Source organism: Cydia fagiglandana, chromosome 3, assembly GCF_963556715.1.
Source record: "Cydia fagiglandana chromosome 3, ilCydFagi1.1, whole genome shotgun sequence".
Taxonomy (NCBI): Eukaryota; Metazoa; Arthropoda; class Insecta; order Lepidoptera; family Tortricidae; genus Cydia; species Cydia fagiglandana.
Window position 1 is genome coordinate 15,425,867 of NC_085934.1, and position 64,810 is coordinate 15,490,676.

The following is a 64,810-nucleotide window of genomic DNA, read 5'->3' on the forward strand; positions in this document are numbered from 1 at the left end:
TTTGGATTCCAAGATGACGGTCATGCACTATGTCATAAAAGTCGTCATGGATGTCGTTTTATAGGTTTTGGGGGGCGCAGATTTCGATAATGATGACCATTTTGGATTCCAAGATGACGGTCATGCACTATGTCATAAAAGTCGTCATGGATGTTGTTTTATAGGTTTTGGGGGGCGCAGATTTCGATAATGATGACCATTTTAGATTCCAAAATGGTGGTCATGCACTATGTCATAAAAGTCGTCATGGGTGTCGTTTTATAGGTTTTAGGGGGCACAGATTTCGAAAATGATGACCATTTTGGATTCCAAAATGGCGGCCATGCACTATGTCATAAAAGTCGTCATGGATGTCGTTTTATAGGTTTTGGGGGGCGCAGATTTTGAAAATGATGACCATTTTGGATTGCAAAATGGCGGCCATGCACTATGTCATAAAAGTCCTCATGGGTGTCGTTTTATAGGTTTTAGGGGGCACAGATTTCGAAAATGATAACTATTTTGGAATCCAAAATGGCCGCCATGCAGTATGTCATAAAAGTCGTCATGGATATCGTTTTATAGGTTTTAGGAGGCGCAGATTTCGAAAATGATGACTATTTTGGAATCCTAGATGGCGGCCATGCAGTATGTCATAAAAGTCGTCATGGATGTCGTTTTATTGGTCATGATCATCATTTTCGAAATCTACACACCTGTTTCAAATAAGGTATAGGTAGATGCATCCTAGTAAGTCAACAACATCTATATCTACTATCGAATTGTATTTTTGATAGTAGTACGAAATGTAATCTGAAAGGAGTCAAGTAATATATTCCCGTAATGAGGAATCTACAATGATTCCAATTACTAGTCATTGTAGTATTCGAAAATTGATTCCTGATTCCTCAAATGGAATTGTACTTAGTAATTCGGTATTGTTAGATTACAAAGTAATCTGGAAATCGGTAATCAGATTACCGATTAGAATAAGTAATTTCAAGTAATCGTGGAATTAGGAATCAATTACGAAATGCCCATCTCGGACTAAGTAGCACTGCATTCAATTGATCTTTTTGGCGAACCGCGAGTTCACAGTTCGGGGCGAACTACTAGTATAATTATCTAAAACAGGCTTATATTTAAATAGTTGGTAGATTTCGGTATTGTGTTGGCAAGGAACTCTTCATACTCGTACGGAAGCCGATGAAAATGTGAAATACTGGCCACTCGTTGGCGTGTCCGCCGCACGCTACCGGCGGAAACGCGCCGTGCGGCTTTATGCACGTTGGAACAACTTTTGAAACGATCCTTCCAAAACATGGAATCGAAAATATATTGCTGGCAATTCTAAAATGACAACATATTTTTCACAGAGATCCCAACTTAATATTTCTTCCAATCACTTTGGTATTTCTCACAATTATAATACAGGGTTACTTTTTTACCGGTACAATAAATTTTACCACATCGATAATATCGATAATAGATCACATTGCACAAATAAAATTTCGCATCAATTAATTTATCCTTCACCAATTTAGTAACTTCTGGTTGCACTAATTACAAGGTGTCAACGGTATGAAATCGCGCGCGATGACGTAAACAAATAGTTGCCAGTTCGTGCGTTTGCTAATTGATGCGTAAGGCATCCACATTTTCTAGTACTTTAGCGGATAAGTTCGGGCATTGGTATTTTTGTTTTTTTGTTCCCAAATAGTAGTAACAAGGAATGCTGGTATTTTTTATTTTTGGCAACAATTACGTATGTTGATTTATTGTACTGGTAAAAAAGTAACTCTGTATTACTTACATAGTAATTTCAAATAGAAGCAATAAAAAAGAAAAACAAATTAATTGTAAAACATGCGGTGATTATAAATAAAATAAATAAATGTTAAAGGACAATTTTACACAGATCGAGCTAGTCCCTAGTTATTATATCAGTTTATCAAACGTTTGAAACTAGTGTTAACTACTTACTGCCAAACCAATTCCATACCCCGGCCGGCGAGAGCAAAAATGCGTCTGCTCCTAGTGCTTAATTAAATATCGACTATTCTATCGACATATGGATGTCGATAGAATAGTCGACTTTTAATTAAGCACAATTTTTTTTTAAACTGAGCCATTAGTATTTGTTATTTATTTCAACTTGATACCTCCACGCGTTTCTAAGAATAACCCTAAAACAATTTTCTATCAACATAAAATTATTATTATTATAAAGTTATTCACAATAAGTATCAGAATGTGTTGAAGAAGAACGTTGGCATTTTAACTTTAAATAATTTAAATAAATTGATATCTGGCAGAGAAGTGGAACTACCTAATACAGAACAAATTCATAATCACTATGAATTATTTCGTTTTGGTCCGATTACTACAGTAGATTTAGAACGGTCCTTTAGTTGGATGAAATGGATTTTATCGGCAAGGCGAAGGAGTTTAAAATCAGAAAATTTAGAAAAAATGCTAATTGTATATTACGAAAATTACATAAAATACTGAATAAATACAAACACTTGGTTTTAATTTTGTTTACAACAACAATTAATACTTCTGCATATCATAACGGTGGTCCAGTACATCGTGTTGTTTTTATCGACATCGACCAAAGTGTGTGTCCTCGCACTATTAAGCTGTCAACGCATTTTTGCTCTCGCCGGCCGGGGTATGCCAATTACTTATATGAGTCCGTATAGTTAAAGTAGGTACTTACCACAGTCAGTCACCTTCACTCCGTTTCTATCATCAATAACTCTTATAAAAAAAAAAACAGAAAAAAGTATTGCGAATGCGAAGTAATATTTTGTACATTTACCAGTAGTTAGGTAAATCAAAACAAAATTTTAAACGTCACTAAAATATCAGGGCACAGCATTGTAAACATTAAAATAAAAACTTATCTAATAAATCAATCAGCAAAATTATTTCATTTGCTCGATGATAGCATCAACAATTCATGACATGGACTTTGGATGACCCACGTGCTGGCCTGTTCTAGAAACAGACATAGTGATGCGCAAGCGTTATCAATTATCATATTACATAAATATGTGTATCGTTAGGCCACATGCACCGTACAGATGAATGTGACTGACTATCAAGTAGGTATCCACAGTAGAAAGAATGAGCGCGCCGCGCTCTCAAGTATGTGTGGTTATTTCTTCGGAAGATAATTATAAATATTTTTGATTTGAAGAAGAAACATATATCAAACAAGCCAATCCCATGCCCCTCGTTCCTCGTACATGAAAATGGAAAATCATATAATTTACAGGAAAAGGTTTGAGACCGTTCAAAGAACGAATTTTCTTTATACGCTTCCACCAATTTCCACAACATTGCCTACCATATCTTATATTAGATAAGTACCTACATGGTTTGAAAACATATTTTCTCTACCAAACACCTTATTCTTAAAATAAGTAATAATGGAAGATTTATTTTTTAAACGGACTTACGTTTTAAGTTAAAGAAGTAAATAGGTATTAGTCAAATCAGACACGTAAATTTTGACATATATTTTTATTATACTAAAAAAACTACTTACATTTTTTATGAATTAATAGTTTATAAGTAAATATTTAATTAAGAGCTTTTACCCCTCGAGATCCTGTGTCATTAGCGTTGAAACATAATATGCACCTATAAAATATATAAATGGACCTAAGGTTAAAAAAATCGTCACTCGGTCGCTGGAAGTAAAACATTCAAAAGTAAAACTTAGTGTTTTGTGTTAGGGTCGGTCGAAGATTAAGCACTAAAACCGTCAAAGCACCGCCTTCTTACAAATTGTAACTAAGCTTTGAGGCCCTGGGCTTTAAACTTGACCGAGCCCTAATGCAGCGAAATTTTCTCTGGTGTAAGTAAGGGCTCTAAAATATACTACTACTTACTGCTGGTCTATGTACTCTCTCTGCTGTAACCGGCGGTGGCGAGAAAGACAATGAGATCGACTGTTTTCTTGCCCTGGAAAAGTGCGAATAAAAGCGATGCATGGACAATGTTTCTCTTACTGGCTATTCACAATAGGAACCTACTTTTCATCGCCGACACTTTTGCACTTACATACTTGTTAGAACGTGACAGGCATGGTGACAAGCGATAAAAATACGCCGCCACAGGTGACTACTATTAGGTACTATGTAAAACAAAATATGCTAGCAAAAACAAAGCTGCTCATCGTTACTCACTTCTCACCACCGGTCGGACATCAGCCATAAGCGAGAATCAAAATGTAAGTACCATTCAAACTTCTGGAATACGCTCTGGATAACGGCCAGGAATGTAGTCCGGATTGTTGGGATTGTACTCCCAGATGAGGTACTCTGGCTCGCCGAGGTACAATGGCGGGATTTCCTCGCTGGGTTCTCTTTCTTCGCCCAACATCATTTTGTTGCGGTGGAGTAGCTCGTTCACCCGTGCCTGAGTCGCATCAGATATATCTGTAAATTACAATTTAGTAACGAAACTTAGTATAAAAATCACTGAACACGAAGTTACAAATAGATGTAAACAACAGGCGGCCTTATCACTAAAAAGCAACAAGGACAAAGTTTTTACAGCCAATTCATCAGAAATGAGATGTTGGTTAAAAATACATGATAAGTATCACAAAAACTTAATCTCGCCGTACAGGCTTTGATTCATAGTAATTTTGTCTTTTCATTTTAAGGTCACATGCAATTTCTCAACTTCCGCATTTATGAATCATAGCCAAAAATGTATTAGGTACACCACAGCTTAATTTTTTGCCCTCGTACCTACCTATCTAGTTACATTTATCTATCTAAGCATGTGGCATTTAAAAGTATAACCATTAGGTAGATATATTTTCATTACACATGTCGAAGTACTTACCTATGCATAACTTTCTCATTTTATAGGTGCATAAGTTAGAGGAATAAAAATAGAAATACATACCTCAAATTAATAATCGTAGATAGCTGATGTGACAAAGTATTGATAATGTTTATCTACTGATATTGTGCCACTTTATTTAGGAACATTACCAATATTATCAAATAACGATGAGTAACGTAAAATAATTCAGCATGGGTCTAGCAAAACACAATATGACAATATCAATATCACCTTTAACATCCTAATAATTAATAATCATGTTGCATTTTTTTAAAGTCATTTTATAGAAATTTACAGACTACCTATTGTAGGGATAGGTACCCAGGTAAATGTGCCTAGCACGCTGCCGGCGTTGCCTCTTTGAACAAACAGCGAAATATGCTGGACTAAATATGCGCTGCACCTGGGGTCACCACTTTTTTCTCGGAGACGCTGACCTAACTTTCTTATATATATTTTTTAGCGTCAGCGCAACAAGGGCCGCTGGTCTCTGTGGCACGCGTGGCTCACTACGCGATTTCGTCGCTTTGCTTCAGGTAGCTACAACTACATCCGTTCCACACCAATTTTGGTGGCTAGCCATAAGCCTCGCGTGGTGCTGTCGCCACCTAGCGGCCATATCTATCCTGATTATAACAGACGCGTTTTGTTAGAGTGAGTTGTCTGTACCTGTACTATTATTTAAACTGTGTCTATGCCTACTGGTACATACTTGTTCTACGCAAATCCAACCAGAGTATGACTCTGTTTTTCTCCAAGGCACGAATAAGTGTCGCTTCCGCTTCCCCAGACAAATCGTTGGCAGCCATGTCTAACCTTGTTAATCCGCGATTGAGTCTAAGGAGACCCGCCATCTAAAAAGGTTTTATGTTTCAAAGGACTAGTTTTATCTCTTTGTCAAAAATTTATAACTATGGAACTTTCAGAGGTAAACTAGTACGATATTTGTGGTGCTGATAAATGTGGTGCTGGCGAAGAATGCTTGGAGTATCGTGGACCGAACACCGCACCAACGTCTCCATACTCCAAGAGCTCGGCATCAAGCAGCGTCTATCCTCCATCGTTCAAGCTCGCATCCTCACTTTCTTTGGACACGTTTCTCGACGTGGAGATGTGTCCATAGAGCGACTGGTAGTGCAGGGCAGAGTAGAAGGTACCCGAGCGCGAGGAAGGTCGCCCATGAGGTGGACGGACCAAATAAAGGCAGCAATGGACGGCCCCTTGCACGAATGCGCTAAACGCGCAGCCGTCAGGGAGGAGTGGAGGCGAGCCGTCAAACGTGTCACAAAGGGAGACTTCCAATGATGACCACGACCGCTCTGTCAAGAGTGTCCCGATCAAGAAGAGATACTTGTCCGTAAAGTAGATATATTTAGGTAATACTTATTTTATAACAACAAATATAACCTTACCTTTTCAGCAGATACTCCGTAAAAACCGCAAGAATTTATTATTAGTGTTTGAGGTTTTACTTTGCACCGCACAAATGCTGCCGCAAACATTGTTGCGCACTCAATAGACATAGGGTTCAAACTGAAATCTAAAAAAACGGACATTATTACGTTAATAATGCGTAGTGAGGAATAATTCAATGAATACTAATAATACTATTAATAAGTTACCCAGCAGTTCGATAGGCGCAGCAGGATTCATCTGCAGAGCATAAGCTATGCCTTGCACTGATTTGAATCGATTATTGGCGACTCGCACTCGCTTCACATTAGTGTGAATAGAAATGAAACCCCCCAATGCATTCATCCCGTAATCGCCAATCTTGCAATGATTAAAATCTAATTCTTCTATAGTCTCCATTTCAACGAGATATTGCAAGATTATCTTAACTTTCAAGCAATCTAAGTTGCTACGATTAATACGAAAAATTTTCAAGTGTCGCAAGTCTTTCAGCCCTCTACATAGGGATTCACAATCAGCTTGGCTGAATTCAAAATATCTCGTCAAATATCCATCTTGGAGATTATTTTTACCAAAAACAAGAGATATTTCTTCTAGATTGTAGAGCCTGGCCAACACTGGTTCGAGTGGAATGTGGTCATATACCTTTTCTACGCTAAAAGGACACGTATCTTGAATTACAAATTCATTTGGAATCGCAGGTGTCGGCTGATGCACTATTTGAAGTTGGTTTAAACCCAAAAAGTATATGTAAGGGCTTACCTGTGAAATAAAAATTACAGTGGACAAATAAATAATTCTGTCAGTAACTTAGTAGTACGCATATAAAAGCATAATAATAATTTGAAATAACTTTACTAGAATTGCAAGTTCCGTGGCTTCATCCTCTAAAAATACATCCGGGTTTGCTGTTTCAAGGTAATCCTGGAGGCAGGCAGATAAAAATTTTCCTTTCCAAAACGTCACTCCTAATTCCACTCGCGATGGAAATTTATAATAAAAAGACCTTTTCCAGTATTGTTCGTCCTGAAAACATCAAAGTAAATTACATATATGTTATAGTTTCCTTGAACAAAACATTATGTACCTATGTTACAAATCGCACCCTAATAAGAGGTACACTGCATCGGAGAGGAATATTTGCGGGATACAAATCCATGAGCATGTCGACATCTTTCTGGAGAATACTGTGCAGCGGGTTTATTCTGTGAAATATCCTGGAAAGTGCAAGTGCAGCAAAATACGTCAAAGGAGGAGGAGTAAAGCCGTCATCCCATTCAAAATCTTCGGCAATTACTTTTCGGGCGGCCTCGCCTGGGGAATTCTTCATGATTTTGGACGTCCTATAGGCCTCGCGGGTGTTCGTCGATATTACGTAAGGTATTTTCATGATAACAAGTTTAATATTTCACCTAAGGTGTTAAGTGTGCGGTTATTGTATGTAAATCGTGATAAAAATATTTAATTTTCACATTTATAATATGTAATATGACATTTATGTGTTGACGTTGACAGAAAAATTTGTTTTACTTATTATACCTTAGGTCAATACCAGAGCACTGTCAATCAACTGTCAATACATTACTATTATATTTAGAGGTTGTAACTTGAAAGACGGCCCCTTAGCCTCTTTAAAAGTGGCTAAAGGGCCTAATTTTACACATTGGACTAGGATGATCACGCGCCAAGTTACAGAATTTCACTGGACCAATTTTATTTTTTTCCATACTATCCTGCACTGTCACCCCATACAATGAGAATGATAGCGCCCTCTTAGCAATGATATTAACTGGTCAGGCTTTAACACTAATCAATGTAAAAAGCGGCCAAGTGCGAGTCGGTTCCCATGAAGGGTTCCGTAGCAGCAATTAACATAATAAAATTGCGGTTTACGATTTATGCCGTAATTAAAAAAAAAACTACTTACTAGATCTCGTTCAAACCAATTTTCCATGGAATTTTGTATGGTAATGTATACCATATATATTTTTAATTTTATCATTCTCTTAGTTTACAAGTTACAGGGGGGGGGGGACACATTTTACCACTTTGGAAGTGTCTCCCGCGCAAACTATTTATTCAGTTAAGAAAAAAATGATATTAGAAACCTCAGTAAGGGTTCCGTTTTTTGCGATTTGGCTACGGAACTCTAAAAACGGGCCATAAATCAGGCCTAGATCAAGGACCTTAGGCACCATCAACGTCAAATTCTCCCCCCCTCTCGCTAAGAGAGGGATAAGGAGCGGCGAGTCCCACACACTGTGCGTAAATGCATTCCCACTCCGTCAAAAAAAAAAAGGTACCATCAACGTGGACATTCCATCTAGGTCACTACGTTAACCCTTATCTTGGCATCGTAACACCCGTGATACATGGAACTTAAAAAAATCTAGCAAGTTCACTTTATTACCTAACAAAATAATTCTACCATCAATATGTCGAGCTACCCTCCTTACTTATAGAAACAAATAATGGGCACGAGTGTCATTGTAAATTAATTAGTAATAATCAACATGGCGCCGCGGAAACAATAGATTTCGGTTCGTACAGGAAGTTTTGCATTTATTTCTTATGTTAGTATATATTTTTCCATAATCTACATTTTGATGTCTTTACTGGCTCTTAATGCATACATATTTACAATGCCTTTGAATTTAAAAACATTTAATACATAGAACCTTACATGAAACTGTTATGTATTATATTTGATACAGTGCCAAGAACTCAGAAATGTACATATCGAAAGGATTGTATTACATTTAATACATTGCCAAGTTATCGTCAAAATAGATTTACATGATTTTTTAATTTTTTTATTTTTGTGGGGTTACAAAACATGCTTCAATTATAGAATATTAGTTGTCGTATTATTTAGTTATTTAACTTTGATTTTTTTAAGAACTAGATGTTATTTAACTATATATTCGTACGCTGTAGCACTATTGCTACGCCGTAGCCCGTAGCACGGAAAAATATGTGTATGGCAAAAAATGGCCCCAAAGTAAAAAACAAAATATTTTTTTTTACTTTTAATTATTTGTTTACTTTTCATATTTTACTCAACTTTTTGCTGACGACTTTTTTGAAACTTTACGGGATCAAATTTTCCGCCCATGTGATCAGGTATTCGTAGATATATTTTATATTTACAGGTTTAATAGTCATCTGATGCTTTAGATTGCGTTTAATTAGCAGTAAATGCTAATTTCTGTTGCATTACATGTTTTATTTTTATTATAATCTACATTTTTCTTTTAAAAAGTAGGTAACTATTTTGTCGAGTTATTGGCACTGTATCAAATATGATACATATGATTTTCCGAAACTGGAAAATCCTGGATTTTTTTTCTTATTTTTTAATAGTCTAGTATGCTCAATAGGTGACAAAAAACTAAAAAAAAAATTATATTTAAGATATTTTGAGCCTTGCCAAGATAAGGGTTAAAGCGCCTTTAGAGCTTCAATCTTTGAAAGTGTAAGTAACACGATACGAATGTAAACACAACCATTAACCGGCTGTTTCCGGCCATGGTTAATTTCCTTGTACGTCTTTCTTGATAGGTATATTATTCAGCCCAACCTAAGGTCCATGTTAATCTATCGCATCCATCGAGTCGTATATTCATCAAATACTTAGTCTGCATTATCTGCTACGAGTAATTTGTGGTTGGGGTTTCTCTAGATCATATTTAAGTAGAAAGACGATGTTCAGAGCCACATCCTAATTTAAGTTAATCATGCAGTGCATGAAATACTTATTTATGTTTTGAGTATATTGGAGTTTACTTCTCAAGTACCGATTTTCATGTACATATGTGACGTCCCACGGGTAAAGGTACCTTATGGTGGTTGGCGCTTACTATTATTAACGTCGCTCCAATATTATTGCGGCGCTATGTGACGTAAGTGCCAGCCGCCATAAGGTACCTTTTACCGTGGAACGTCACATATAAGTCCGGGGCGTGAAAATTTATGGGGAGTAAACTCAAAAGTTGCGATACGTCATGTTTTATGCGCAACTTATTATGTCTTGCGCATATAATTTATTACAAAACAAAAGAGGCAGATATCAGAAAGTGAGACTACCTGACGGCAGTCTATCGTTTGTCTGCCTCTTATCTTTATCTATGAGATAAATATGTTTTGCAATTACGTTAATGTAAATCTACCTGGTTTATATACCTATATAAATAGACAGAGACTACACTAACAATTTCATTACATTACAGTTAGTCAGGTATATGCGACGTCTAATGCACGGTGTTTTTTTAACTCCGTTACCTTCGGGGTATGGTTATGTACATTTAAGGAAACTGAATGGCATAAGTAGGTAATTTTTAATTTATAATATATATTTTTTTTTTTTCGAAATAAGTTATTATTGGTAGCGTTGTTATACTACGGACTATCTACAGACAAACAGACATTCATTTCATTATATTTAAATCCACTAAACAGTTGAAAACTATGACATATCAATAACTTGATATAGTACTTGCGTTTAGTGGCAGATGTATAAACTCATCCTAAACACAAATCAATATTTAAACAGGCCTTAAGGCTAGTGTACATGCTCGTACGGACCTCATCGTTTAAAAACAAATCGTTGATTATCTATTACCGGTTGAAAAAGTTACTTCATTTAAGCTCAGGAATGCACCTTTAAAATTAACGGACTTAAAAAAAACAAGGTGTATATGTTTACCTGTTCATTTTGTTAGTTACCGTGACATACTGTTGTTCACTATTGGATATCGTTACAGTATAGGTACAATTTTTTAGCAATAAAAGTAGATAGGTATCTATATCTAATCATTATAAAAAAGGAAGTGATACCATTAGTCGACCTCAATATGTTTACATTTTTCTTTAGAAATGAGTAAGGTGTAGATACCTATCTACTTATATTGCTAAAAAATTGTATCTATACTGTTACGAAAACCAATAGTAAACAACAGTATGTCACGGTAACTAACAAAATGAACAGTAAGTAGACATATTATGCAGTGTAAACTTAAATGCCTAGTGTTTTAATTACCGAAATGTCACGCCACGCTAAAGAAGAAGTGGATCACGTGAAAAAGGCGTTCATGCAAGCTTTAAAAATACCCAAAGGGTTGTCTTCGTCTTTCATGTATTAAGCGAGTTTTTGCTTATATTATATGCTCTTAATTATGTAGGTAATCTAAATTTTACGTCATTTATGTCTATTATTAAGGTGTATTTAATTCTGGTGATTCCTGAAGATCCCGAAATTCATTTAAAAATTCACTCATATTCCGTTGTTAAAGAGTCCCTTTTAGACATTGGAATTATCCGCCTTTTTTTTCGTTTTTTTTCGTTTTGTATTAAATACCTGAACTGAATATACCCAACCAATATAAAGTTAAAGGGAACACCTGCAAAGCTGCATTTGGGTAGATTTTTTCATTCGATATATATTGTAGCTCTAATTAATGTGTATAAATGAAAATATTGTACTTGTAGGTATTTACCGTTGTAATTTATGTGTCACTTCATACTTTGTTTTTATATCAATTATATCATTAATGTAATTTACTTAAACATGCCGATGACGTTATCTTTTCTTTGTGATGGTCGAGCAAAGGCGCAAAGTCCATCATTATTCCAGAAGTAACAAACTTATCTTTACTGTTCGGAAAACGCTTGACGTACACTGTTTGCCCATGCTCCTGCGTTCGATACGAGATTTCTACACATTATTGAACCTCGTGAAGATACTAGTGCCGTCTTAAACGGTAATTTTAAATTGTTATAAAGTGTATGGCTTCGGTCGTTTCCGCGCCCGCTCGGGTATGTTCGGATCAAAACAACGCTATCAAGATTGTTTGGGCCAGTGCCGGTGGTGGTTTGCTGGAGTGACTTAGTTACTATAGTGGAAATGGTACACTACAAAAAAACGAAGAATACGGCTTTTGCTGAACCAAAGATTTCCTTTGGCAGGATTGATCTTTGGATCCCTAAGATAGGTTTACGAAGTGGATCCACCTGAATTTTTCATGCAGGTGGGGGGAGGGGGGGTTTTAGCCTTAACAAAGTCTGAGGTTAATAACTGCGTAGGGTTTAGGTATACAAGTCAAGTTTGGTATCATTTTCGATTAAATCGAATGTCTAAATGTCAGTTCTGAAATAATATTTAGGTCAATAGATAGTAAAAATAAAAAATAAAAATAAATCTATATATATAAATGCAAGTGTCCTGACTGACTGACTGACTGATTCATCAACGCAGAGCCGAAACTACAAAAGCCAGAAAGTTGAAATTTGCACACCAGATTACATTTATAAAGTGTACAAGAGATAAGAAGCGATTTTGAGAAATTCAACCCCTAAGGGGGTTAAAAAGGGGATGAAAGTTTGTATGGGGTTAAAGTTTTCTTTTAAGCTAGGAATTTGAAACTTCGTAAAAAGATATATTATTAAAATACAAGAAAACTAATTTCAGCGTTTTTGAAAATTCATCCCTTAAAGTGGTGAAAAAGGGGTTGAAAGTTTGTATGGATATCAAAATTTTTTTCGAGCTCGGGACTTTTAGGGCTATTATTAGAAGACAGGAAAAGTAATTTCAGCGTTTTATAAAATTCATTCCTTAACAGGGTTTAAAAGGGGTTGAATGTTTGAATCCATTACAAATGCTTTGAAACTTCTTAAAAAGGCATAATAGCCGATTACAAAAAAAGTAATTGCAACGTTTTTGGAATTTTAACCCCTAAGGGGGTTAAAAAGGAAATGAAAGTTCGTCTTCGGGTGCAAATTTAATTTTAAGCTTGGAACTTGAAACTTTGTGAAAAGGTATTAAATTAAAATACAAGAAAACTAATTTCAGCGTTTTAGAAAATTCATCCCTTAAGGTGGTGAGAAAGGCGTTGAAAGTTTGTATGAAGATCAGATATTTTGTGAGTGTGGAACTTGAATCTTTGTATAAGGGCATACCTATTATTAGAATATAAGAAAAGTAATTTCAGCAACCAACATCAAAATTCACTTGACTTAAAACTTCATACAACTTGCTAAAAAAGAAAAGTAATTTCAACATTGCTTGGATATGAAAATTATAGGTACTAAAGATGTAAAATGTTGAAGATAACATTCCACGCGGACGAAGTCGCGGGCAACAGCTAGTTTTAATATGAATTTTAAATAATACGCAATTCTATTTAGGTATGTAGTTATATACCACATTGCCTCGCACTCGCACTGATTGGGCTTTGCAGTGCCGCAAAGAATAAGGCTTTACAGAATAAGTATATCCCCCCTACAAGAGATGCTCTTAAAATGCATACACTTAGGGCAGCCTACCAAGCAGGTTATATATGGGGACAAGCTTTTGACTCCTCACCCATTCCCTCCCCATCAAACTGGGGATGGACTGAAAAGGAAGCACAATGGCAGCCAATATGGACAACTCAGCACAGTAACTGGAATGCGGCGCGAGAGTTGGTAAAATGTGGATGTAAGAACAGCTGTAGAGGCCGTTGTTCTTGTAGGCGAGAAGGAATGCCATGCACACTCCTATGCAAGACCTGTAATGGCAACTGCGATAATTCCAGGTATATTTATGTTCGAATAACTTTCGCTTTTAGTTCGCTTGCTTGTTTGTTTCAACTTTTTTGGGTAATCATTGTTTTATATTTTTTACAGTGTAATGGACCGCGAAGCACTCATCGAAGATGATTAGAATTGGATCCAGAGGTATTGGAGGACGAGGGCTAGGAATCATTGTGCCATTTTTATTTTTATTTTTTGTGTTAGATTTTTTTTAAATAAATACTCTAATGTTTACTTTTTTATTTTATTTTACGTAGTTTAACATCTTTATCGTGCAAATATGAGTCCTAAAATGAATTTGGCATCCTTAAGTCATACGAATATGGTACCAAACTTGGAATAGTAGCATAATTAATGCCTCTATAAAGATTGAGACCCTATTTTCCTCCAGAGCAGAAGCTGCCAAAACCTCAAAAAACTAACATCAAAAATCGCGGTGGCTCCACTTCTTAAATCCATCCTTAGGCCTTAAGGACCAATCCTACCAAAGGAAATCTTTGGTTCAGTAATAGCCGTATAATTTACCGTACAGATGCAACTACTACTTTATTGTCATTACTACAAGTTGTATAATAACCGGCGCTTGCGCAAGAGAGTTAACTTGTTTTACTTCATTTTATTTAAATAGAAAAATATTGTTTACAAGACTCGGGATATAATGGATTCTACAAATGATAAAAACAAACCTAAGATTGGTAACGAACAGGCGCCAGCTGCGAGCTACAATCCTTGGAATTTACTTTTTAGGCCAAGGAATCGTACAGAAAGTGAGACAAGTACCACTAGCAACCCGCAGAATTACCAACCAGGTTAGTAAATTAGTATTTATATTATTGAATATTCATTGCTGCAAAATTATGTTCCAAATTTACAAATCTAGATTTTTTATTCAAGGTTCTACTTGTGGATTAATAGTTGTGCAGCAACTGTCTATTTCACAGTGAAATAGTCTGTTATTCAAGTCAATAGGTTGCCTAGTATCTAGCACCAATTACGTTATTGGTCCTCATAAATATTCGTTAGGAAATATTGATTATTAGATTATTACGTTTCGTATTTCGCAGTTATAAACCTCATAACATAACAATAACAGGTCTCATCAGATGTAAAATATAAACAAAACATGTCAATTTAGGCGGCAAGGTTTTTAAATGTTGTTCGCCTTGAGGTTAACCAGCCGGTTAAGGTATGACGAGCAGTTAAAAGAGAATGTAAAGTTGTAAACCAGTTCGTCATCCAGCCCAGGCGTTTCCGAAAAAACACAAAGACCATACATGACTGGTTCAAGTGCCTTATGAGTCCCAGACCCAGTTATCTCGAAGAACCTTGGATTAACATTGAACTTAATTAAGTTGTACCGACTGTATTCAATATTTTTTTTTATAAAACTGATCACTGTGTCCAAGATGGCTCGAAATATTAAATGTGTTGTGCTATGTTGTTTCTAAAATTGTACTAATAACAATTTTGATTTATATTCGTTGGCTTTAGTTACTCGATATGATACTTAAGGTGGTTCGCTTTTCATACAAAATTCAATCAAAGCTCGTTAAGTAACTACACACTATTAGTACATAAATATTTCCGCATTTATCTTCTTTCGAATATTCGTTTGCGCGAAATTAACAGGAAAACAATGTTTCATACAGAAATCATGCAAAAATCATAGTTAAATTTTCATCAATTTTACGTATGTGTGTGTCACAAATGTCGTGTACAGATACATTTGCGACGTTGCCATACCATTTCCGACGTTGCCGGGCTGACCACGGCTCGAATTTGGAGTGCCGTCATGTTTAGTGCAATTTTGTTGACACTGATATTTGACAGGTAGTTAATTGACCTAAGCGAGAAGTTCGTCAGCTTAGCTAAGAACTATCATGGCGTGTTATGCAAACAGTCGCTTTTTTGCTTGCAAACGGAAGATTCCCGGTTCGATCCCCAGTCATTGTATGCTGGAACATAACTTTTTGTATTTTTGTTACACCTAAATTTCGTATTGATTTTTTATTTTTATTTAATTTTTCTTATTATCATAAATCGATTATTAAGTATGGGCTACACGTATTCTTTTATTTTTACAAAGATAATTAGAAATTATACTCTTCCTAATCTCTCTGATTTTTACAATCAGGACATCCTCACTGCAATAAAAACCGGGCAAGTGCGAGTCGGACTCGCGCACGAAGGGTTCCGTGCCATAATGCAAAAAAAAACCAAAAAAAGCAAAAAAAAAACGGTCACCCATCCAAGTACTGACCACTCCCGACGTTGCTTAACTTTGGTCAAAAATCACGTTTGTTGTATGGGAGCCCCATTCAAATCTTTATTTTATTCTGTTTTTAGTTTTTGTTGTTATAGCGGCAACAGAAATACATCATCTGTGAAAATTTCAACTGTCTAGCTATTACGGTTCGTGAGATACAGCCTGGTGACAGACGGACGGACGGACGGACGGACGGACGGACGGACGGACAGCGAAGTCTTAGTAATAGGGTCCCGTTTTACCCTTTGGGTACGGAACCCTAAAAAGAAGTGTATAAAATTTCCTGTGGTTAAAAATAATGGATTTTGTCTATGAATGAAAAACACAATTATTACTATAGTTTGTTTTTTTTAGCATTAGAAATAAGGTAAACAATCTTGACGTGTCTTTTAATTGAAAAACACATTTTAAAAATAAGTTACGGCAAATATGTAACAATTATAAATTTAATACGATCATTTATATTCTTCTGCTTTCATAAGTAATCGTTTTTGATTTTTAAAAAACCTGATAACACTGAGTATGTGGGGGAAGCGCTGCTGGCCTAGCGGAAAGCAATTCGGAGGTCGCGGGTTCTAACCCCGGCTCGTACCAATGATTTTTCGAACTTTTGTACGAAATAGCATTTGATACCTACCTATTTATTCACCGATACCTATTTTTCGGTGAAAGAAAACAATGTGAGGAAACCGGACTAATCCAAATAAGTTTACTCTCTGGGTTGGAAGGTCAGGGCAGTCGCTTTCGTAAAAACTAGTGCGCATGCCAATTCTGGGATTAGTTGCCAAGCGGAGATTGAATATCTGGGAGACCGACCAAAGCTTACAAATCATAAAAACTCAAAAATGCGCGTTTTCTCATAGACCTAGCTAAGAGATCAAACCCCTTATAGCAAATTTCATCGAAATCGTTAGAGCCGTTTCTGATACCATCCAAATATATAAATAAATAATTATATATCTAATAATTGCTCGTTTAAAGGTAAGATAACACAAAGGAGAAACAAAAAGAAATTACCTACTCGCACCAGTCTTGAACCCCAATCCTCTTGCACGTATTTCCACGAACATACCGTTACGCTATTGCAACATACTTACGTTGTGTGAAATTGTCTACTACAAGGATCACGGAAACACTGTTTGCATGTGTGAGTAATAGTAGGAAAAAGCGTGACAGCAACACTCCGTCGAATTAAAAAGGTGGTTTTTGCACAATGAAGTATTCAATGTTTATTTTAATAGTTCAATATTTACTTAAAGAGTGCGCGAAACATACTTTTAAGTATACAAATACCAAGACCATTTCACAAAAAAATAAAATCTGAAATTTTGCAAAAGTGGTGCCATCTAGCGAGAGTTAAGTTTTGAGTAACCTAGGCGAACCACCTTAAAGGAAAAATCATACTTGCCTAAAGGCGTCTACTGTCAAAGAAAAGCTATCTTTACTTTTGTTTAGTTATTATCAACACAAGATTTTTTTATTTATTATGAATGGGCTTACTCATGTCCACAGACTAGCCAAATGCGTATAATTCATCCAAAAAAAGGCATAGCATCTAAGAGGGGGCATAACAGCAATTAGAATCTTACTAGGTACGTTGCTACATTTGGATATTTTGGACATGAGAGAGCTTCTGCTTCCACCTACTAAAACGTTGAATGAAACATTATTTTAAAAGCCTAAACATGTTTATTAACTCTGTTTTCGCCAAATCCCAGCTTTTCCCAATTTTGTACGTCTAACCGTAATATTAACAACATTAAGAAAACGCGCAGTTGTTAATTACCTATGATATCAGAATCTGTTAATGTAAATACTGATACGCTCAAGGCAAGAGGCCAACAAGTTTTTGGGTCTCTTCGTGATTACCGGGGGGCAAGACTTATCTATAATTACTTGGAGCCTAAGATAAATGTATACGTATTGTACATAAAATCGTGACAGATAGACATAATAACTTAATATTTATTTATGGAGTGTTATTTTTATATTTACTGCATTTTTATAGAATTTTAATGAAAAAGAAAAGTGAAGTGATTATTTGATTTGTTGTTTCTCTGGAATGGTAAATTATCAAACATGCTATCTTTATATATAAGCAAAGCCCCCAATTAAGTATATTGTACTGCTTAGCAACAAATAATAAAAATATAATTAATAATGAAAAAATAAAACGATGGGTACTTATTTATTTATTTAAACTTATTGCAAACAAAAACGTAATCTACATTGAATCATTTTACGGTTTAGACTCACTTGTTTTTAGTCACTCGCGCGACATGTTTCGGAGAGCCTAGGTCTCCTTTCTCAAGCACTAACAGTACCTAAGTAATTGTGTGACTGTACGGATGTCTAGTTGTCATATGTCGTTTAATTTCATGGTTGTATTAATTGACTGTTCCCAGGTACCCAATTTGGTGGGTTGCAGAGGCAGACTAGCAAGTCAAACGAGGAATACTTGTGGATGATGTAAGTATAAGTTTTATAATATTTTAAACTTTCGCGTTTTGAGCACATATTAACTCACATTTATAGACGGGTCTAACTCGAATTTTATTCAATTACCTTGATTTACCGACGTTTCGACACAGGTTTCACTACACAGTGGTTTCAGTATAAGTTTTATCCTATTGCTCAAGATACCTAAGAAAATATGAAAAAATAAAACACTTATTATCGTATAAATCTAGGCAAAGACATTTTTAATAGTTCGGCAACCATATACTTACAATGGTAGCTGGACACTCAGTGCTCACTTGTCAGACAACTATAAGAAATCACCAAAATAGATAGAAACAATTGTAGGTAGTATTTTTACACTTAGGTTAATTTGAATTATTTATTGAGAATTGTTCATACGACAACGGTTTCCCTCACTTGAATTTTTAGCCCTCGAACCTGAGGAAGGACCCCCGACGGGCCCGAAACATGTCGCCAATAGCGAGTAAAAATTCAAGTGAGCGAAACCATTGTCGTATATATGAACAATTTAAAATATGTCTCACGAAAGTTTAATATCGATTATTTATTGAGATGAGATATTTTGATGATTTTAAGCATAGGTATAAAAAATGTGACAGATGTTATTCACTGTGAAATTATTAAAATTCAAGAGAAATTAAATTATATAAGTAATCAATGTTTCTTAAGTAATCATAGTGAATTATCATTAGCAAAAATAATGTCATGCCTAATTCTAAAATTATGTTCCTAATTAATTAAAGAATTCGTGTTAGTTTAGTAAATTAATTAAATTATAAAAATATTTTATCCTCTAGCGGCCCACCATACAAGGAAAATTGGCAGTCAAATTTGAATCAATGGTAGTAAGAAATATAGTTGAATTTGCTTTGTCTTAAAATCGAACGAAAGTAAACAAAAGCAACTCTGTTCCATTTCATTGTGATTCAAAATTCATTTGAGGTAATTTGTACTAGAATTAGGACATTGAACCCAAAGAGTACCAAAAAACAACTCTGTAAATAAATAAAAAATATTGTTGATATTTTGCACTTTACACATTACTTGTTACCAAAATTGTGTAAGGTGTAAGTTAAATGTTTTAAATACTGTGCATGATAAGAATAAACAATTTCTACATACAAATAAAGAAATACAAATACATAGAGCACCCAACAGTTACAAAAGAATTACAGCAGTATGTAAAAATCCAATGATTCCTTTCTGATGAACCTAAGAATGCTGTCCTAAAAATTAGTGTTTTATACGATGACGCGATTATAATATAAATATTTTTTTAAATCGGTTAGATCATAACAAGTTGCCGACCAAATCTGCAATACTACATATATGCACTGCATACGCTTGCAAAGTTGCAGAAATTTAGCAAATCTTTGCAACAGCGTCGTTAATTACAGATCGCCTAAAATACGACTATCAAACCCCATAAGTGGCACAAGGAGTGAAGTTAAAGCGGGCGATTGAGCAACTTGGCTATATTAGCAATAATGGTACCTAGATCAGAAGGTCGACCAGTCGCCACGCTGTTGCAGTAGTTGCTATTATTGTCATCTCCATTGCATGCGAGCTTAGATGGATGAGTGAGAGGGACGGTTGCGAGCAGTTGGTTAAGGTGTTGAAACCTTGGTTGCACCGCGACGCCGGCGCCGGTGCGCGAGCGCACAGTATGTTTGAGCCACACCGCGATAAACAACAGCGCGTACAACTGAAAGTGACAGTGAAAATACACGTGACGTTATGTAGACATTAAATCCTGATTTCCTGAAGGAAAACAAGGAGCAGTGAATGGCTGCGGTCAGTAGTTCAGTGTTTAAAGTGTTCCTAAATTGTCTCCATTTAAATATGTGCATAAATGTAAACGCCACAACTTCGAATTTATAAAATTGTGTAAAAACTTCGCAATGACACGATTAAATGTCCATTATGAATAAGTGAGGCTATTTACAAGCCTGTGATACTACATCTAGTATATGTAGGTAAAAAGACTAATAGGTAACACAATATGAAGTAATTAGTTAATTAATTAACATATGCCATTGGTTTATAAAAGTAGGCACTCATTAGGCACATTTTTGTAGCTAAGTTTAAAGTGCGTACCTAAACAATGTTTTGATGTAGGTAATATAAGGTCGATGAACGTGTTTATTCTCTTTGTCCCCGCCGGGTACAGGTCAGAATAGGTGTTTACACATAAATCATTCCCATTTGTCCCTGCCTCATGTATAGTGGCGGCCATGTGCGCCGGGGACAAATGGGAATACAGATACACCGATACACGCATTGACACGCCCCAAGTTAGTTGAACCTCTAAAATACCTGTTTGTGCATTTTATGTTAACATTGTTAACACAAGAACTTTTTGTTTACTTATTTCTGGACAAATATATGCAAACAAAAGTCTCAAAGGTCACTGCACGTCACATTCAATGCCATGAAAACCAGTTCATAAGTTATGGATCCTTCGTTGTTTCATAATAATCGGCATTCTGTGTGGAAGTTTCGAAATGAAAAGACGTTAAATCCTTAACATGTTAATCCGTTATGATTCATATACCTATAGTGTGTTTCTTTCTATAAAACTAAACCAATGCAATCTAAAAGAAAAACCAAATAAACGTGTTCTCTGTAATAATAGGTAAGTTTACCTATAGAAGGTTACTTGTGACGTTGCAATTTAAGTATTTCCATAAATAAATACCAGCTGTGAATAATATAATGTACTCGAAATGGCTGTGAATATACAGGATGGTTCAAACCTACACGTCCAAAAATTTCTTAACAAAAGTTAAAGTAAAAAAAATCATGTATCGAAAATCGATCCTATCTCGTCGCATAATAATTGATTGTCATAATGTAATGTTACGCAAAAAACTCTTTTCGCATATTTTTTCTCTAGCTGAAACAGAAAGTATTTACTAAAATATTTTGCATAGGTTGTATTTGTATAGTAGAATAGGGCAGGTTAGGTTAGGTTTGTGTTATAATTTATGAATGTTAATATTTCCAGCACAATAACAATTATGCGAAATGAGTTTTATGCTTAACATTACATTAGGACAATCAATTATTATGCAACCGAATATGGACCCTCGGCTAACATATATGGGGTATATTCTCATAGCCCACGACGTGTCCAAAAAATTTTGGACGTCAATGTTTGGACCATCCTGTATGTAAAAACTAAACAAACAGTGGCGGAAATCTGCCAATTAGTTCATAAACATTTAACACCAACCAACCATTTCATGAATCTGTACGTTACCAATTTAATTTTCCGCTATTATAGCTAATTTTCAGTATTTCAGAATGTTTACTTTGATAAGAAAATATTGTAGTTTGAAATTCGTGGTTTTGAATGAGGTACTTTATTTAATCGTATGGCGCATATACATATTAAACATTTTACAGTATATAGCTATATAACTATACTATAGTTAATGAGGTACTAATAAAAGAGCAATGCTCTTACAAGTATTTACCTTCTAGCCAACTTTGCTGCAATCGCTCCGTTTTAATTTCCTTCCAAACTGCGGTTAGCATAGAGTCTATGTATATTCTTTAGAAGTTTGACGTCTGTTTTAAAATGCACCTTAAATATGCAGACTTAACGAATTATGACACAGTCTGAATAATTCAAGCTGTAGGTATATCTAACGTGATCAATTGATTGGGTAGGTATATTAAGTAAGTAGGTTATTTAGTTACCTGTATAAAATATAGGACGAAGTAACAACAAATTACAATAAAATCGACATTTTGTGATATATGAAAGTATGAATAAACCTGAGTTTCTCAGGCAAAATTCATTATACATATTTTTATATTCATAAATTGATCCGCGAGTATAATAATCAAAAAAAAATCTAAATCAAAATACATTTATTTCAGATAACTAAGATCCATACATTGATACATTCGACTCACAATAATAAATAATCATACAACACCATTACAATATAAATGCTAAATTAAATTAAAATACTAAAAATAAAAATAAAATTATAATAAAATCACATTTAAAATTAATAAATTAGGCACAGAAACAAATTAAAAATTAAAACACATAATAAAAAATTATATTTAAAATCACAGTCATCACTTTAAAAAAAAAAAACTATTTGTCATACGACACACACCCCTTGAGACTGTCTACCCACCGTTTCTGTATATGACAGCTACACATCCTTTCAGCAATGCCTTTTAGAATGCTGTTGTGACTATCCCTCAATCGCCTCTGCATCGACGCGTACTTTTTGCGCATTATGGCGTGAAACCCATCGACGCGCGCGCCTACGAACATACCTGAGGCGCTGCATCTACGGGGCAGTCCCATCAGCATTCTAAAAGCATTGTTGTAGTGGACACGCAGTGCGTCGTATGCTCGTCGCGTGTATCTAGCCCATAGGCTACCCGTGTAGAAAATCTGGCAAAAGGCTTTAAAAAGAGTTATTTTAACTTCCTGCGTGCTACGGGCAAACCTACGGGCCAGCATGTTGCTTCTCACAGCCAACGCCCTGCGCTCTCTCTCAGGGTCATCAGACAAAGTCTCAGTGATGATGTGCCCTAGATACTTAAACTGCTTAACTATGCTCAGCTCAGAACCATTCAGTACAACAGGAGGAATATTGGAAGGCTGGAAATTTCGTTCCGTTTTAAAAACCATTACCTCACTCTTCTTACAGTTGTACTGTAAGCCATGCGCTTGAGCATAGTTTTCACACGTACGGACTAGCTCACGCAACGCTCCGATCGAAGGGCTCAGCAGCACCATATCGTCCGCGTAACTAAGATTATTAACACAGGTACCGTTAATATGGCATCCGGCATGCATGCTGCTGAGCTCAACGATCAGCTCGTTAACGTACAAGTTAAATAATTTAGGTGACGTTAATCCGCCTTGTCTTACACCACATTGTAACTTGTACTCGCTAGATAGCACGTCCGCCCATTTAACCTGGTTTCTTTGGTTTCCATACCAATACTGGAACAACCTAACGCACTCCTCGGGCACACCCGCATCCACCAGCTTTTTCCATAGCACCTCGTATACAACACGATCAAAAGCTTTGGAAAGGTCTAAAAAGCACGCGTATACGGGTGTTTTGCGCTCGGTGTATTGCGCAACCGTGTGTTTTAGACATAATATTGCGCTTTCCTAAATAATATTATAACCCTGCCAATATGTATACCCAGCCAAGTGACAAGGGTTCAGGAAATTAAGCAAGAAATATTTTAGTAACATACTTATACTTTTGACATCCAGTAGGCTACCTACCTGTAGGTAGAACATGCCCTTCAAAAATATCAACAATGATAGGGTTAATCCGACCATGATATCTACTACTCTAACTTATCAACTGCCGTTATACATATAATTATTGATATAATTCAATAAAATTCGAAAAAATACTAAGTTTCGAGTATTATTCTAACCATTGTTTGTTTGGAGGTAATCCCCGTATTTATATAAGGGAAATAGCAAAAGAGGTACTAAATAAATGACATAATCAACATATTTCTGTCAAAAAGATAATGAAAACTCTAAAAATAAATTTCTAGAACTAGTACCTACATTAGTATTTGATACAAGTCACTAATAAACAAGTTTTATTTTGTTTGAGATACATAATATCCATATCTAGGTATGTATCTTAGTTTGGTTCTAAATGTTCATAACGTTTTCAATTCTGGTGTTTTTATAAATGTAATTGGGTCAAGGCAAAAAACAAAAGGCAAAATGCTCGTAGGTAATACAAGTTAACAACTGCCATGGTTACACCATATAAGGCCATATTCGAGTCTAGCCGCACGCCGCACCGTAATATTGAGATGACGAAACACATGCAACAATTTGATGATAGTGAATTAACATTTGTAAAGTAGTTCATAAATCTTGAAAAAAAAATCTACCTTGTTCGTTGCAAACTTAAGGATTACTCACGCTAGACCGGACCGTGTCCGGGCCGGAGCTTCCGGAGCTTACACTTCTATGACATGACAGGCGATCACGTGATGCTTTCCATAGAAAACGATGCGCCGGAAGCTCCGGGTCGGACACGGCCCGGTCTAACTTGAGTCATTCTTTACCTATACGCCTGATGGTAAGCGGTTACCTTACCCTGTAGACGCTTGCGTCTCATATGTGGGTTACTAATCCTTTAAAAATCTGTAGCTACACTGCTTATATTAAAAGCTCCATTTTTGACGTGCTTAACGAGACTTTTTATATATATTTAATAGTGACAGCATAAGGTATTTCACCATCGCAACGCAGGTATCAACGTGGGCCTATATGGTGAATGTCACTGTCAGTTATTTGGATAGTAGAGTACCTACACTTTAGAGGTCAACATTTTAACGCCTGATGGTAAGCGGTTACCTTACCCTGTAGACGCTTGCGTCTCATATGTGTGTTACTAATCCTTTAAAAATCTGTAGCTACACTTCTTATATTAAAAGCTCCATTTTTGACGTGCTTAACGAGACTTTTTTTATATATTTAATAGTGACAGCATAAGGTATTTCACCATCGCAACGCAGGTATCAACGTGGGCCTATATGGTGAATGTCACTGTCAGTTATTTGGATAGTAGAGTACCTACACTTTAGAGGTCAATATTTTAAGGTCGGGTATTGAGGTCTCGTGGGCACGTATGACGTATACGTCATCTCGTGGTTACCTCGCTTACCGTGAGGTAACTAACCTTACATGCATACGTACAATTTAATTTAATATACTTAATTAATAACAAACTTACAAGAAAAAGTAACCTAAAATTAAAACTACCTACAAAACTAAAACATACATTTTTATAAATGGTAGATGAAACGAGGCACAACTACTTAATTTGTATCAGTAGTAAACGAAATCTGGAAATCTAAACCTGTGATCCGTTAAAGTCATTAAACGGTAACACAATAATACCTACTTTAGGAGAAAATATTCTCTAATTACCAATCACGAGAAGCAACCATTTCAATACCTTTGTTAAACTGTCTTTATTGTAACAATAGTAGAGCGAAACGCCCCAAACATGCTCGTTCCAATTTAATGCTGAATGGAGCCACTGAACAGGATAACGACATGGTCCTCATTTAACCTAAATCCTTATAATCTTATTGTTAGTTGCTGATTCGCGGATCCAATGAATCCAAGACGAATTGGCTCCGGGTTGGCTCCTGTGCCACATTATGCGATAAGAATGTGATTGATTGAAGAGAGCGATTTGCCAAATACTTTTTCACACTCAGTATTCCAAGGTTTGCCCACGCTTTTAATGTTATGATAGTATGTGGGTAATATATCTTCATAATTATTTTATCGACACTTTCAAGTTGAGGTGAGAGGCTCTTGAGGATTAAATATATTATTGTATCAGGATTGTATTTATCCTTACAATAAGAATCTTATCTTTAGAGTGCTAGATAAATTTAATTGGCAGGCGTAACGCATTTCTGTTCACCATTTGTCTTTCGTTTGTTTATATTTTGAAATGTAGATAATTATATCTACTTCCATACTAGCTTATCTTAATGTACCTATCAGTTATTGATAACTATGTTACTTACTGACTACTAAAATTAAAGCTAAACCGTTGCTAATTAAACGTTCACTTTATCGGAGCTTTAAAGGACAGTGAAGGTTAAACAACGCATTTACGGCTTTTACGTATTTACTAGGGGCCAATAAGTTATCTTATAAAGAAGGACTATTTTAGAACTTTACGCCTAAATAAAAGCTGGCCATATTGTTGTTACATGCAATAATAAATAAAAGTGTAAATTTAGCTATTTCGCATCCTCCACTTTGTGATGAAAACGTGACAAAAGTGTTACAAAAGTTACAAAACAATGAGCGTGTATGTTTGTTATTTCAGGTGGCGTTCCTAGTCGCACGCTCGCCGACAGCTTGGGAAACACTGCGACCGAAGACGCAGCACGAATCATTTTAGTTGTTACGCTAATTTTAAAACTGTATAATTATGAACTGTTTGGAAACCAGCCGAAATATAGCGTGAAATGATAATGTTAGACCAAGTTGCGTTCGTGCCCACGTGGTTTTTGATGGCGTGGCTGGGCGCTTGCATACTGTTTAGTCCTTTCGCAATATTTTTTGTGGTATGCCTGCCGCAACTGCCGCTGCTAGTCGTGAGGAGGCTCTGTCACGTACCGTTCGAGTATATTTGACACGAAGCCCTGCAAGCACGGCAGCAAGTGAGATGCAAACTTTTCGGGTTATGAGTGATGGATCTAGAAGTTAAAATTATAGTGGCTATATGTATTTAAGTGTGTAAAAATTGTAAATAGCTATTAAGTATGAATAAACATAATTTTCGAGCACATATTTTTTAAATCTCCTTTCTGAGCGAATTCCGATGTCTCCCCTACCGGTAGTAGGTACCTACTATTAGTTATTCTGTGTCCCTACCGTGTTCTTCCAACAAGTTTATCATTAATTTTTATTCAATTCAAAGTTTTTATTGTATATATGAATCAGGTTACATTGCAGGTCGAAAATACAATTACACAGTCATTTGATCTTCAGGGACCATTCATTGCTTATTTTATGTGAACGACACGACAAATTAGTGTCAGTAGCATTCAAATTTACCATAACTTAGTTTTTGAACTTTTTAGGATTTTCCTGCTTTTTTTCTTAATATTCAAAGTGTTAAGGTACGGATAGGTATAGGTACCTACTATCAGCTAAATGGCATCGCCCAAGAAGTTAAAAATATTTAATTTGATTCGTATTAAAAGATTTTCCAGTTGAAAAACGTATAACGTTTTTAATTCCGCGCCTTTTTCTAATGACAAATTGGTATGTCTGACAATAATTTATACTCCTATGATTAATCATTGAAAAATGGTATCACAACTCAAAACTTAAAAAATGTATAAACACATAAACACATAATACTTCATTATGGACAAATGCTGATACAAAATACAAAATAAAGAAACTTGACCTTGTAAAATGTTGCCCTTCCTATGCTGCCCTCTATGGACAACTTCAGAAATTAACTGCTTATTGCTTGAGCTACGAGTAGAAGAACCATTGCTCTGCATTGAATTCTATGATTCATAAATAATAATGTAGATGGCGTTGTTAATGCATTATGACAAAGCAAAAGCGGATCCTTACAGGGCTATAACCGCGAAAATCGAAGTTCGCAAATTGCGGGGATTTTTCTCTCTCACTCTAATTACGCCTTCATTGGAGTAAAAGAGAAAGATCCCCGCAATTTGCGAATTTCGGTTTTCGCGGTAGCTGCTCAGTTTCACCATATCATATAAGTAGGAGCGTGCATGAACTATAAATAGGGGACAGCACAGGAGCCGTCAGATTTTTGGCGCGAGGCATCAATGTGAAGTTTACTTTATCTTACGTACATCCGATATAGCCCACAAGACAAGAATGGCAGAACCTTTTATTCACAAGACAACGTACGAGAACGGTAGATGGCAGAATTTGCTTTGGCAATGTTCATGTTTATGTTTCCGATTCAGGCCACAAGATGGCAGACTCTCCAACGCGCACGGTCCCTGTTGTGGTTATACGTCGCTACGTAAGCGCCTTTTAGTCGATTCTAGAATGCAATATTCGATGTTCATTTCTATCTACGTACAATTAATTCAGTCGATCGATCAAACACCGCAATGTTAGGAAAATCGCATGCAAGTTCTTGAACCGTCTAAAATGGGGTCTGCGAAGCACATTTATTTTGACTTGCAGCTCGCGATTATTTTTAAAGATATTCACTTTTTCAAGGCTTACACTTTACCAGGTGTGTCTCACTCCGCGATTTCGTCGCTTTGCTACAGGTAGCTAAAAGTACATCCGCTCGACCCCAATTTTGGGGTTTGCCATAAGCCGCGCGTGGCGCTGTCGCCACCTAATGGCCATATCTGTCTGCCGGCCTAGTCAAGGTTACAATCGCTATCGCTTCGACAACGTAAAGCATTATGTCTCTCTATCACTCTTCCATATTAGTGCGACAGTGACAGTTGCGTTTCGATCGCTACGGAGCGTAAGCGATTGGCATCTTGGCTACGCGGCCTGATCGTAAACAGTTGTGTTTTGTTAGAGAGTGAGTCTTCTGTACCTAGTACTATTATTTATTCTGTGGCTTTACGTTGATTTGTAATTATGTGTTATTCTTGAAGAATTTTCAGTTTTCGGACCGGAGCCGGGCCGGAGCTTTCGGCGCTTCGTTTTCTATGGAAAGCACCACGTGGACACCGATCACGATTAGCCGTTACAGAAAATTACATGTCGGACGCGTCGGCCCCCGACCCGGCCCGGTCTAGCATGAGCCACCCTTTACTGACCTATTCCATAGACGGACAAAAATACACAGGCGGACATGGCGTAGGTTCCTAGTTAGGTAACTAAAGTACCCTAAAGAAACAAAATAACTGTATCGCGACCATCATGAGGTTACCAGATGACAGGAATTCAGGAATGAGGACGGAACACGAAAATGTCAGGATTTTTTTGAATTGATAGACTTTTTTTATAAAGTACCTTTTTATTTCCAAGAAATCGAAAACTCACCAAAATAATACAATTGCACTTTTAGGGCCACGTACCGGCTCCATCGAGTGGCCCCATCGCTAACGGCTACACCCCCCCCCCCCCCCCCTCGTCGTCAAAATCAGGAATTTTGTCAGGAAATTCTAAATTTGTATCTGGTAACCCTACACTCGCAGATCCGTTGACTATAAGTACCTATCTATCTGTAGTACAGGGAAGGTAACTAGTTAGAAGACGATGGAACCCTAAATCCCTATCATTTCGGGTAGCGAAGGTTTCATGCAAAAGTCATCATTGGAGAAAAGTAGCCTGGTAGCTCCGCCTACACGTCCCCTTCCAAGATCTTGTTTTCTATGGATTTTATTTTAGGCCGATAGTAAAAATGTATAATATTGTAAGTGCAGTGCAGTTGTAAAAGGATTCGTCGCAATTATTAATTGAACTTAATTAGCCCAAAACACAAGAAGGTAAGGTTCGCAATAAGGCTAATTATAATGTGAAGCTTATCAGTTTAGTAGGACAAAGCACTGCCGCTGGGCGTGTCGCTGCATTCGCCAGCAAGGACGTGCCGGCAGATCTAGAGATCTGGAAGTGTCAATGCTGATTTTCACCAATCGACATTGCTGATTTTTACATAATTGGAGCATTCCACTAGCTGTCCCGTACAAACGCATTTTATTTCCTGTGTTGCGACTTTTTTCTCGGCATATAAAGCAGGCGATTATTTTTTTGTGCATATTTTTGACCATTTGTCATAGAAAAGAAAACTCTTATAAGTACCTTTAAATCTTCAGAAACCTCGCGTTTGTACGGGACAGCGGTAGACAATTTCATGGAATGCTCCAATTACTACTACTATTTAAGTACAGTCAGTTACCTAACATTATCTACTTTTCTACACAGATTATTTTTATACAGATGACGACGGAGATAGCGACGGTGATACTTATTTTGGATTGGGGCACTTAATTTCAATTCAATTTCTATTTTTGTCATGTAAATAGGTATACAAGATACTTACACTTATGTCCGTCAATTATTACACATTTTTTTTCCTTAAAACTATTACCTACACGCTTAATTAGGTACTTAACTAATACAATCACTGCAACACCTATCGCCCACAATTTATATTTAAGGCTAACACGTCAATGTATGAAAGTCGCTAATCGATGGTTAATTCCGTACAATCTTCAACATGCAATAATAAGAATATAATACGACTGATTATGTTCATTTGGTGCAAAAATATAATATTGTGCAAAAAAATATTACTATGTACTTCTACTACTGAATTAAATGATGTTTTAAAGGATTATGATATTTATGATACTAGCGAGATGACATAGACGCCTTTGATAGGAACTGGTGGGAGACTGGTCAAAACCGGGATACGTGGAAAGGGAGGAGGGAGGCCTTTCATTTGCCCAGCAGTGGGACACTCTAAATAGGCTTATACAAATAAATAAATAATGATACTAATTAACGTTTATAACATTTATAACGTTTTATCTTAGACAAAATAATAAAGATGCTCAAATTAAGTTATTAACACCGTGTACATGCATACATGCACCTTATAACTTGTTCTTCGATAAGTCCAAGGCTCTTCCAGCAGCGCGCAGCGCACACGCTGCACTGCGCGGGCGCTCCGAGAGCCATTCGACAACCACTCGCCGACGCGCGCGCAGCATGACGCGGCTCTCTCTGCCTCTGCACGTGAGTTACTAGCTTTATTATAAACTTTTATACTACCCTCCTAAGGCCTTAGGTCCAACCATAAAATCAAAAATAAAATCAACCATCTAAACTTCAGTGGGGTCCCCATATTGCTACTCTTTCCAGTAGACTGAGTTCTGCAGCTTTTGCAGTGAGCAAAATCCGTCAGTTAACTGATGTGAAAACAGCTCGATTAGTATATTTTAGTTACTTCCATAGCATTATGGCATATGGTATTTTACTGTGGGGCGGTGCTTCAGAGATAAATACCATTTTTGTTCTGCAGAAGCGGGCTATTCGAGCAATATATAAATTGAACCATAGAGACTCACTTAGAGATAAATTCAAGGAAATTGACATAATGACAGTGCACTGTCAATATATTTATGAGAATATTCTGTATGTACATAAAAATATTGTTAATTTTAGGAAAAATTGTGACATTCATAATATTAATACTAGAAATAAACATAAGCTCGCAGTGCCCTTCACACGGCTCCATAAAATTAAAAAATCATTCATGGGTAATTGTGTAAGATTTTATAATAAACTTCCAAACCATATTACTGAATTATCAATTAATAAATTTAAAAATTATGTAAAGCGTAAACTTATTTCTAAAGCTTATTATACCACACAAGACTACATGAGTGATAAAACAACGTGGGATTAATGGTGACTCGAAATAGATAATTCAATGTATGTACTTCTTTGTTAAGTTTTATTGACATTTGTTATTGACATTTAGATTTTATTCTAGAAACATTCTAGACTAGTATTTTTTATACAATTTTTTTTTATGTTTGACGATCTTTTTGTGAAATTCTTAGTATTAAATTTGATCTGTATAATAATCCAATATTACTATGGAATAATATTAACTTCAATAAATTGCTCTGATAATTAGCTTAAGATAATATATTATTATGTAAAACGTTCATAAGTGCTTGTTACTAGGCCTACATGAATAAAGTATTTTTGACTTTGACTTTGACTTTGACTTTGACATAGTATTTTATCAGTTCGATGAAATTTAATATTCAATTGAAACAGAATTGTATTTATTACGTTTCGTTAAATTTTCAAACAAAATAAATCAACTCCCTGCACTATAGGTTCAAATTTCAGTGGCAAATTTTGGATTTTTTATTTCTACAGCTTGAATAGCTGGGCCTTAGGAGGCTACAGGGCTATATGTTATTTACAAGACAAGACAAGACAAATTATTTATTTGTAAACATAGGTAACAATGTTGGATAGGTACAAAAAGTATTTGAGAACGCTATGTTTCGCCGACAGGCATACAAATTCGAAATTAGGTATACACATACCAATTAAATTACATTATTACAAGGAAATATACTTAACTAAAGAAATTAATCAATTATACAATAACTTAATCATAATTGCGCGTATTACAAACTCATAATTATTTATTAAAATCTATTCATATTTTTATGTCAATAAGTCATGCATATATACAATACTTATATTCACTAATTACTTACAAGCTAATTTAAAGTGTCACCAAGAAACTCTGGCAACGAATAATAGCACTTAGAAATTAATAAATTATTCAAGTCATTTTTAAACAAGGGTCGTGTGATCCTCCACAGCCGGACCACCTCGTCCGATTGCGCTCAGTTTTTAATGGCTAAATGTACCTCTAATGTACTTCATGTACCTCGTCGGAAATTGAACGTACCTCTGTAGTTTGGCAGATATATGCGTTCAAAAGGGGTCCGGCTGGGGAGTAAAATCTGCAGCCGGACCACGCCTGGATCCGATCATATCTGTTATTTTGAGATATAATTTAAATATCAGATGAATGTACCTGTTACGTACCTCCGAAGAAATCGTTTTTTTATTTAAAAAATCGTCTCATAAATGAATTTTCATACATTTCATTTTTTGAGTATACGCGTAAGCGCCTGTCAAAAAATAATAGCAACATAGTAGAAAACAAATGTATTCAATTCGGGCAAGTCGTCTAACGCGTCAACTAGATACAAATGTGGGTGGTTATAGGGAGTGTTTTAAACCGACACGAGTTGCGAATTACCTTTTCGCACGTGTATTGTACAACGTTTTACAGTACACAGTTGAAATTCGCAGAGATGTTGCCGCTATAACAACAAATACTAAAAAATAATAAAATAAATATTAACGTGGGGCTCCCATGCAACAAACGTGATTTACTTTGCCTCTTTGTGCGTAATTTATAAATAAATATTAAGTATACGGACATTCTTATAGTAGACCGGCCAGCGAAAGAAAAGTGTTCTAGAAATCGATTTCCGCTCATGTCGTCCGGGATATGGGTGAATATGGTATCAATGCATTCAGTGTAATGCCTTGAACCCAAATATATGAGATGACAAGCGCGAAAGTGGTGGGGATAATTGCTGTGACGTCATAAAGTCGGCAGTACAAATATATAACGTACTGTAACATTTTCAATACTTGCTCTAACAAATTATTAGAATACGTTCAAAAATTTCACAAACCACAGTTGACTTCGAACTGCTATAAATTGAAAATGGCTGAATGGATTAGTCCAAAATACATACCAAATGACTGTGAATATCCTTTACATAATGTTAAAAAATGATTAACCAGATATATCAAAAAATAAGAAAAGTATATCAAGTTGGAAAAAAAGTGTAGGTCTCACAGTGTTTTATAGAAGCCAAAAAAGTGACATCCTCATTTTATTGCAAATTACTGAAGTTTAGATCATAACAAATGCGAGACTAAAATTCCCGCGTGTCCAATTTGCGTAGTTTTTGTGTAATAATTTTTTGAAAATCGTGTTTTAGGCACCCGGATATAACGAAAAACTTAAAAAAAATTGCAAATCGTTGTGTTTGGTTTTTATTTTTTTTCTTCCATGTTCCGCCGTAGTAGGAGCCCATATTTGTATGACAGCTTCATTTATACGTCTTCTATCTACACTACTTTTTACAAGACCTAATTCCGTGGAAGATTGAATTTAAAGCCAATTAAAATTTTCGGTCAGGGCTGCCACTACCAATATCCGGGTTCAGCCGGATATAATATTAACGCTGTATACACAGTATAGCACTTTTATGGGTCGTAAAAACAAACTTTAATATGTTAATAAAAACCTACACATATGAAATAATAAGTTTTTTTAAGATTTAGTAATTTATTAGCTATAGATAACTTACAAATTCTTCCTCTTTATAATTAGGGTAGATAATATTTACATTTTGGTCGTTAGCTGTATGACAGTCAACTACAAAGAGACGTATACACTTTTGGACCTCATTACCATGCAGTAAGGTGAAACACTGCTGTATATATCTGTTTTTAGTCGGGTCATCATTTTCTACTTCGAGGCTCTCTGCCCCATCTTGCACCTCGTAATAACTGTCGTCTGGACAGAACTCGGATGTTGGTGTTGGGGTTTCCTCCTGAGATTCCTGTGCCTGTGGTGATTGCGGTGCTTTCAATAAAGCTACTGCGGCAGATGGTAGGGGACGTTTTTTAATATATTTTATTCTCTGTGACATCTGTTGTTCGGAAATTACTGAATCTGATGAGACTAATGCTCTGTGAAACAAATCAGACATTGTTTTTATCCTATCCGATTTCCGAGTATGGTGTTCTCGATCGTGACGCCAATATTTGTTCCGTGACTCTGCTGCTTGCTCGGAAAGCATACTAACTGGAACAGACGAGTTTCGAATGATTGCAGCGCCATGGGCAAAAATTTTATGTATGGTGACTGTCATAGGACACCATTTGTAAGTATTGACATATTTTTGGACTAGTTCTTTACAAAAATTGCCAAACTTCTCTGCGTCTATTGGAAGACCACTCGACAATACAACTAGAACTGTGTGGGGATCGTCCAGAAGCCACTTCTCTAAGCCAAGGATGTTTGCAAATGCTTCACGATGTTTGTCAGACAAAACTGTTCTCGCGGTATTGCCGTCATTAGTAGTGTCACTATTGAAACGTACTGCCCTAAATTTAAATTCCAATTATTAAATGTTTAAAAATTAAATTAAATAAAGTTAGGGTCAAGTACGAGTTGGAGTTGCACATTGAGGACCCGTGTCATCGTACACTGTATGACATGGTAAAATTTTTTTAAACCCTTCGTGTGCGAACCCGACTCTCACTTGCCTGATAGGTACTTACTAAATCAGTTCTCGAAGCAGTGGGATCACATTTTCTTGCATATGAAGTCGAAACCAGATATCCCCAAGAAAATGGCGTATGAATAAAAATACCGAAGTGCCAACCCTAGCGGCCGGATAACCCGGATATAGTGTTTCGATGATTACTTGAATGTTTCACGGAATTAGGTCTTGTAAAAAATAGGGTGGATAGAAGACATATAAATGAAGCTGTCATACAAATATGGGCTCCTACTACGACGGAATATGGAAGAAAAAAAATGAAAACCAAAAACATTAAATTCATTAATATCTTTATAACCAATATACCTAGAGAAGTCACAATTGCCACTAAATTTGCGTCTTTGAATGGTTTATCCAATAGCACTAAAGAACGGAAAGTTTACAAAATAATTTGCAAATTATTAACGTTTTTCGTAAAATCCGGGGGCCTAAAAAACGATCTTGAAAAATTTATTACACAAAAACTATGCAAATGACTAAAATGAAATGAAAAAGACTACTAACTAAACTCGTGTCGGTTTAAAACACTCCCTATAACCACCCACATTTGTATCTAGTTGACACGTTAGACGACTTGCCCGAATTGAATACATTTGTTTTCTACTATGTTGCTATTATTTTTTGACAGGCGCTTACGCGTATACTCAAAAAATGAAATGTATGAAAATTCATTTATGAGACCATTTTTTAAATAAAAAAACGATTTCTTCGGAGGTACGTAACAGGTACATTCATCTGATATTTAAATTATATCTCAAAATAACAGATATGATCGGATCCAGGCGTGGTCCGGCTGCAGATTTTACTCCCCAGCCGGACCCCTTTTAAACGCATATATCTGCCAAACTACAGAGGTACGTTCAATTTCCGACGAGGTACATGAAGTACATTAGAGGTACATTTCGCCATTAAAAACTGAGCGCAATCGGACGAGGTGGTCCGGCTGTGGAGGATCACACACAAGTGCAATGGTTTCATTCTTAGAGCTATAGGAATTTTGTTAAAGATCTTGCTCGCCAGACAAAACACACTTTTCCGCATTAATGCAGTACGAGAAAATACTGTACAAAGGTTGTCAGCACGGTAGGTATCTCTGTTAAATATCTGTGACACTTGTTTAAATAAATGCAGATTTGTTTTTACAAAAACAGCAGTTTCAAATATGAAGAGGCACGGTAGAGTCAACAGATTAAGTTTTTTAAAATACGGAACACAGCTATCCAATTGATGCAGACCACACATTGACCTTATACATCGTTTTTGTGCTTTGAATACGATCTCCCTGTTGGTTGAATTCCCCCAATATATAAGACCATAGCGGAGGGTTGACCCAACGTAACCATGATATGCGGCAATTACTGCTTCAATGTTTACTATCTTCGATAATCTGTAAAGAGCGTATGCATATTTACTTAGCTTTGTACAAATTTCCTCCGTATTCTTACTCGGGGTTTCTTGTTCTATTTTCATGTGATTTTCTATAGGAGCAATAGTGCCCCTTAAAATAAAATCCAAGCAAAAGGAAGGTTGACTCACGCTAGACCGGGCCGTGCCCGGATCGAGGCGTCCGATATGTCATTATCTATGACATACATATTTGATTTTTTTTTTCATTTCCATAATTAATTCATTTCTGTGGGTTGCAGATCTTACCTAAACTAAACCTACGGCGCGATTCGGGAAATGAATTAGAGATTCACTAGATATAAAATAGTAAAGATATGTGACGTCTCACGGGTAAAGGTACCTTATGGCGGTTGGCGCTTATGCTATTAACGCCACTCCAATATTATTGCGGCGCTTTGCGACGTAAACGCCAACCGCCATAAGGTACCTTTTGCCGTAGAACGTCGCATATCTTTACAATTTCATATCTAGTGAACCTTTAATTCATTTCCCGAATCACGCCGCTAGACTATAAACTCATCTGTTTTATTACATTGCCCAAAGTACGGCGGTCATTAAACATAGGACCGGTCAAAGTGAATAATCATGGAAATTTAATGAATTGCCCACTTGATGCGGGCATTATGCAAACAGCCCGGGCATTATTCATAGTTACTGGACTTACCAAGTTGCCCGTAGCATAATATACAATAATGGCTCGTTTAGGTAGGTATAAGAATATCTTGATTATTTTAGTTCTAGGAATAACTTTTACTTATTGACCTTAGGTCTTGTACTCGTACGCTTCCTATAGTTCGTTTTTTTTAGCATTAGAAATAAAGTAAACAATCTTGATGTGTCTTTTAACTGAAAAACACATTTTAAAAATAAGTCACGGCAAATATATAACAGTTACGAATCTAATACGATCATTTATATTCTTCTGCTTTCATAAGTAATAGTTTTTGATTTTTTAAAAGCATTTTTCAATTAAAAGACATGTCAAGATTGCTTAACTTCTTGCAAGTTCTTTCTAATGCTAAAAAAACCGGGCAAGTGCGAGTCGGACTCGCGCACGAAGGGTTCCGTACCACAATGCAAAAAAAAAACAAAAAAAGCAAAAAAAAAAACGGTCACCCATCCAAGTACTGACCCCTCCCGATGTTGCTTAACTTTGGTCAAAAATCACGTTTGTTGTATGGGAGCCCCATTTAAATCTTTATTTTATTCTGTTTTTAGTATTTGTTGTTATAGCGGCAACAAAAATACATCATCTGCGAAAATTTCAACTGTCTAGCTATCACGGTTCGTGAGATACAGCCTGGTGACAGACGGACGGACGGACGGACGGACGGACGGACAGTGAAGTCTTAGTAATAGGGTCCCGTTTCACCCTTTGGGTACGGAACCCTAAAAACGAACTATAATGAAATCGTAAAGAAATATTGCGGTCCGTGTTTGTACCTACTATTTATATGCCATCAAATTTAAATAAATATATACCTACTACATTTACTATTTATAAATCTTTGTTTGAACACTGAAATCTGAATACAACAAGATCTTACTTAGGCTAAGATTTAATTTCATATTTCTTTTGAGGTTTAAATGAAAAATATTCCTAATTTAAAGCTGACTAATATCGCGGCAGAAAATATATAAGGTAAACGTACTGGTGCTCGACGCGGTCCCAATACATGTCATATTGATTGGGCATTAGCATGTCGAGCACTAGTACCTTTACCTTAGTGGTTTCTTGTTTACTGAACAGCATATGTAAATAATTGTTACACTCGAGAAGCCGAGCAAATAGTCGTACCTACATATCCACAAAGTTAGCTTTTTAATAACAACTTCTCGACATATATTATGCGGATGGTATATGTTTTCAACAAGCATCTTGGCAAATACGAATAGGTATGTACTATCGAGAATTAGCCATGCATGGACTTACGTTTGCATGGCTAAATATATTATACGTTACAAAAATGTTTCAAAATACTAGACAAGGCTCTAATAGTTTTGCACAATGTGACAGACATAATGTCAACTATTAATATTTGGTATTATTTAGCCAGTCAAACACTAGGAAATCTACCTAATTTTTTAGGGTTCCGTACCCAAAGGGTGAAAACGGGACTCTATTACCAAAGTCTGTCTGTCTGTCATTGTAAATTTTGTAGTCACTGTAAATTTACTGCCATCTATCGACACACGACTAAAACTCAAAATAAACACGTATAAAATTATCAAAATAGTGTACGAGTACATATATATATATATATATATATATATATATATATATATGTATAAATAATTATATTATTTTGATGAAAAGGTTAATATGAAACGGTGTCGCCACGCCATCTAGCCGAGCATAGGCCAAAGGTGTGTGCGCCATCTATCCGAGAATGACTTTTTCTTGATTTCCGAGGCATGTTTTTTTCTTAGACTTCATTCATCTTATACGAAGTTACATATGTCTTTGCTATTACTAAGATTCCACTGTCCGTCTGTCTGTCACTACACTGTATTATCTCATGAACCGTAATAGACAGTTAAATAAAATTTTCACAAGTGGTGTTGTTTAAATAAGTTGCTAAGTTACCAATACCAATCGTTTATTCTCATATTTGACAGTATATAATTATGTATATTCCACGATGAACTACTGTTAGGTACCTAGTTTGCGTTTGTAACAGCGCCATCTCTTAGGAAATTTGGATATCAAATTATATTTCTGTTGCCGCTATAACAGCAAATACTATAAAGTACGGAATCCTCGGTGGGCGACTCCGACTCGTACTTGTCCGGTTTTTTTATCTACATAGGTATGCCTAAAACGCCAGCGTTCTAGCACCGCAACAAAATAGGCATAATAAAACTACTGACAAAACATTCTTTCCGCTTCTGTTTTTTCTACAGTATGTCTGATGGCTTTTTATGCTCTATTGTCTGTAACAGTGGATATAACGTGTAATCTTACCGCGGTGTCAATTATCAACAAATCAGTGACAATCTTAAATACATTTTTACACGCTTGCTGGCCCGTAAAGCAGCATAATAAAATTATTGTTATAGCTAAAATCAGTATGTTTATTGCTTAATTTGATTTTACATCCGTATTATTTGGTTTGCAACAATGTTCTATATTTACAGCCAGGGTTTGCATAACGTTGAAATTTTTTGATAACGTGAAAATTACATGTTTAACTATTTGTTCATTACAACTTTAAGTAACGGAGAGTGGAAAAATCACAGTTTAATGAAAGTTCTTTTTAGTATTTCTTGTTCCAGTAGCAGTAGATATAAATGTGTGCTTAAAGAAAACCTTACCTATATGGATTTAGAAAATGGAGCTAAATATAGACTGAAACAATCATATATTAGTACCTACGTAAAGGTATACGAGAAGTAAATCTAAAGTAGAACTTATATTTAAATATAAGAAAGGAAAAAAGTACCGTCGTATAATGAACAGGGAACTTCGTGCTTTTAGATGCAGCTCAATAGTCTGCGCAGGCCGTGCAAGCGCAGGGTCACCGACCTCCACAGCCTTAACTGAGAATGCACAATGATGCACAGGCCTCGTTGTAAATGTTACACCATTTATATTTCTTATAGTTACTGACTCGCAGGTTTCATTGGAATACGATTAAATGTTTTTTTTTCTTAATAATTTATAGCCTATTTAAGCAAAATTTTGCTTCAACCTTGTCTTGTGACATCCAAGCATATGATGTGCTATGCAATACCATAAGAGGAATGCGTTTGTAATGTGGACAAACTGCGTGATTTGAGTTACGTAAATAAATATTTTAGGACAAATCAATTAACAGACCTTCTATGGTCTAACCTTTCATAGTGTGTTAACATGAGGTTTAGTTAAAAACTAATCAGTCAGTAATCGTAGAAAAAGATTATGTAGTCCTACATAAAGTTTAAATCATCTCATCATAAAAGGTTTATTCTTTGAAGGGTCAAAGTATATTTTAAAAGTTTGTAGTATACTAACTCTATATTCTACATTAATCAATCAATCAAAATAAGTAACATCACTCTATAATTGATAGTGAACTAATAACGACATCTACACAGCCCTTGTTTCTGCGGTAGTCAGGTACATTTTAAATAAGTAGAGTATTGAAGATATTCCGTAAATGTATAACTACTAGCCAGAGTCCATCGAACTATGGACAGTACGATGAGGCCTTGGCATTTCAATTGGTCATGGAAGGAGACGTTTGTGTTGGTACACAATAATGGAATAGCACTATTTATAAAGCAAAACTAATTGTACAGATCGAGAAGCGTAAAAACAGCATCAAAGGAACTCTCTAGCCTTAGTTATTATAGTTAAGTTATACAAATTATGTCCTAAATAAACCGGTAGGTAAGGATTTTTATTAGCCGGCATTGAGAAGTTAGTTTTAAAAAGTTTAAGGCCAAAACATCATTTGGCAACATTCAGCTTTCCCCAAAAACATATTCTTGGTTAATGTGTCAGATTAATTAATCGAACCCTGAATTGATATTTAACAAAACATACTTAATAATAAAGTCTCTTTTTTGGCTCTCACCAAATAGTCTGTAAATTTTATAGCACTTTTGGTGCATCAGAGTGGTGTTAACGGAATAGGTACAGATAAGGCTTGACACGCTGCCGCGTGTCTAGATTCGAACTGAAATGGTAAATTAAGGTTAATATTAACGTACTGAACGCTAATTAATCATTACTAATGAAACAGTACTAAGTTAGCACCTCCGACCCCGATACAGTGTCAGACACAATTAGATTTTCCACTTTTCCTTTATTCTGGTATCGTTTGCAAACGTGTCTGCTTAGTACAAAATTATTATGGTTAAGTAATCATTAGTTTAGTTACTATTGTTTTTCGCCAAAATTGTGCCAAAGTCACCGTGTAAACGCTGTCATTGTCGAATTAGTCAAAACAATAGACCTATTAATTACGTGACAAAGTCAACACCTTGTGCAAAGCTTCAAGTTCATCAACATGTAGGTTAATGTGTCTCAAATTGTTAGGACACAGATATTATCTCGTGACAATGTGTTTTACTGCACCCACGACCGCTGGTTTCACATGCCATGTTGCGAAACCTCAAACTAGACACATTATGTGGCCAATGCGGCCGTTACCTACATCGCTATAGTAATTAAATACATTTATTCGGTAGGTCTGCAACTCTAGTACTCGTAGTAATTTTTTCAATAAAACTGTTTAAGTTTTCATTTGTCATATTAAGGTAGTATAAAGGATGACTCACGTTATCCCGGGCCGTGTCCGGGTCAGAGCTTCCGGCGCATCGTTTTGTATGGAAATCATCATGTGATCGCCTGGCACGTCATAGAAAAGTAAGCGCCGGAAGCTCCGGCCCGAACGCGGCCCGGTCTAACGTGAGTCATCCTTAAAGCTTCTGTCTTTAAATAAAGCAGAGTGAGAAAGATATTATTTAATCCTCCTGAATAAATTTATTATCTCCCTCTTCATTCTTCTTCAAAAAGCATCGGTTGATAAATTTAAAGAGTTTCTACAAATTGCCCTTCCTATACAGTATACATACAAGCCAATACAATCCGTACATTCCTATATTTATGCATTGCCTATTAAATTTCGCTACAGGTCTCATATTGAGAACAAAATCGAGTAAGAGTGACATTCCATTTCCAACTGCAGCTGCAATACTGTTCATTTTACTATGGAAACGCGTCGATGTCATTGTCAATTTCCATAGAAAATGAACAGTATTGCAGCTGCAGTTGGAAATGAAATGTCACTTTAAAGGATGACTGACGCTAGACCGGGCCGGAGCTTTCGGCGCATCGTATTCTATGGAAAGCATCACGTGGTCACCGATCATCAGCCGTCATAGACGTAGCCGTCAATGCCGTGTTGGGTACCTCGGCCCGGGCCCGGCCCGGTCTAGCGTGAGTCATGCTTAAACTAAGTTAACAGACGTGTAGTTCTTGAAATTATCCCTTCCTAAAGGTATACGTCTTATACTTTACAGTTTCTTATGCCATCTCTATATGAAAATATTTGCATAAATTATATTCAGTTTCATTGGGTTGCTACTACTTCGAGATAATATTAATGTTAGTCAGTAATTGGCATGACAATATTTTAATCCTTGAAACCATACGTCTAACTAGGCTACATGAGCTCAAACCTTAGATTATCTGCGTCTGTGGGTGGACCATTAATCTGGTCTAGTTATTTTTAATGTTGGCGTGGCTCATTATTGTCTACACACAATATACTCGCGGGTGTCACGGATATCTTTACATCAAGATACTGATGACATTAATGGTACTTACTTACAAATTATTAAGTACCTTATTCTTTACTTAGTTGCGTGACCCTATTTGCACGCTTGACGAATGATGGTCAATATTTGCCGTTTCTATATACTTATCGCAATGTGACCACATGATCCCTTCATTTCAACTTTCATTCGACGTTTCGATTGCAAAAGATATCAAGAAAAACTGATTTAGTGGAGTTTTAACCCTTTAACTGCACGTATCGAATCTTGGTGACCGAATCAGTCGCAGGTCGTGTCCGACTCCGATCCGGAAGTCGACAGACAATGCCGTGCCTTGGCCGCACCCTCAAGGTCTAAGAAATGGAACGCAGAACAAAAAACCCTCAATGTATCATTCATACGATGACGAGGTTCAGTATAATTATAAGAGTTGGTTAATAATGTGACCAGCCGAAAGACATTTTTTTTTGTTGTTTCAAGCAAAAGATACCTGAACTTCAAACATTTATTCAGGTGTTCTGTAAAACTGCACCCTTATATATATAGAGGCAGATAAAGCTAACTCTGCTCTAACGTCAAATTTCTATGAAAATATTACGTTACCTCTGGAACTTAGGTTTATTTTATGAGCTACTATTTAAATAGGTACCTACTATAGAAGTTAAAATTTATAAAAATATGTGTTTAAATAGTTGGCACTGCATAGGTAGGTACATGTAACTATTAGTGATAATGTTTTGCGTAAAATCAATGAAGTGAATTTGATAGGTCTTAAAGATAAAGATAAAAGATAAAAAGTAGTTTATTCAAGTAGGCATATTACAATGCGCTTATGAACGTCAAATAAACCTTTACCGGCTCCAACCGTACACCTCTGCCCCGAGAAGATTTAAATCCCCCCTCAATTGGAGGAGGGTATAATGAGCTAAGGATTTGCTAACAGTGTGTAAATATTACTTCCTTGTGCACTAAACAGTAAAGTTACTTTGTTATACCGATCCCCACATATTGGCAATAAGGTCATCGAATTAAGTGATTGAATTATAATCAAATTAGCTTCCTGACAACAAAAGCGTGCACGCTCTGAAAACCAAGTAATAATATTCACAATAGAAAAAAACAGGCCAGCTATGTTGCGCCACCACGCGTAAGTCGCGTAACAGCCGTATAAAATATTTATTGTAAAATATTTTGGAAATATTAGGACTAGCAGGAATGAAACACCCTCTATGAGAACACGGGCCCTGCCCGGGTTGAGGCGTCAGACATGTCTTAATTTTCTAGATGGGTTGTGCACAAATCACGCGAGGTGTTTTCGGCTATTTTTTGAAGTGCAGAGTGAAGATTTATGTTTAACGAAACCGAGAAAAAGTATCTCCACATTTGTGGTAGGTTTTTTTTCTATATTTTGTTAACTGTAGTAAAATACACGTGACGTTTCCTTATACCCCCTCTCCCCCAACGTGATCTATCGTGATTTTTTCGTGACCCCCCCCCCTCGCCGCATCGAACCTCGCGTGATTTGTGCACAAGCCCAATTATGACGTCTGATCGGAGATCACGTGGTGCTTTCTATAGTAAACGAAGCGCCGGAAGCTCCGACCCGGTCCAGGCCCGGTCTAGCGTTAATCATCGATATCCTTTATTCTTAACTATAAACTACCCACATACATGACGGTTACCTACTTACATTCTAAAAGTTATACATTGTTTACGAATTTGAACTCATTTATTGTATAATAAGATTAATAAGTGTTATAAAATGAATATAAAACTAAAATGAACTATAATTAAGGTAACTGAAGCTAAATAATTAAAAAATAAATTTGCTAACGGTGTTGCGCAATAAAGTACCTAAATGTTCAAATTGGTGTTCCAATGTAACATACGGTTGTTACGCTTGTATTGTTATGTACAATAAGCCAGTGTCTCATGTCAGCAAATGCATTTACTTATTCGATTAGTTAAATAATAAAATGCATACCCACGTAGCCTACATGTATGGTATGATTGTAGGGTAGGTATGCAAAAATATAAATATTTATTTACAGGTGTTGCTCCATATGCAATACGTAGTTTATGAATTATTTATAACAATGCTCGGTTTTACAAGCTTTTATTCAACTCCACCCGTTCTATATGTCTGTCACTCTAAGACTCTAACAGTATTGCTACAGTATTCAATGTGATTGGTAATATTTATTATTAATGTTAGATGTAAAATATAAATTATTAATCTAAAATGCATGAGTGTACTTTAATTAAGATTACAGTACTAATGCACGTGGCTCGTAGGTAGGTGTTATTTCTTGACGGGCAGGGCAATATAATCGTTGCCGCTGTGTTCAAGGCAAATCCTAATTGCTGTACGCATTTAATGAGATTCAATAAACTAGTTTCCATCATAACCAGGGAAAATTATAGGCTAAAAGTATTTACTAGCACAAACTGACATACCAATCACGATAGTCGTGTATGGTAGAAAAACCCAGCTAATACCTATAGGTACTGCACTTATTGGTATAATTGAAGATGGTGTTGATATACCTAAGCGAAACAGTATAAACAACCTACGTTTAACCTGTTACAGTGTTTTACTTTTTGCATAGGCAAATTAGCTAGTTAGTAGGTAGTACCTACAGAAGACTGTTTTGATCATAGTAATGTTAAAATTAGCTGAAGAATTAGGCGTAAAAAGGGTTTCACATTAGAAATCTCTGCTTTTATTTTCTGCTAATTCCATAAGAAAGACTGTAGGTACAAATTATATTTTGATCTTCTACGTTCTCCACAATTAGTGACGTTTTCAAAAGGTACCACAATGTCGGTTGTCGATAAGGTTGATTTCAAATTGAAGCTAGGTACTTATATGGAAATAGCAGCTTATTAACAACCGACAATAAGCATACTTTTGGTTTAAAATGGCACAATATGGGTTGTAAAACAAGTTAGTAGTACGCTAGTAGTAATAGTAGAGGGTAGGGGTTATATTACCAAATAGTGATTGCACTATGAAATCAAATATTACCCAATCTAATACCTTTAAACGAGCAATTCTTGTTTATTGATATGTATATATATTTCGGGGATCTCGGAAACGGCTCTAACGATTTCGATGAAATTTGCTATATAGGGGTTTTCGGGAGCGATAAATCGATCTAGCTAGATCTTATCTCTGGGAAAATGCGCATGTTTAATTTTTATATGTTTCCCAGATATTGTTATTAAATTTCGAATATCCCTAACATCAGAAATTACTAATTGTTGTATTACATTTCAGCTCGCGTTGCTGCTCGGAGCAGCAATCGCGGCGCCGGCGCCGGCGCCGGGCCGAGTGCCGAAGGTGTACAACGCGCTCATCACGTCCAATCAGAATCTGGAACCCAGCAAAGCTTACCCGGTGTATCAGCCGGTGCTGCACGACCCCTTCGGCTTCCCGTACTCGCCTTTCGTGTATGGGGACTACTCTATCAGTAACGTATGTTATCACTGACATGGTTTACAAACAAGTAACTGTAGAAATGTGAAGTACCTACATCGAGTTATCAGTGCCATAACTTAAGGGATTAATATGTTTTTCTTACAATTGATTTGTTGAAACCACCTACCATCTTCCAGACATTTGGCAATAAAATTGAGCCTTTGGATGAATAGAATATTAAATATTTATAATTATATTGTTGTTATTGTAAACATAAAAACCGTAAGATGACAATTAAACGCAAAAATTTTGTACAGTGGATGTTATAGTATAACTATTTCTTCATTTAATTTCAGGGTTTGATCCCGGTTCCTGCGCCATCTCCTAAGGGACAGCCAGCACCTGCACCTCCTGCTCCATCGCCAGAGTCACCGCCGAAGGCTGCAGAAGCTCCCTCCGAGGACAAAACTCCCTCGAGCGAGATTCCACCACCTGAGCCTCAGCCTGAATCCGACAGCGACAAACCGACGCCCGCGCCGCCGCTCCCGCCGAACACAGAATCCCCCATACCGCTAAACGAATTCGGCTTGCCTTCTCATGTTTTGCCATTGGGCCGTATTAATCCAGCTTATAACGGATTCACGCAAGTCGGCCCATTCACCTACCCGTACACGTACTCTGGCTTCAGATTCTACGACCCGTATGATCCGTTTAGCTTTAACCCGTACGCGAATTTGCCGCCTTTGTATAGACCATTGACGAATACGTTGGTACCGCAAGGTCCTGCGCTGGTTCCCGCCAGGGCTGTGCCCGTAGCGCCAGCGCCCGCACCTGCGCAAAGCGCAGACGCGCCTCCCTCCGAGCCAAGTGACCTAAACCTTCTCAACTATGCGTCGAAGGACCCCGCTATACCTAATGTGCCTCCGCCTCCACTACCAAGCGGTGGACTAAAAACTGATAAGTCAGAATAATGGGGACAGACAGACTTGGGCATATTACTTTTGGTCCACAAACAGAATATCAAGCCAAGCCAACCAAACCAAGCAATATCCTATTTACTCCGCAAACGCATTAAAAAGGGAATCCATTAAAAGCGTATCAACCTTTCGAAATGTCGAGTCGGACTAACCAGGCTAACACAGCTCAGATTTTGCAAATTGCTATAGTTCGTCTTTTTTAGCATTAGAAAGAACTTGAAAGAAGGTAAGCGATCTTGACATGTCTTTTAATTAAAAAACGCTTTTTAAAAATCGGTAACTATTATTTATGAAAGCAAAAGAATATAAATGATTGTATTAGATTCATAATTGTTACATATTTGCCATAACTTATTTTTAAAATGTGTTTTTCAATTAAAATACACATCAAGATTGTTTACTCGTACCTTATTTTTAATGCTAAAAAAAACGAACTATGACTAAGTTTGTAAATTTCATTAAAAACGTGTAATTTATATGACTACAATTTTACACTTCCACACCCTAACACCTCAAAGCCATTGGAGGCTGCTTGTTTCGACTATTAGTTCTAAAAATTGATTTGTACTATGATTCAGATTCCTATGAAAACATTTTAGAAAACAAAATTAGCAAAATTCCTGTACTCGAGTTTGCAGCGATTATCTTGGTCGGTGGGTGTGATATTGAGATTAAGTATTAGAATGACTTAGGTTTATTTAAATAAGGGTGTCTTATGCAACACCGTGCCCACACGAGCACTGGGTAATTAAAATTTTATTTAAGTCAGTAGCTAAAGATCGAAGCTTCAGATCTGATTTTGAAACTGTTTCTTCTACGCAATTTTGACTAGTATTCCCGTCCCGGTCAACACACGAGCAAAAGCGTATGGCATGGGCATATGGCATATCTAATGGCTCCTCTACACGATGGGCCAGCGCCGGCCACTCCAAGGGACACAACCATGCGGTAGAATGAGATAGCAATATCACTTGCTCCCTCTAACGCATAAATGCGTCCCTTGGAGTGGCCGGCGCTGGGCCATCGTGTAGAGGAGCCATAAGAGAATCAGTCGACCGAGTGCCGGCCGGCAGTTGTCGGTGGTACGTGAGTAGTCCTTACTTGTATTATCCCAGTGATGATGACGGCAGCTAAATTTATTCTTAATTAATATTAATGAGGCATGACTAAGTTCCTGGTGATACTTTTCGTATTTATATAATTTTTAAAGTTTGTACAAGTGTTATTGATATTAATATTTGTCATTATAATTATTATATTACAGAAAAATATACCGATAAAAAGTTGTATACATAATTTTATTTACTCGCATCTTCTCGCCCTAAGGTCTAACTAGTAGACAATTCGTGATACTTACTGAAAGAGCATTATTTACACACCATGGTCGATAGAGCGTCGCTCTTTGGGAGCTAAAGTTGTGAAAAAATTCTTGCACGTTGATTAATTTACGTTTCTTAATTATTTATTATGTATTAATAAAACATAGATTAAAGAACAAAATAAATAAATCATAAATCTAGCCTGAGGCATTGTTCCCAGGACGCTGGCCGCGTTTCCCCTCTGCACAGTGAGGCTGAGTTTTTGTGCAAGAAATGCGCCAGTGCGTAGGTCGCCAGACACCCAGATTAGTTTAGTAATTAATTATTAATATCACCTAACATAATAAGAATCCTGAATAATAGGTATCCTGTGGAGAAACAGGAGAGGGAAAGATACAGAGTGTAATCAAGTGACATACCTATAGTTCGTTTTTTTTAGCATTAGAAAAAACTCCACAGAAGCAAGCGTGCAGTTTTTATCTTGGTCTTTAATTGTTAATAATTATTGAATTATCTAATGTAGCATGGTCAATACATGTAATTTACTTCAAATTATTACCGCTAAAAGTGCCGGATTTGGAACCACAAGCTTACTTCTGCGAAGTTCTTTCTAATGCCAAAAAAAATTAACTATAAGTACACTATTTTATCCTTCGATAGCTTATTCTACACATTACCTAGGCACTACATACGATACATGAATTATACAGATTGCCGGTAACATATATGTATCAGAGAGGATATAGGTATTATATATGTCTCTGTATGTATATATTACACTATCTATCCCACTAATTGATATTGCTACTGATATCGTATCAAAACTGATCTTCACATGTACCTACCGTTTTGGATTTATACAGGTTGTTTTTTTAATAGGTAATTAAATTAAAGATCATTTTTGTGACGAATCCAGAGGAAAAATGACTAACAGTCCAGTCAGTCTTTTGGGTAAAGAGTAATAATAGTGAATTAGCACTATTTCAATAATGTTCAGTGTTAGTTATATTACATATTAATACGCAGTGTTGGCCGAACGTTAGTTGCAATTGACAATTAACCAGTACAAATTGAACCGTAGACGGTAACGGACGGTTACAGTTGACGGTCCAATTTGTACTGGTTAATGGTCAAGAATATTCAATTGCATTAACGTTTCGGCCGACACTGATATCACGAATAGGTTCAAACAAAAAAAAAAGGTCCCAATCAATGTATGTAGGGACATAGGGGTTTTTTTTTCTCGAGCAGACAACAATCATATTTTAGGTCAACATGCTGTATCTGTATCGGTATATTTATATTAATATATTATGTTGACACTTCATTTAGACCAACTTGTCTCCTGATAAAAATAATGTATGAAACACTCAGTAGGTACTCTACGCGTATCTGCGGACATACGCAAGTTGACAAACATGTCCTTAATATGTTATATTTCATTAATACTTGCAACTTTAGTTAATTTTTGTGTGCAGGTATTACATTCCAAATATTCCTACATATCTGTACATATAACAAGAAACTGTAATTACTTATGTTACGAGAACGAATATAATTGTCCTATAACCTTCTTACAGGATTGCCCACGTGAAGTATCAAAAAGTGGTATTAAAATCACCTGGCCTCCGAGTTCACTCGCAGAAAACGTCACATCCAGACCGCTGTGCTTCAGACAAGAACGCCTTATAACAAGGAACTGCAATGGAACTCATTGGGAACCAAGCCTACAACAGATGCAGGCGTGTCAACAAATAGTCAACTATTTTGACTTTTCAAAATGTCCTCCGGGGCATCACCAGATTTCAGAGAATAGTGGTTACTGTTATCAAATCAACAAACCATCGGCTTGGAATTATCCTTGTTATAAAAGTGGAAAAACTACCGTAATAACGGATTTAGATGGTAGCGAAATTATATCTTTATTAACAACATTGAATGCGACTAAGGATAAATACTTTTGGCTCCCGGCTCAAAGGTCCAAACTATTTAATCCAGTTGTCTGGCATGTTCCTGGTCCAAATTGGGGACGAATTGTGGAAACTAGCACTGAACATAGCATGTTAGAAATGCGGGCTACTATGTTGAAAAATTGTTTGCTTCTCAACGTCGAACAGAGTGCTGTAATAACTGAAACTTGTAGCATGGAATATCCCAGTTTGTGTTTTTCCGTAAATGAGTATCGTTATCCATCGGGTTGTCCTGATAGGTACTATGGATTCCATTTTATGCCAGATGATAGCACTTGTTACGGAATCGAGGAATCTGACGATGAGACTGGCTTAACGTACGATGAATTTGTTACTACAAAATGTCCCAAACCTAGTCCAAGTGCAAACCAAGGTCTCCTTGGTGAATTGACGAGATATGGTTTTACAAAACTAGCTGCGATGAATGCATTAAATAGTTCAACATGGTGTTGGTTTCAAATATTTCCTCCTGTTAGCATAACCACGTTGCCAGACGACGATGGTGATAAGTTTGAAGTATCTGAAATCAAGGCTTCTTCATTACAGGGAATAATTAATGGAAGTGGAATACTGAGTTTAACAAATACTTCATCTAAATTTACTTGCATGGCTTGTGAAGTAGAAATGAAATTCAGGGAAACAGAATTTATGTTTGAATACAATGACGTAGAAAATAAGATTCACCTTACAGTTTATTATCCTTCAGGTTTGTGGAAATCCGATGATAGCGATAAAGGTGTTCAGTGTTTTTCTAACGCACAGGGTTTTGTCAAAGTCGTAGACGTTAACGACGAACCTATTATTCAGGTAAAGATGTTAAGGGAAGTGAATGATTTTAGCGACGTAGACAAAGTTGTATATGAAATTGATCCAGTGACATACCGAGCGGGTCAATATTGGTGCGAAGGCCATACCAAAAACTTTACTTTAGTTACAACGGATAAATTAATCGTAAACCCTAACTGTAATGAAGAACATGTATTTGCCCTTGTTCTAGAAAAGTACAACATTGCATATGACACGGAAGAACCCGACATGACTAATTTAATTTCAATGATTACCGAAATATTTGATGCTAACAAAGTTTTAGTAATGGATATTTTGGATTTCTCTATCGAGCATATGGTACTTTTAATGCATTTGCATGTAGCAATTATTGACATTTACGATGATGAAGCCAGTAATATCTTACAAACTTTTCTCACATTAAAAGAAACAGCAGAAATAGAGCTTCCTAAAAACAATTATACCTTTGTGAATATTTCCAGTTCAATCTACTGTTTACCTACTACTAGTGACGACATTTTTCGTTTGAATTGGGATCTAACACGTATTGGACAGATTGCCGCTCCTCAACAGTTTTGCTTACAAGCTAATGGTCTGCCAGTAAAAAGGCATTGTTTAGGAACTTATTTGTTTGGAGGTACATGGGGTGACGTCGAAGGACTGTGTGATAGTACTTATGAACCATCTTGGACAACCAAATTCTTATTTGACTTCCTGAAAGGTAATGTACCTGATAATGATACAATCAATTTTTTAACCAATGGACTTGGAGCAGTGCTTGGAAATGTAGACAACATAATCCCAGCTGATTTATATTACTTGTCGATGTCATTACAGTATGTGTTATATTTAGCGGAAAATAATGAGTCTGTTGATCTAGGAGATATAGATAACGCGGCATGGGTGATGGACAGAGTGATGTCAGTGGATCAGGATTATTTACATTTATCCCAAACCCTAAATTCAACTAATGTCATATTAGATTCAGTAAATGATATAATTGAACATTTAATCGAAGAAGAAAAGGTAAAGCGAAGTGCTTATTCTTTAGCAGTCAAACCACAGTTTGTAGTTCAAATTTCGTATCCAAGACAAAACAATGTTACAGGTATAGCAATAATTAATAATGAGTGCTCAAATGATTTTACTGAAATGGTAATTAAACCTTTATATAAAAACACAACATTGATTGATGTGCTTGCTATTAAAAATTTAGAGGTTGCTACATGGATTCCAGATCAGATTCTTGAGTCGGTGCAATCAATCTCTAATGAGACATCCAAAGTTTTAAATAAGAAAAATAAACTGTTTGTTGTAATAAATGTATTTTATAACGATGCAATGTTTCCAGAAATTGGATTCAAAGAATATGAAATGAACAGTCGGGTTATTGGTATTTCCATTCCTGGGTACTCATCTAATTTAGAGCACGCGGTGCCTCTAGTATTTAAAGACATAATATCCGGTTATGAGGAAAAAAAAATCTGTGGATATTGGAATTTTCAAGCAGATAATACTAGAGAACTACCAGGTTTTTGGGCAAAGAAAGGATGTTTGCCCTATAAGTCAACAAATAGCATAACCGTTTGTGAATGTTATCATTTAACTCATTTTGGTCAACTAATTAATGCGGGCGGTGGTTCGGTAAACCAAGTGGTTCAAGCACATCACAAAAAGGTTTTGAATGTTATAACATTGGTTGGAAGCTTTATATCTTTAGTAGGTATAGTAGGAATATGGATAACAGCATCTGTTTTTTCTGCTTGGAGGCAAAAAGCAGGTACAAAAATTCTACTACATTTATCAAGTGCAATAGCTTTGCCTTTAATATTTATTATTGTATTTAATCTAGATACGACAATAATCGTTCACGAAAAAGGTATTTACAAAGTTGCTGAGCACAAGGAGGTAGTATGTATAATACTTGGTGCTTTATTGCACTATTCTATTCTGGCAAGTTTCATGTGGATGTTTATAACAGCAGCCTTACAATTTGTTAGATATGTGCGAGTCTTAGGAGTATGCAGACCATCAAGATTTATGATGAAATGTACTGTATTAGGTTGGGGCTTGCCTTTTATACCAATAATAGTAATTTTATTACTTGACACAGGTAATTATATTCCGGAATCAACTAAATCCGAGACGGGTAAATACCTAATTTGCTATCCTAGAGGATTTATTCTAATCATGAGTGTAATTGTTCCAATCTGCATAATACTTACAACAAATATTGTCCTCTTTGCTATAATTATGTACTCTATATACAGGGGCCCTGACGGAAAAATGAGAACTACAGATATCGATCTTATAGGTGCTCAGTTCAGACTATCTATATTTCTTTTCTTTTTGTTAGGGCTAACTTGGATATTTGGTATTTTATCATTTACAAATAACTTCTTGTGGTCTTATTTGTTCTGTTTGACTTCAACTTTACAAGGATTTGTATTATTTGTGTATTTCGTAGTATGCGATCCGAATACAAGGAATATGTGGATTTCCCTAATGACACCTAACCGTATAAGTACATATAGGCCGAGAGAAAGTATAACAAGTATCAGCAGCGGTTAGCGTTTTTTTATTAGAAAATAATAATTGTATCCAACATATATTATACTACTTAATTTATATACATATTGATGTTAATAATCATAAAACATAATATGCATACCTATTACATGTGTACCTACATGATTAAAAAAAAAATTGTGATAGGTACTTAGGTACCTATGATGTATTTAGGACATAAGTTTTCTGACTTTAAACTATGTAGTAGTCTTTAAACTATGTAATATTTACTTATAGCCCAATATATGTTAGGAGTTGTATTGTGTACGTTAGGTTAGGTTAGTTATATGTAAAAAAAATAATGGGGAAGTGGGCAGACGCTTGATGGAGAGTGGTCATGACCCTCGCTCCGGGTCGTTTCTGATGCAGAGGTTGTCCATCACCATTTAAGGTGACCACGCGGCGAGCGTGACGGGCTCCTTTGACTCCAGAGGGCCTACCGCGAACCACGTTCGAAGTGTTGCCTCTCTATCACACTTACGCACATATTTTCAAGTACGACAGAGAGGCAACACGTCGAACGTGGTTCGCGGTAGACCCGCAGACGGAAACTCTCGGGGCGAGATTTACGAATAGTCTTTTGCTTTTGAGGTGTTAGTTTAATTTAGATTAAGATTTTTGAGTTTATACATTATATCACTGATGTGTGTTAAAATAACATAGGTACTTAACTAATGTACTTACTTTTAAATATTTGTTATAAAGACGTTATTTAATATATGTATATCGTAACCGGCAAGCAGTGTAGGTCCGACATATAATAGTATATTCTGCAATACGTCATGCCTAAAATTGCTATCGAGAGTCAATAAAAACCCGATTCTGGGGATGGATAAGCCAGCCTAGCCAAGATGACAATCGCTATCTCTCTATCACTCTTCCATATCAGTGCGACAGTGACAGTTGCGTTTCGATCGCTACGGAGCGTAAGCGATTGGCATGTTGGCTACGCCGCAAGGTACGAGTAGGAGGAGGAAGCGAAATACGGCAAAATTATAGATATCGTCCGATTGGTTTAGTGTATATTATGTACCTACAGCTACGATTAAAAGTGGGTTTCAAATTTAAGCTTTTTTAATCATAACCATAAAACGCCTGCCAATGCTATGCTAAGTAAATGCGAATATATAAATCAGTCACGAAGATAAAGTGGTGAAATAAAAACTAGAATTTATTCTTAGGGTAAGGTACTTACTTCCCCTAAACAAAAAGGAGTGGTGATGATTTCTTTTTGCGTCATCTCACCGCCTGGTACTCTCTTCCCGTCTTTTCTAGGTCACCTGACTGACACAAGCCTACGTCATCATGCGACAGCGCTATATGATAATATGCGATAGCGCTATATATAGCGGCCATGTTATTGTGACGTAGGCTTGTGTCACTCCGGGAAGAGAAGACCATGTTTTATTAGACTATGCGTCATCTGAACACACACGTCACAGTACCACACGTAGTGTGGGGTGTCGTTGGATAGATCTTTCAAATCGAAGAGGGCTCTTCTACGACCTTTTTTGATAAAGAGAATATTATCGGAGTCTTCTCTTCTTAGTAAATGTGCTGCGGTGGTGGTGGTACTCTCTTTTGCTGGTTATGTACCGGATTCCCGCTAAAAGCTCAAAGCTCCGTTCAAGGCAGCCTATTGTGACGGATGGTTAACTACGGAACGGAACCCTACACTGAGTGTAGCCCAACATGCTCTTGACCGGTTTTTTAAGAGAGCATACACCCGATAATCATTTTTAAATGAACTTGTCTTTAAATTTTATAAACCCATAAAAATCTTAATACTTTGTCGCTAAAAAGAAGGTACTTATTCACAGATTTTTTTGTGACAGTGACTATTTTTATTATTTTGAAATGACAATCATTTATTTACAAACAATATATATACAGTGGTACAACTAAACGAAATTAATAACTAGCTTAAATCTAAAATAGGCCCCTGAGGCATTGTACCAAGGATGCTGAAATTGAAATTGATAACAGCGATTATTGAAGTGTTGTTTATTAGGTTACTTAAGTTTATATAAAAGTTTATTGTTATTAAAACAATTCAAATGTAGGTAATTCGAGTACTATCAATAGTTTTCAGAATCCCTTGTTGCCTAATACTTACATAATTACACTAAAACACACTATCAAATATATATATAACTTCGTATAAGATGAATAAAGTCTAAGAAAAAAACGTGCCTCGGAAATCAAGAAAAAGTAATTCTCGGATAAATGGCGCGCACCTTTGGCCTATCCTCGGCTAGATGGCGTGATGACACCGTTTCATATTTAACAATTTTAACACATATGTAGATATCAGGGAACGAACATAGGTCAAAATGATATAAAAATAATAAAATAATGTATCCATATGTACACATTTATTTGATAATTTTATACGTCTTTATTTTGAGTTTTTGTCGTGTGTCGATAGATGGCAGTAATTTTACAGTGACTACAAAATTTACTATGACAGGACCCCTCTATACTATCTATTCACTTTGACAGTATAAAATAAGGCGCATCGGATACACAGGTAAGTTTATTCAGAAGTTTATTAATAAACATATTATGCTTGTTGCAATTTTAATCTCTTGGGGTATCTCGTCAACTTTAGGATTCATTTCAGCAACCAAAATGTTCAGGAATACAGTTGATTGTTAGCAATATTAGCTTTAGGCTCGGAGTAATTAACAATGGAGCCGCCATTAACAGGCGTTCCCCTCTGTCGAAAATAGGCGGCCAATGGTCAACCACATGTCAACCATATGTATGGACTGACGTTTATCTGACATGACGTACCTATACATTTGATGTGCCCCTCCCCCGCAAAAAACGGAAGACTATTTTGTACCGAACATTTTAGACATGGCGTCTCCATTGGTTATATCCTCTAAGGCTTTAGGTATAACCGCTTAAGAATGGTACCTACCTATCTACTTCAAAAAAACTCCGGCGCCAAAACATTACTCGTGCGTTATACATTTGGGAATGTGACAGCCGCGCCGAAGGTGTAGGGTTATGGTAACATTCCATTTCTGACCGCAGCTGCACGACTGGTACTGAACGCGTCGCTGTTATTGTCAATTTCCATAGTAAAATAAACAGTATTACAGCTGTCGTTGGAAATGGACTGTCACCTTCAAGATGGTCGGCTCTTTATCATTTGACACCATGTCTGTCACGTCCTAACAAATATATAAGTGCCAAAGTGACGCATGGCCTGACAGGTGATAAAAATGCGACCATGATACCCATAGAGGATATAACCAATGGAGACGCCATGTCTATAATTTTCGGTACTAAATAGTCTGCCGTTTTTTGCGGGGGAGGGGCACATCAAATGTATACGTAACGTCAACATAGCCATGTCAAATAAACGTCAGTCCATACATGTGTTTGACATGTGGTTGACCATTGGCCGCCTTTTTTCGACAGAGGGGAACACCTGTTAATGACCACTCCGTTGGTTATATTCTCTAAGATGATACCGCTTGGTCCGGTGGAATGCTGTTTACGAATGAAAACAATGACAACAATTTCATCACACATTCAAAAACGGCACAATTACTCAGTAAGCAAACAAGCGCATAATTTGTAAACAGAAAATTTTTCTCGTACTCGGAAAGACAGTAGGTTTAAAGTAAGTAAAGGTACACGCGTTCTCTAACGCATTAAGCGTACTTTCAGCGCGGAAAGATATACATTATATTACTAAAAATATTGTAGCACTTGAATTCCATTTAGAAATGGTGTATGGCAGAATACATTATCTATCATTTATTTTCATTTTGGCTTTTTTGCTATATTTAGGTAAGATTTGGATGTTATAATAATTAGTAAAGTACCTATACGCTGTGCTTTAGTGCATAATTGGTTTTCTTCGTATTTTCACGGAAACGTACGAACGTGACTTGCTATTTCAAGTCAGTCTAAGTACAAATAGTACTGAGGTCGACTGAAGTAGCATGACAAATACGAACGTTTCCGAGAAAATACGAAAGAAAACAATTACGCACTACATTTTAGGCACTTATTTATTAGGTATGAAACTTTATTTACTTTTGACGTGATAACGTCTTATAAATCGATGAACACCGGTAGCATGCACGAAAAAGTGTCACGTTGTGGACAAATCTCCATGGTAACGTTGTGGACGAATATCCATGGTAACGTTACGTAATGTAATGGTAATATTCTCTTAAGACGTTAAGTATCACGCAAAATTATCGTCCGTAAACCGACTTTACAGACAACCATTTTTTTTTCAGCACCATGTTATGGTTGGCGAGTTATACCAGCCCATAAAGCTTCATATGTGCTGCGCGCACAAAGCGAGGGAGTTGTTGCAGAACATGAAATGGAGGACGGGGAAGAAGACTTGCCTCGAAGTACGAGTGTTAAACTCAACACAACATGGAACTATGTTGTAATAACGATATACATACAAAAAAAGTTTTCATTTTTCAAAAACACGGTACAATGGGTTTGACAACTGTCAAAGGTTTGCATAGATGGGGCCACCATAGGTTTTCCCTGTTCGGAGCATAGAGAAATGAGTACCTAAGCATAGAGTGTTAACTCCATACATCAGTTTTCTTAACGAAATGCGGGTTATTTTGTAGTCGACATCTAGTCTAGTGTCAAGTACTTAGTAGATTTAAAACATTAAATTAGCTTACAAATAATAATACAAACTATCTCTAAACTAAATAAACTTAAAATAAAAAGCCTATAAATAAAAAACGTCCCCCAAGTCACTGCCGATGGGCAGTGTGCCCAGAAGGCTGGCCGCATTGCCACGTTGTATGGCAATACTTATGCGTTGAGCAAAATACTGGCCAGATTTAGAAGAATTGTAGGTAATTCTTGACAGGTAATGAGTTATATGTCGGAATTTCGTGACAATTGTAGTGTTTCTTGTGACAATTGTCATAAACATAGGAAGAGAAATATCTGTTTTTTTTCCGATATCATAAAGTTTTTTTTAATAATACAATGATGGTGGCAAACAGGAATACGGCCCGCCCGATGGTAAGCGGTAACCGTAGCCCATGGATGCCTGTGACGTCAGCAACAGTGATTTTACAATTCGTCGCACCTGTCACGTTGGTGAAACAGGGGCCAGATACCAGATAGCACAAGTGTCGCGACTGATGAAAAATGCATTGCTAAAACAATTTCTAACTAATATTACAATACAAGCAGAAGGAGTTGAAAACAGAATTCCGGTTAATCCGGTTATAATATTAGCTGAAAATTGTTGCTGTTGACATTTCGTTATTCGCGACATATATTCTCAAGTAGCAGTACTGATAAATCCACTACTTGACGCTAGATGTCGACTATGAAAATAACTCGCGTTTTGATAAGAATACTGATGTATGGAGTTAGCACTCTATCGTTATTTAATTCGGAAAGCAGAGTTATTATAGAATTACGTATTTGACCCCTTATATTATAATACACGACTCCTCTCTTTCCACACAGACTATGAGATTAGCACCCAGGCCTTAAAAAAAAACAAGAATTCAATTCATAACAATTCTAGGAATTGTCAGGAAAATCTATAGGTACTGGTCATCTGTAAAATAATTCAACCGGCCAACCCCATTGGAATTAAGAGTTCCAAAACTAAAATGTAAGTAAGTTAGCATAATGTGTTTGGAATTTAAAATTGTAAGTTTCCCACAGATAGCTTACACACCGTCTATAAGTTTGGTTGGTGCAAGAGTGATGCGATGAACCGGGCGAATCTGTTCCGAACCTCGAACTACACAATACCTCACCGCTTTGTGGCCGAGACGCGATGGATTTATGTATGTTTTTTTATTTTATTTTAATAACATTTATTTACAAATAAGATATTATGTGTGTTAAATTTAACTTTCATTTCCTTTGAGTTCCTCAAACTAAAAACCGGACAAGTGCGAGTCGGACTCGCAAACTGAGGGTTCCGTACTTCTTAGTATTTGTTGTTATAGCGGCATCATCATCTCATCATGGCATCATCTGTGAAAATTTCAACTGTCTAGCTATCACGGTTCATGAGGTACAGCCTGGTGACAGACAGACGGACAGACGGACCGGCGGCCGGACGGTAATAGGGTCCCGTTTTTACCCTTTGGGTACGGTACCCTAAAAAAGCTTTAATCACAACTAGCTTTAATTTAGGAACATAAAAATGGTGATGGATTAATTAATTACGTGATATTTTTATAGTAAAACGTTCATAATAGCATAGTATAATATTGTATATAATATCTTTTCACCACACCAGTCGGTCTAGCATGAGTTGCGTTCTCGCGCGCGACTCCATACATCAAGCGCGACTTGAAGTATGGACTCGCGCGCAAGAACGCTCGGAAAGGCTACTTTGCACTTCAAAAACTGATAGCAAAGTTGAATTTTATTAACATGTCAGGCAAAGTAATCAAATGCAAATTTTGAGTTTTTTTTCTTATGTTTGCTGGTAGAATTGACTTTTAAATGATGATTTTGATGATAAATATTTAATAACATTCATTTGGATTTTAATTTGGTCTTAATTGGCTTCTATTCGGGTTGGTGTGGTGAAAAATTTTGTGTTTCACTCGGCGGCAAATTTTGTTTATTCCATTTTTCGAACCACTCGCTACGCTCTTTGGTTCAATTTTGGAATCTTTCGCTTGCTCGGGCATCAATATTAGCACGAGCGGTTAAACAAAAACTTTTCCCCCTTGTAAAACAAATAATTATTTCAGGTTCTAGAATGGGCGAGCCGGAGGAGATTCAGCTTGCAGTGTGTTGTAGTAAAAGTTTGGGTGCCAGCAAAGTACCAATTCAAAAGGACGCGGATACCCTTCCACTATTGCCAAGGAACGTTGATCTACTTGATGGCCTCCCAGGTGGGCAGGCTACTTCTTCATGAGTTCTACTTCATGGCCGACTTTTATATGCCAGCGACATTCATGTTTGAGTATTATCACCCTATATATTTGTAAACGTAGTTAGAAAACCGTGAAACCGACTAGTGGAAGTCCGGGTATAGTGAACACCTTAAGCTTTGACCTGACATAAAAGAAAAATTTAACAAGGAAGAAATGAAAGAAGTATCAATAATAAGTCTTTATTTAATAAACTTTTAATGTAGAACAACACTAGCGTCCAATGTTGAATAATTGCTGCAATTTTGAACAAAACGTAAAAAGAGATATTTTATTCGCTTTACCCAGGGTGCCGGGCAAAGTGAAACAGGCCTCCGTAGCCGTGGCAAAATGCCGGGACAACGCGAGGAACATGATGATGATGACCTGGTCGAAACAGAGCTCGTATGCACATCCACGTTTTTCCTCGTCTTCCTCGAGTTATAAGAAAGTCATTCAGCAAACAAAAATTTAATTTGCTGTCAAAATTGAGCGTTACTTCTTACCCCTGTTACATTAAGCTCCCGGCTCCCCTACACATTGACATTTTTTTTTCTCTTCGACATTTTCCGGTACTGATTATTTAATATTTGTAATTTAATTTTGTGATAAATATTTTTTGCTTTAATTCCTGCCAGATATGTAAACTGAATTTGTATATATTAACATCTTATATGTATAGAATATCTTATCTTATATAATAACCTAACGAAAAGAGATATGGCTCTAAATGTCGAACAATTAGACTGTTACATAATATACTTTTGGAGCGTTGTATCATCCGCTACTACATATTATTGATGCCGACTTAAGGTGCACTATTTCAATATGAAATTAAGTTCGTTTTTGTTTTGATGGTTTTTTCTTTACTTCATAAAAATATTTAGCCTTAGAACTACGAAATTCATTCAAATAAAGTACCTATTTCGACACCTGAACAACGATATTTGAATTATAGGTAATTTTGGACCGTATTTGGGAATTTTTGGACTAGATATTAGTTACGTGGCTTTATTGTAGGTCAGAATACGAGTATCCTGTATTCTGAATACGAATTTAGTGAAAACAAAAATAATAATGTTTATTTAAAAACCTATAAAAATTATCCACCACCTATATTATGTTGTATTTATTTCTAACTCTGTAAAATACCTAAAATAAAAATAAGAAATCACATCACACCTTAATGCCCAATGTACGGAATGTATTATGTAGTACGGAAGGTTAAGTAAACTTAAGTTTACCTGGGTATACCTAGTAGTAACCTAGCCTTTTCGGTAAAGCCCGAATTTAAGTAAACTTAAGTTTACCTGGGTATACCTAGTATTAATCAAGCCTTTTCGGTAAAGCTCGAATTTAAGTAAACTTAAGTTTACCTGGGTATACCTAGTATTAACCAAGCCTTTTCGGTAAAGCTCGAATTTAAGTAAACTTAAGTTTACCTGGGTATACCTGGTATTAACCAAGCTTTTTCGGTAAAGCCCGAATTTAAGTAAACTTAAGTTTACTTGGATATACCTAGTTTTAACCGAGCCTTTTGAGTCATGCCCGAATTTAAGTAAACTTAAGTTTACCTGGGTATATCTATTAATACTTATTACCCAAGCCTTTTGGGTAAAGCCCGTTTGGTTTGTAAAGGTTTGTAATGTATGCGTGTAACGAAACACAACTACAGACTGTTTATAATGACCCAATGCATATGGAAGTAACAGTGACAGCGAGCGGCATTTGTTAAGTACAGATGCTGCTGAAGAAGAATAAACTGGGTAACTTGGTGGTTAGCCATATTGGATTTACTCAAAGATAGATGTTGTTTGAAGGCACATTTGTAAAAGTTATTTTAAAATTACTTAATTGAATAAAACTCAGTGTCAGCAACAACTGGTTTTTATTACTAAACATTACAGCCGGAAAATTAAATCAGCTTTAATTTGTTCCCGTATACATCTAGGTCCACCACTGGGAGGGTAGTGTCAGAAGTGATGATGCAATAACTAACATTACTCAGCCAGTGTTGAATAGACCTAGATATGTACCTAGGGGTAAACGCCTATTACACATTAATGTTGTTTAAATTTTCGGACTTTACCCAATAGGCTCGGGTAATACTAGTTATACCAGGGTAATCATGGATTTAACCTTCTAACATTACCCGTAATATACCGGGTGGGCCCTGTAACATGGGCAAATAAATAAAACATAGATTGTACTCCTCAAACGGTGACACTTCCACAACTTTTAAAAGTTATGAAGTATTTAGACTCCCTATTTTTCATACAAAATAAATATTATCTTCAATGGACGCCATCGCCACGCTATATCATTGTGATTAACGTTGCTTGTCACGCCTTAAACTTAAAACAAAATTCGCAATACATTGCGTCTTAGAATAAACTTTAGTGTTTTAAAAATTAAACCTCAAGTTATTTTTAAAAGTCGCTGAACAAATGTTGGTCAGTATGAGGAGTACAGCCTACAGTTAAATTTTTTGCTCATATTACCGGCCACACCCGGTATATATATCCTTATTATTTGCGGTTCTGGAGCTGTTCATCGGCAAAGCATATATATTATAGCAAACTAAATGGAGCGGTTTCGTTATTTACATTAACCTAGTCCATTTCTGGAGCTAGCTCTTAGTCTAAATAGACTAAGAGAATGGTAATAATGGCCAGACGAGTCAATTTTACTTAATTCAATGTTATCTTCCCACTATTTTTACTTCAACAACCATGGTCTACAAAAATAATTGTCCAGAGACGCGACGTAGCATAATATTAACAGGGGCTTTAGGATAATTTACTACTTATAATTTACTAATTTTAATTAATTTACTACTTATATCACTTAACCAATAGGCTAACGAAAAAAATAAATAACGGGAAAACAAAAACCGAAAGCAATTTTTTTAATTTTTTCTTACAACTTTCCTTTTAATTTTAATCGTAGTAACTTATTGATCATTCATAAATCATAATTTCCTATTTACCACTCCAAATTACGGGGTCCAAAAAAGTACACATCCCAGTCCATTCCTCCCGTAAAGTTTTGAGGGATGTACCACTCCAAGAAGTGGTACTTGTATCGAGTATGTTCGTGGCAGTAGGTGATGCGAGGGACACACACCTGGAAACGTAAATATACAAACAATTTAAAAACTTTCGTGTTTTAAATACTTACATATTCAATTCTAATTTTAATTAATCGGAATGAATTATGCAAACAATTATCTATTTTAATACCAAATTATAAAGACGAGATAGTAAATTTTACTGCTATCATTTCTGATAGCCAAAATAAAGTAAATAGAATCAAAATTAGAAAAGTTCCGCCGTTTTCATTTCATTTCATTCCACAATTAGATTTTGGTATTGATATTGAATTTATTGAAATGGTATTTATTTATAATACTTTCATATATGAAATGATACCAAAATAAGTTTGGAAATTAAATATTGTGGTAAAAACAATTGAATCACTTACTTGAAAATTATATGAAGTGTATCGAAACAGATTATCCAGGCCAGTAGTGGCTCTGATAATGATGCACGTAGGAATTCGAGGAACATGTATCCAAGCCTAAAATAATATAGCAATCATTTAACTTACTTATGTAAGTATTTGTAAGCGAATAGCATGTATTGTGTTTCAATATACTCGCTATAAATTTTCGAAAATATAACGATAGTTATAGAGACGTTATAGAGACGTTATAAGCTGCAAAAAACGATGTTTAGCCGCGTCCGCTGGTCCCTCAATATAAGTCCGTGCCTCAAGATGATTATAAATAGCGAAAAATTGACGTTGTTTCCACTTACCTCTGTTTTAACTCACCTCGATCTCCCCTATCAATATTATTATCTTGGCTTACATCTCCCTACTCGTACCTTAGGGGTCGTGCACAAATCACGCGAGGTGTTTTTGGCTACTTTTTGACTCCCCCCTCCCCCCTGGTGATATTTGGTGAGGTTTTTGGCTACCGGCTCCCCCCACACAACCTCACGTGTATTTTTTTTTTTAATTTTTCAGTCGCCCATATTTTTAGAAAAATTGTATTGTATATAAAAAATCTTGTTTATTTTTCTATTTTCGTTAAATAGGCTCGCTATTTTGAAGTGCAGAGTGAAATTTATGTTTAACAAAACCGAGAAAAAGTATCTACTCATGTGGTAGGTGTTTTTATCATAGTTTCGT

At 36.2% G+C, this 64,810-nt stretch overlaps 4 protein-coding genes across 4 annotated transcripts; 3 read left to right on the forward strand and 1 right to left on the reverse strand.

The window, feature by feature from the left end:
- Positions 1–4,031: 4,031 nt before the first annotated feature.
- LOC134680557 (dynein regulatory complex subunit 5) lies at positions 4,032–7,761 on the reverse strand. Its single transcript, XM_063539669.1, has 6 exons — positions 7,367–7,761; positions 7,120–7,287; positions 6,471–7,023; positions 6,261–6,388; positions 5,561–5,702; positions 4,032–4,430 (listed from the first exon to the last, which is right to left on the reverse strand). The coding sequence occupies exons 1-6, from the start codon at positions 7,649–7,651 to the stop codon at positions 4,234–4,236; spliced, it is 1,473 nt and encodes a 490-aa protein (XP_063395739.1). The 5' UTR covers positions 7,652–7,761; the 3' UTR covers positions 4,032–4,233.
- A 22,950-nt stretch (positions 7,762–30,711) lies between these two features.
- On the forward strand, positions 30,712–48,370 carry LOC134680201 (uncharacterized). Its single transcript, XM_063539281.1, has 3 exons — positions 30,712–30,833; positions 45,957–46,154; positions 46,454–48,370. The coding sequence occupies exons 1-3, from the start codon at positions 30,807–30,809 to the stop codon at positions 47,066–47,068; spliced, it is 840 nt and encodes a 279-aa protein (XP_063395351.1). The 5' UTR covers positions 30,712–30,806; the 3' UTR covers positions 47,069–48,370.
- A 126-nt stretch (positions 48,371–48,496) lies between these two features.
- Positions 48,497–59,228, forward strand: LOC134680451 (uncharacterized). The gene is made up of 2 exons (XM_063539582.1): positions 48,497–50,706; positions 59,215–59,228. The coding sequence occupies exons 1-2, from the start codon at positions 49,755–49,757 to the stop codon at positions 59,226–59,228; spliced, it is 966 nt and encodes a 321-aa protein (XP_063395652.1). The 5' UTR covers positions 48,497–49,754.
- A 141-nt stretch (positions 59,229–59,369) lies between these two features.
- Positions 59,370–60,694, forward strand: LOC134680452 (uncharacterized). The gene is made up of 3 exons (XM_063539584.1): positions 59,370–59,373; positions 59,406–59,530; positions 60,455–60,694. The coding sequence occupies exons 1-3, from the start codon at positions 59,370–59,372 to the stop codon at positions 60,692–60,694; spliced, it is 369 nt and encodes a 122-aa protein (XP_063395654.1).
- The last annotated feature ends 4,116 nt before the right edge of the window (positions 60,695–64,810 follow it).

Coding starts and splice junctions, on each gene's coding strand:
- LOC134680557 (XM_063539669.1), bottom strand. CDS start 7,651: ATGAAAATACCTTACGTAATATCGACGAACACCCGCGAGGCCTATAGG. Junction 7,288..7,366: donor GCAGTGTACCTCTTATTAGG/GTGCGATTTGTA, acceptor TGATGTTTTCAG/GACGAACAATACTGGAAAAG. Junction 5,703..6,260: donor ACGGAGTATCTGCTGAAAAG/GTAAGGTTATAT, acceptor AAACCTTTTTAG/ATGGCGGGTCTCCTTAGACT.
- LOC134680201 (XM_063539281.1), top strand. CDS start 30,807: ATGACGCGGCTCTCTCTGCCTCTGCAC. Junction 30,834..45,956: donor GGCTCTCTCTGCCTCTGCAC/GTGAGTTACTAG, acceptor ATTACATTTCAG/CTCGCGTTGCTGCTCGGAGC. Junction 46,155..46,453: donor GGGACTACTCTATCAGTAAC/GTATGTTATCAC, acceptor ATTTAATTTCAG/GGTTTGATCCCGGTTCCTGC.
- LOC134680451 (XM_063539582.1), top strand. CDS start 49,755: ATGAAACACTCAGTAGGTACTCTACGCGTATCTGCGGACATACGCAAG.
- LOC134680452 (XM_063539584.1), top strand. Junction 59,531..60,454: donor CCGAGACGCGATGGATTTAT/GTATGTTTTTTT, acceptor TAATTATTTCAG/GTTCTAGAATGGGCGAGCCG.